At 42.6% G+C, this 72,089-nt stretch overlaps 2 protein-coding genes, 1 long non-coding RNA gene and 1 pseudogene across 3 annotated transcripts; 3 read left to right on the top strand and 1 right to left on the bottom strand.

The window, feature by feature from the left end:
* The first annotated feature begins 436 nt into the window (after positions 1-436).
* Positions 437-6,255, top strand: LOC120107186 (annotated as a pseudogene).
* A 16,632-nt stretch (positions 6,256-22,887) lies between these two features.
* LOC120107182 (ABC transporter G family member 1-like) lies at positions 22,888-30,436 on the top strand. Its single transcript, XM_039120353.1, has 8 exons — positions 22,888-23,355; positions 23,451-23,530; positions 23,619-24,083; positions 25,385-25,471; positions 25,570-25,698; positions 25,832-26,023; positions 26,114-26,200; positions 29,525-30,436. Exons 1-8 carry the CDS (start codon positions 22,959-22,961, stop codon positions 30,197-30,199), a joined length of 2,112 nt encoding a protein of 703 aa, XP_038976281.1. The 5' UTR covers positions 22,888-22,958; the 3' UTR covers positions 30,200-30,436.
* Positions 27,158-29,131, bottom strand: LOC120107184. Its single transcript, XR_005509098.1, has 3 exons — positions 28,998-29,131; positions 28,260-28,307; positions 27,158-27,423 (listed from the first exon to the last, which is right to left on the bottom strand). It is a non-coding gene; the product is annotated as an uncharacterized LOC120107184 (long non-coding RNA).
* On the top strand, positions 28,586-29,448 carry LOC120107183. The gene is made up of 2 exons (XM_039120354.1): positions 28,586-28,860; positions 29,015-29,448. The coding sequence occupies exons 1-2, from the start codon at positions 28,833-28,835 to the stop codon at positions 29,398-29,400; spliced, it is 414 nt and encodes a 137-aa protein (XP_038976282.1). The 5' UTR covers positions 28,586-28,832; the 3' UTR covers positions 29,401-29,448.
* Positions 30,437-72,089: the final 41,653 nt, after the last annotated feature.

Consider the following 72,089-nt stretch of genomic DNA (forward strand, 5'->3'; position numbering starts at 1 on the left):
GGCAAAAAAAAATTACGACCACAGAAAATTAGATTTATGCGACAACATTCTTGTCCTACCGATATGTATCCTGTCTTGTGGAGAGCATCCACCAAGGCTAGAGTACGAGAGCAAACCTTCTAGAGAAACATGATTGCTGCGCGCTGTTTGTCACCGACAGCATCGGCCCTCTAAATATCAAAACCATATAAATTTTCCCAGATATTGGGGATAATATGTGGCGCAGGAGCTTGGCTCTTAGTGTGCTCTCACTGTGAAAAACGTGTGGCCAAGTGGAAAACGGAACTCCTTGTTCTGGGTTTTAAATGAAATTGCCATCGAGACTGTGATAGGAACTACTCGTTCTGGGTTTCCCTCGTCTATAAATTTCCTCTCCAACTTAAGTTAGAAGCACCAACCAAGCTAAATTAAGCTCTCTCGTCTCTCTGTCTCCAAGTTATGGGCTCTTTGGAAGTGAAAGTAGAAATGGAGGAGGTTCGTTGGAATGCCATGGCCGGAGGTGTGACCGGCCGGTGAAGCATGAGGTGCAGAGCGGGTGGGAGGAGGAAGGGCTATACTTAACGTGGAGGATCTGTGGGTGACCGCATCCAACGGTAAGGGTTCGTCGAGGGTGATACTGGCTGGGCTCACCGGGTACGCCCGGCCTGGGAGGTTCTAGCCATCATGGGTCCATCGGGCTGTGGCAAGTCCACTCTTCTTAATGCCTTGGCAGGTAACAAAAGGACCATCTACCAGGTGGTGTTCGCACCTTCCTTCACCTTAAAAAAAAGGAAAACAAAATTAGTAGCATGAATTTTTTATTATTAGAAGTACAGAGTTTTTTTTTTTTTTTTTTTGAGAAACTTAATATTTTCGATTGTATTAAGAAACTAAGCAGATAAGAGAGAAGGCAAGTAAACAAACAAGGGAGTCTAAGGACGACTCAACCATTTCCTAATCACCTTGCTTATAAATCCTCTCTCATCAAATAGCACAAGAAAATCTCTAATCTCCTTTTATATATCTAAGGCTTGCTTTGAAGAAGATCCAGGGTCCTAATCCTAGGTATTGTTTTAATGGATTAAAATAATCTCTTTTATAACCTTTTTTCATACTCTTATCACCTAAATAGTGATAGGATTAGGCAAGTTCTCATACAGTCAGGAGGTTGAAGTAATTGAGGGTCCTCAACATCTTTACTAATATATATATATATATATATATATATATATATATATATATATATATATATATATATATATATTAATTGGGAGAGAGGGAGAGAGGGTAACTGGGGGAGAGAGTATTAATTGGAGGGTTGAGAGGGTGAGTTAATTTTGGATTGTAAAAAGACATAAATCCCTTAAGAGTTATAAAAAGTAAGGATATTTTTTGTACAATGAAAAATGGGTAGATTGATAACCTACCATAACAGAGAATAGGTTATCAATCCCCATATAAATATATATATATATATATATATATATATATATGAAGAAACTTTCATAAATATATTTCTTTTTACTGTGAATGATGCATTTACCTTAGATTAATTTTCTCTATTTCTTTGATACCCCAAAAAAAAAAAAAATAGCAACCAAAAACAAGAATATATTTATTATGTTACCTTGCTTCCCACATGCATCAGATGCGTGCATAATATCAACTGTTTAGAATAAAATATTATCTAAAATAATATTGTTGAGTAGGACAAGACTACTTGGCCAGGTGATCTAGGACTAAATCCCGTTTTCTGTATTCATTTTTAACAGTCAAGAAGCCAATCAAGACATGACATAGTGGCAAAACAGTTAAAACACATGGAATGTTGGTAGCAAGAAGATACGTGCTAGTTGGAGCATTAGAACTTGGATTATAACTCGGTAATAATAATATCTACTTGCAGGGAGACTCGACTCAGGTACAAAACAATCTGGACAAGTGTTGGTAAATGGTTGGCGTCAGACGCTAGCATTTGGGACTTCTGTGAGCACATCTTTTCCTTTTTCCTGCACTTCAGTATTCTTTCTCTTCATAATTCTTCAAATTGTTACCAGTCTTTTAATACATACATGGCTACAGCACTCAAACATCTGAGGATTATGGGTTTAACCGAGCCAAGCTTGAAATAGCCTGGGTCTAATCAAGCTTAGCTTGAAATTAATTGAGTCTGAAGTTTGCATCAAGATTTGCACCTTTATATGTGACCTTGCTTGCTTGATCTAATTTCAAGCCTATCTTCTATTACATGGATACCATAACCCTTGCGTTTGTGAAAAACTTGTAATACTCATCCAAGCTTGTGATGCTAACAAACTAATATTGATATGCATACTTATAAAACGATCTTTTCCTCATTAATATAGGCTTATGTGACCCAAGATGACATTCTGATGACAACTCTGACGGTGAGAGAAGCTGTATACTATTCTGCACAGCTCCAACTGCCAGACTCCATGTCTAAATCTGAGAAGAGAGAGCAGAGACGACTATAAAGGGAGATGGGCTTTTAAGATGCTACGGACACAAGGATTGGGAGGGCAGGCATCTAATGGAATAAGTGGTGGCCAGAAGAGGAGGGGTTAGCATTTGCATAGAGATTTTAACACGACCAAAGCTTCTCTTCTTGGATGAACCCACAAGTGGACTAGACAGTGCTGCATCATATCACGTTGTGAATCGCATCATCGACCTATCTCGACATCATGGAAGGACTATTATCGCTTCGATCCATCAGCCTAGCAGTGAAGTTTTTGAGCTTTTTTGATAACTTGTGCCTTTTTATCTTCTGGCAAAACAGTTTATTTTGGACCTGCTTTCTTTAACTAATGAGGTGAGCATGAGTTTCGTAATGGCCATATTTTTTTCTTTTTGGAATAAAAGCAACAAATTGTTCTAATTGATCAATATCTCGACTTTAATCTATCTATCTATCTATCCTCTATTGATATCATAGAATATATAACTACTGGGTAGATCATTACCATGTCTCTATCAAAGAGTGATTCAAATTTCAAATTATTCTGTTTTCATAATAAAAATTATTCAATACTTCAAGCTTTTATATTTTATCAGTTATTTTTCAAAGCTCATTTTTGGAAGCAGGCTGTTAATCTAAGAACTCTCCACTTTTTTGATCTGAACCAGTAACTGTTATTATAACCAACCATCTATGGACCATTAAAACAGACAAGATCAAGATCTTATATAGTAATCATACGACAAGGCAGGTGTAATTAATTTCAAGTTCAGGAAAAATTTATGTCATTAATGATCAAATAGTCAATTTGAGTTTACCTTTTCTTCCATGACATTGTCGCATGTCTGCTGAATCTATTTCATATGCACCCTACATGAGGAATTCCTGCGTCTTCTTTTTGTACTTTAAAAATTGAAAACTTGCTTTTTGAAAAATTTAGTCTGATTGAAAACTTGCATTCTCCTAAAGATATGACACTGAATGAATAAAGGTTAGAAAATGTTGGAAGTGCAATCAAACCTTTGACTTCTAATGATTCAGTATTCTATTTCTCTTGCAGCTTTTTGCTCAAAATGGATTTCCATGCCCATCCATGAGAAACCCCTCTGATCACTTCCTCAGAACTATCAACAAAGACTTTGATGAGGTTAGACAGTTCCTTGTGCATTTCTGTATCAAGTTCTTGAACAAAACTTGAAATATACAAAAGAAAAGTGCTTACGATTTTTTTCTTCTCTCCCAATTTAGGAGATTGTAAAAAGGCTGTAGTAGCCAATCAAAAACCACTGCTGAAACCATTGATATCCTCATAAGATCATACAAGCTATCCAATATCCACCAAGAAGTTGAGAGGCGAGTAGCTGAGATGCGCAGATTGGTACGTCAATTACATGAATCTTCCTTGACCATGATTCTATTATTCATAGCATTACATGCTGCCAGAAGAGAATGCAAAGATTTAATCACAAGATCAATTATCACCAAAGAGGGTTTCCTTTTGCAGAGAAGGAGATGCCGTGAAGAAGGGAAGTCAGCTAGTTTTCACTACTCGGTGCATTGTCCTCACCAAAAGATCATTTAAAAACATGTACAGAGATCTAGGATACTACTGGCTGCGACTCGTAATTTATGCTATATTGTGTCTATGCATTGGACCATGTTTTATGACATTGGACATAGCTATGGATCAATTCAGGTGAAAATGCCTAACTCTGAAGGATACTTGTTACAACCTTGCTTGGATATTTTTTTCAAGAGCCTTAACAGGCTAGCCTAAACTCAATTTATAGAGTAGCTAAATGAATCAAACTATAGACCTTCAAGTAACGACCATGTTTTATGACTGGCTTGCAACCTGCTATCACTTAGGTCCGAGTTAAGGCCAAGACAATTTTAGCAGAAGAGGTGCCTATGGTAATACTAGGGATCCGCAGTTATACAAGAGAAATCCGTTTTATTCATCATATAAGCCCATACAGCCATAGTCATGTAAAAAATCCAAATGGCATAGAAGAAGGCAATGGTAACTGATGAATGTGTCGTAATTCAACTTTAGGCACAGAAAATAAAGCCAGAAAGGTCGATTTAATACTCAACCTTGAACTAGATATATTTCAATATTGAATTTAGAACAACATGGTATTTGTTGATAGTTCAGTGATCTTTATTGGAAAAAAGTGTAACCAAGGAACTGATGTGTATATTTAAACTTCCCAGGCTCGGGGTTCGGTGCTTCTGTTCGAATCATCATTCCTAACTTTTATGGCAATTGGTGGTTTTCCTTCCTTTACAGAAGAGATGAAGGTTAGTGGCATTCTTAATGTTCATTATTTGCAAATTTCAGAAGTCCTATTTATCCATGAATTCAAACTATGCTTGGTAATATAAGCTCCTGTAATATTGCTTCTGCTCTCGCCACGATCAGCATGTTTCACAGATCGATAGAAGTATGTATTCAAACTAAAACACCAATATGGCATTTAGAATCCCAGCTTCAATTCTACGAGTTCCACTCGATCAGTATTTTACATATCAATTTCAACAAAACTCTTTCATGTAGACCTGTTCTGGATATATGTAATTTGGCAAGCCATCACATTGGTTGTTCTAAGCGAGCAACTTCATGTGTTGGTTTGTAGCTTGACAAATATTTTGTAATTGGATTTACCAAAACCTACTTAATTACAGTAATTTGTCCTATAGAAATTGGCCATTGGACAAGTTTTGCAAGATGGAGGCTACAACGACAATTTTGGGCTAATCATAAAGGTGTTCTTTTTGCGAGTAATGGCCAGCCAAACATTACATACAACCAAGTAATCACATAAAACAGCTGCCATAAATGCAATTACTATGACATGTAATTTCAGCTACGTGAAAACTCTAGTCACGGGTAATCAAAGGAGTTCATAGTTGTAAAATAATTTTTTAATTGCTCATAGATTATTTCATAAATGTGTTATGAAGTTGTCACTAACATGTCAACTTTTTTTTGATCCAAAGATCTTTCAAAGAGAGAGACTAAATGGGCATTATGGTGTCACCGCATTCATGATAAGTAACATGCTTTCTTCCGCACCATATATAGCTCTTGTCTCTGTAATCCCGGCAGCCATGGCTTACTACCTTATTGGCCTCCAAAGCGGAGTTGATCACTTCATTTTCTTTGCTATGGTGTTGTATGCATCGATGTTGCTTGTTGAGGGCATGATGATGATCGTCGCTAGCATTGTGCCCAATTACCTCATGGGCATCATCACCGGTGCCGGAATTCAAGCAACGATGATACTATCGGCCGGCTTTTTCCGATTGCCGAATGATCTTCCGAAGCCAGTGTGGCGATACCCAATGTACCACATAGCCTTCCATAAGTATGCCAACCAAGCTTACTACAAGAATGAGTTCATTGGACTTTCCCTTCCCAACATCCAAGCTGGGGCTGCAGCCACTATTACTGGGGAGGAAATTGTGAGGGATTTTTGGCAGATGGAGGTGGGCTACTCTAAGTGGGTTGATCTTGCCATACTGTTTGGTATGGTTATTCTATACAGGATCTTGTTTTTGGTCATTGTGAAGACTAGGGAAAAGGTGAAGCCCATGGTTAGGGCTGGTCTAAACAGGCCACCCAAACACGTCATAGGGACGCCCTCAACACCTCTAGCTGATGTAAGCCCATAAAAAGATTTTTTTCTCTTTTTTCTTCATTTTACTACGTCTAATCAATGTATTTGGTCCATGTAATTCTGATGTTTTATTTAAAAGTGGGACCATCTGATTAATCATTGTTTTTCGAGTAATATCCAGGATTTTGATGTAGACCTCCTCAAGGATAAGTAGGTAAAGGAGAAGTGCTAACCAATTGAGCTAACAATTGTTTGTGTTTGATGGAGTGTTCTGATGTCGTAGATAGAGAGTTGATAGGTGTAGTTCCATTTAAACCCTTATTTATTTGTTTTCTTTGTACCTTGGCTATCTGAGTAAATGTTAGAATTCGGCCGGGGCGATTCAAATAAACTAGTGCTGCAAGAAGAGAACGTCCATATTAATATATAAGATCGAGAGTTCAATGTCAGCATCTCCATGATTCCCAAGCATACAACATTGCCTACTTCCCTAGCTACATGTATCCATGTTTTCCACTACAATCCATTGTCCATACTTCTCAAGCTTCATGCATCACATGTGGCGCCATACTCTAGTCTAGATAACAAAAAAAAAATGCAGGAGAGAGGGGGTATCTAGAGTCCAGCATGGAGTCAAAGTTGCTGGAATGGAGAAGCTAATATATAATAGCCTATTGCATTGTTGCTTTAAACGAAATTTTGCTTACTATTAAGTCTAATGTATGTTGTTGATTGATCTTCTCCTTTATCAATTTAATTTTTTGAGGTCAATTGGTTAATTTAATTCGAAACTCAGATTTGCTAGAGGTCTGACTGATCTAGTCACCTACTCTCTTTTCGCTTCTTTCTGGTGAACTCAATTTAATGGGGCGGGCACCAAAAGAAGAAAGTGTAGAGTAGGTTTCCTATTTTACCATGTTTTTCCTAGTGTCTATTTTAAAGAAGAAACCCAAAAATTAGGGACTCCTCCTACTAACAAAGTTTGCCAATTCTGTGGTTATAAAAATCAGAAAAAGAGGAGATCTCTTTTTTTTATTGTTTCCAAAACATAGTTTTTATTGATACATATAACATGGTCAGATGATACATATTAAGTAAATTAATCATCTAGCAAGCCAACACACACCTCTAGATAAACCAAAACACAGTTTCAGAATATAGTGTTCACCAAATATACAGTACATGGCCAAGTGATGTATACTTAGCAAATTAATTAGTTATCTAACAACTCAATATATACTTTTAAACAAATTGATACATAGTTTCTAAAATATCATATATACTACAAGGCCAGATGATATACACTCATCAACTTTCTAATAGATACTGCAAACTTTTTTGATACACACTCAATAGTGATCCAGTATACATCTTCAGAGAAATCGATATATATTTTTCAGAATGTACTTTTTATCAGTATACACAATATTGTCAGGTGATACACATAAATTAATAATCTAGCAGTCCAATACATATATGTAAGTACATCGATATGTAGTTTTCAGAACATCGCGTCATCAGTACCAATACACAATACACAATTTTCTAATTTTATTGAATCGGGTCAATAGTCTCATCTACCAGCAAATATAATATGGATTATTCACGCTGGTTGCAAAATCTACCACACGTAGTATGCGTGGTCTTTGTTCTAATCCATTAGAAGGACTAAAATACTAGGACTAAGTATTAGAGTAGACCGAGTCCTATTCCATGTTTGTACACGTCTCATCTATGTCTTTATAACTTGTTAACTACGAGGCGATGTCAATCATATATTTAATCCAACCGAATCTAGCAGAGAGCAGTCATGATCAGGTAATGGTGAAACCTCTTACCAATGAAGTCCATGATAACCTAATAGATTGTACCAAGTTGAGGAAGAACGCCATGGGCCACCTGTCTCACATAAAATATCACTTGGCTCCTTATGATGTTGGCACAGCTAGGAAGGACTCAACGAACCCCATATATTCTGCGCTGGTCCCGTGGTCTCGTTCCCTCATTACCACATGGATGAAGGAACCTTTTCCTGTTATTGAATGGGTAACCCCTCGCATTACTCCAAGAAGAGAGTACTATGAATACTATCTAATCATTACTATCTAATCATCAGTCTGGGAGCATCTAACCAACAAGTCAAATACTCTTTACCATTACCTGTTTTTTTAGTTGGTTAGATTTGTACTAAGTACAAAGATCTAATGGCAGGTCAAATGCTCTTAGTTTTGACTGGTTGTCAGGTTAGCAACCGATGCATATTTTTTGGGAGGAAGCATATTTGTGATGAACCTATAAGAGTCCAAATGGAGGCTTAGAAAAATTGAAAGTTTGGTCCTAAAAATGGCTCTAGTATTTTGTCTGATGCTTTGATGTTGATTTATTGACGTATTATTAGATGTCACGCCCCGAAACCAATATCCGGATCCGGCACGCGACACAGCTGCATACTTTCTAAGGCAAAGCCCTAAAGAATATACAAGGCCTAAAAATTTAGTATAACCTCAATATCCGTAATCAATAATGATCTCAATTCATACGAAACAACAAAGTTGGTCCAATTACAAGATTTGATTATCGAACCAGTGTTAGTGATTCTCTATCTAATCATCCCCTCCACTTGTGATCTTAACCAGCGCCATATACTATGTAACCTACAACTCTGAAAAAGAGAAAGAGAAAGGGGTTGTGAGCTTTACAGCCCAGTATGAATCCCCACACATCTACACCAACACAATAATAATACAAATTTGAAACCGCAAAAAATCGTTGCACACATCATAAAATCACAAACCAGTTATCAATAATACTGGAATAATCAGAATAAATATATACATCAAATATCAATAGAAATCCAACCACTCAAGAGTGATATATCATATGATATCTTATAAATTTTTAGTAGTATTTCCAATGCTTTTCATTCCAATCCTTTTAAACTTGATCTGAAACAATTATCTTTTCGATTTTGGGCTAAATCTCGGTCACGTTTTCAGCCTGTAATGGGGCAACTAGTAGTTTCACATTTTCGGCCTATGAAGGGGCAACCAATAATTTCATATTTCTGGCCTATAATGGAGCAACTAGAGCTGATCAAAATCCGAGCCGGGCCGGGCTCGGGCCGGGCTCTACAGCAGAAATTAGGCCCGATGGTCTTTTCCAGGCCCGGCCCGGCCCGACTGTCAGGCTTAAATTTTTGTCTAGGCCCGACCCGACTTTATAAATCTGGTTCTAGGCCCGTCTAGCCCGGTCCGACCCGATAGGCCCGATCTGACAGGCCCGATTTTTTCTTTGTTTGGAATCTGAAAATGGGCTAGAATGGCCCGACCAGGCCCGGCCCGATTTTTTTGGTCGGGCCGCTTTTTCCTGCCCAGGCCCGACCCATGGGCCTTTTTTTAATGCCCAAGCTCGAAAAATTTCGGGTCGGGCTGGGCGGGCCAGAAGGCCCGTGATCGGCTCTAGGAGCAACCAAGAGTATCACATTTTCGACATGTGACAAGGCAACCAGTAGTTTCACATTTTCGGCTAATGACGGGGCAACTACATAGTATCACATTTCCACATTTTCGGCCAATGACAGGGCAACTACATAGTATCACATTTTCACATTTTCGGCCTATAACGGGGCAACCAGTAGTTTCACATTTCCAACCTGTAACGGGGCAGCCAATAGTTTCATATTTCTAACCTATAACGGGGCAACCAATAGTATCACATTTTCAACCTGTTATGGGCCAATCGATAGGATAACATTTTCATACCGTGACAGGGCAACCAATGATAATAAGATAAGCCCAAAGTCCTTGTTCATTTAATCAAGTTCACATCTAGACATCAATTCCTTTTTATTTCCAGTTTTAGATTAATTATGGTCACGTTTCCAACCCGTGACAGGGCAATCAATATAACATGGTTAGTTAAGAGCACCACATCCATTAGTCCGATTATGCAAGCGTAAGTTATAATCATATATGCATCTATCATACCATCAATCACAAGTATACTTGATCAAAATATAATTTAATGTAGAAACCATCGTAAGACTTTCTTGCTTCTTACTTATCTGGATCATTAGTATATGATATATATATATATAGGTACAAAATATTTATATATGCAGGTCGACGTACAAGAATTCTTATCTCTTTGCTGATAATCAGACAGACTAATCACCTACCCACACAGCGAGCTACGAACCAGGTTGAGCAGAACCCTACTCAACGTCCTCTTGTCCAAAAGATTGCTCTCCTACAGAACTAAGTCAACATCAAAAATTATCCGAGGTATCCGACAATCCAAAACCCTCTAATGATTCACTAAAGGGTCCACCATCACGTAGTAATCTAGGACTACCTTCTGAATCATTTTAACCAAAATTTTCTCAGATCAAGTTAGAGTCCAAGATCTCATTGGGCTTCTTCCTTCCTGGATGATTGTAGCACCATACAAAATCAGGGTTGATCATAAAAAAAGATTCATATAGAAAGATATACGACTCCAACTAGATAACAATACTTAATTATTTGAATCAGTCAGTACAGCTTAACTCAATCCTTTTGATCAAGAAACATATATCTAATTAAGGTAATAGATCAGAGGTTATTAATTATGGATTCAATAGTGGCTGACAATAGTCATGTGTAGGACGGACAGGGTCGACTAGGTAATAGTGTCCAACAATTTGGGTCAATCTACTCTGGCCAGTCCAACTAGTCAAATCATAAAACAAGAATAAGACTATGGTACAAATAATACAATAGGGATTCATGATGATAGATTTCAACGATACTCGGCAATGGTCGGGGTAAGGCTAGCATGACGGGCGGTCGTAGTGACACTGTTCCAAGACCCTCTACTGGGTCAACCCAAGTCCACAATAATAATATTTGGGACCCTCCTGCTGAGGCGCAGAGTACCCCAATTATAATCTTCTTGCACAGATCACTCTCTTCCTACGTAATTAAACTTAATTATTAAAAGAGAATGAAATAGTGGACTAGTAAGCTAGATTGCCTACCAGCGTCCACCAAGGGTCCTTCACCAGGTCCCCCGAGTCCCTTCTACCACCTATCTGAGTCAACTAGAGAGAAAGTAGAGAGAGAAATTATCTAGATAGAGAGAGAAAAAATAGAGAGAAGAGAGAGATAAGTAGAGAGAAGTCAACCCAAAAACTCAGGACCCCTCGTACGGTCGCATAACATTGACTCGGAACCCTTCTTATGGCTGCATAACGCCGACCCAAGACCAATACCGACTCAAAACTCCAGGTCACAACACTGGTCCACTAAAATATGTAGAGAGAGAATGAGTAGAGAAAGAAAGAGTGATAAAAAGAAAGAAATCAAGAGGGGGAGGAGAGAGAAAGAGAAGAGGAGAGAGGAAATAAAGGAAGAAGAAGAGAGCCGTGAGGCCCTCTCTCCTTTCCTCCCTCTTCTTTCTGAACAGGTGCTCAGCGACAATAGCCACTCGTGGTCGGCAACCCCTCCCCCAGTGACCGATGATCCATGGCGGCGCCGGCGGCGTGCCACGCTCGGCAGCAGCCGACAAAATGGAAGGAGTAACATGAAACAGGGGAGATCCTGTTCATGATTATTTCGGCGACTCACTGGTCGAATTTCGAAGAAAAGACACTGGCCTAACAACCAAAAGAAGGAGAGAAAAACCAACCACCACAACTCACCTCCGGCAAGCTCTTCCAGCCAAATTGACGACGAAATCTCCGAGATCCTTTCCGGCAACTACCTCAAAAATTATCTCAAAACTAGCAATTGATCGAGTAGGACAAGTTATGCTACGAGGGAAGACGAATGGCCTTTTTATAGGCTCAAATCCAGGCACTGTCGGGGTGCAGGATGCCTTCGAAGTTTGGTCCTTGTTGGACTCGAGGAGGAAGGAGGCTCCCATCGGGAGTCTTCCTCCCCTAGCTCTAGTGCCGGGTGCATGGCCCAAACGGCCAGCCCAAGCCCAACATGCTGGACCAGGCCCACTGAAACAAGGGGCTCTACATTCTTCCATGAACGAACGGGATCCTGTGAGGATTCTTGGGAAGTGTGGGGTTGCATGCAAAGTGAGAGGAGCTCGTCTTGGAGCTAGCATGCAGTTCAATATTGATATTGAGAGGGAAGATTGGAAGCTGGCTCTTGTTCTACAACTTTTATGAGACCTTAGATATTGTGGACTGTGACCTTAGCTAGCACTTACATTGAGACCTTAGATATTGCCATTTGTGATCTTAGTGAGCACCTATGCAGGGTGGCTTGGCTCAAAAGTTTTGATACAGGCCAAAACAAGAGACAATTATGGAAATTCTGATGTGGTTCAGCTTGTATTGTTGTCACTTTATTGGACGAAATGAGCATTTTAGAAAGAAGGGTGTTGTGTCAACATTGCCACTTCAGACTTTTTATTCTGATACACACCAAGCAAATTAGTCATCTAGTAAGCCAACACACGCTTCTAGGTAAACCAAAATACAGTTTCCAGATCATAGTGTTCACCAGTATATAGTACATGGCCAAGTGATACATACTTAGAAATTAATCATCTAGCAACTCAATACATACCTCTAAATAAATTGATACAGTTTCTAAAACATCATGTTCATCAGTACATACTACAAGGCCAGATGATAATTAAATACTCGTCAACTTTCTAATGCATACTTTAAGCTTCTTTGATACATACCCAGTAGTGATCCAATATGCACCTCCAAATAAATCATACATATTTTTCAAAATATGCTTTTATTAGTATACACTACATGATCAAGTGATACATACCAAACAAATTAGTAATCTAGTAACCCAATACACATCTCTAAGTAAATTGATATGTAGTTTCTAGAACATTGCGTCAACGGTATCAGTACACAATACTCAATTTTCTAACTTTATTGAACATAAAAAATTATATACATATCATTACTTAAATTTCATTACCTCTTAGGTGTAAAGATCTTAGAAGAAAAGAGAAGGATTCGAAAGAGGAGAAAGGGATTCGAAAAAGGGAAGGAAGATCTCATAGGCGGAAGAGATGATTTGATGAGGAGTAGAATGGATGGAAAGATTTGATGAGAAAAAAGAGGATGATGTGCGCGATTTTCTTTCTTTCTTCTTTTTTTTTAAATCACGGGACTGACGGCTATGTTAGATCTTAAAAAAAGAAAGGCACTAAAGCAAAATAAGAAGCCCACCTTATATTTTCTTCTCTAGCACATGCCCGATATGATTTTTGTTCAATAGGGTCAATAGTGTTAGTTTCTATCCATGAGGATGCCGTAATAGGACTTCAATTGTACAAGTCTAAAAAGGTTAATACTAAGAACAGTCAGTCTCAATTACCAGCAAATATAATACGTATTATTCTCGTATTATTCTCGCTGGTCGCAAAATCTGCCACACGTAATATGCGTGGTCTTTGTTCTAATCCTTTTGGAGGACTAAAGGACTATGACTACGTGTTAGAGTAGACCGAGTCCTATTTCAGGTTTGTACACGTCTCATTTATATATTATAACTTGTCTTGTAGTTAACGAGGCGATGTCAATCATATATTTAATCCAACCGAATCTAGCAGAGAGCAGTCACGATCAGGTAATGGTGAAACCTCTTACCATGAACTCCATGATAACCTAATAGATTGTACCAGTTGAGGAAAAACGCCATGGGCCGGCCACCTGTCTCACATAAAATATCACTTGGCGTCTTATGATGTTGGCACAGCTAGGAAGGACTCAATGAACCCTTCCTCTCGTTCCCTCATTACCCCATGGATGAAGGAACCTTTTTCTGTTATTGAATGGGTAACCCCTCGCATTACTCCAAGAAGAGAGTACTATGCCTAAGGTCTTATTAATTACTATCTAATCATCAGTCTGGGAGCATCTAACCAGCGAGTCAAATACTCTTTACCATTACCTGTTTTTTCGTTGGTTAGATTTGTACTAAGTACAAAGATCTAATGGCAGGTCAAAGGCTCGTAGTTTTAACTGGTTGTCAGGTTAGCAACCGACGCATATTTTTTGGGAGAAAGCATATTAATTTGTGATGAACCTATGAGAAAGTCCAAATGGAGGCTCGGAAGAATCGAAAGCTTGGTTCTGAAAATGGCTCTAGTATTATCTCTGATGCTTTGATGTTGATTTATTGGCGTATTAGAAACATAGAAAGGAAGAAAGTTCTTTAATGTCTTGTAATCTAGGGAACCTCAAGTTTGGATATTCTAACTTAATTACCGGGAGAAAGACATGGCAACTTGAATGAAGTTTCTAGGAAAGTGTCAGCATTCTTTGACAGAAAACTATGGACTATTAACTCTCCAAGGTTGGATGAATCAAAAACAATCAAATCAAGGATTAACCTTGGAGCTGCTGAGCATTGAAAATATATATTTATATCTGGATTTTTTGCAGTGTTTAATATTTGATATGAAGAAACTCGATCTCAGATCCTCTCTGAATAGCCTAGCCAGTCCATCTTCGACCAGCCAATCCTTCCAATGGGAAGGAGAGAAAGAGCGAGAGCAAGAGCATAGTGGTAGGAATGGACGAAGAGAAGAGTCAAAACTCACGCAATTCCCCCTATTCTTTAACTCAGTCAAAAAATTAATTGTTCCGTCGGTGATACATGGTTACTAGTCTATCAAAAACCCAGTCCAAGGTCTCTTCTTCTTTCTCTAATTGACCGTATGCTAATTGCCAAGATGTAATATATGTTCTATCCATCATGCAATATAGTCAAAAGGCCTCAATTAAGTACAAATTAAATCAAGAGCTACTTTTTGAAACTATTGGGCAGACATTTCAAACCAAGTCCACTCTCACTGGTACAACCATCATGATTGACAATAAAATAATTAGTAGTTATTTTGACAAGCAATCTATAAGATCACGGAATTGTAACATTTCCAACTTCCAAGGGGATTTGTGGACTTGATCTCAAAGGTCTTATCATTTGAGTGTATCCTAGATGAAAACAGTACTCCAAATCTGACCAACTTGGGACTCTAAAGAAATATCCTCTCAAAAATTATCCCTTCTCTATCATCATCTCAATCTTTTGAATGCATCTTGCATATAGAAATGTTAATGTATTGGCCTAATGACCAGATTCTATATTGTTTGGACTAAGTCATCAAGTCAACTCCAATGAAAATTTTAGATATATTCAGTTTAGACCTGGTCTATTTACATAGCTATTCGAAACATATATTTTCCAAATAATAGAGGCATACTCTTTTCTCCACATTGAAAGCTCAAAAGACCTAACCCTGCTCAAGAGCCTCCAAAGCCACATTTTGAAAAGATGATAGTCATGCTCAACATATATTCTAACTTTCAATAATGTGATATATCAAAAATTTCATGTGAGAAAAATTTAAATCAGGAGGTCCGTGTACGCCAATTCTCGCTGCTTTCTAAAATCAATGGCCTCACAATTTAAATTGAACTGCTCTCACTAGCATGACCATCTAATAATTGAATTGCTCAATAAAATTAAAAAATAAAATATACAATAAATACTTGAGAATACAATCTATAAGGTCACATAATTCTAGTATATACTTCCAACTTCCAAAAAGAGCCGTTAACTTGATTTTCAATGAACTTTGCATTTGAATGTTCCTACTACATGGATAATGTCCAAATCCAACCGACTTGCAATTGTATACATAAAATATACACTCAATATTTGTTAGTTGCCTTCCATTTTTAATAGGAATGGCAATTTACTCCTTCCCATTAGGTATCTGACCTTAGCCGGCCTTAATCGAGCAAGTTTTACTCGACTTGCGGCAGATGTGAGGTGGGTGCACATAATAGAAAAATTCATCCTGAATACGATCTGAATACATATAAATCTTCACGAATCCTCTCCCAGAGAAAAAAATTTGGCTTGTGTGCAAAAAAGAAGAAGAAGACTATTGTAGCTTTACCTGACCTAATCCTTTAAAATTGCCCCATCTAACTCTACCCGCACTGCTCTGAGGCAAATATGGGGTGTGTAGGGGTAATGGCCTACTTGCCTTATTCCTGACGCAATGCCATCCCTAGTTTTCAAACACATCTTGAGGCTGGAGTTTCATGAACTGATCTATGAATCAAATTTTATAGTATTAATTCAAACTAAGTCTTCAAGTTGGATCTGATGAAAGTTTAAGATATCTTTTGTTTATTCCTGATCCATTTACTTTCCTACTTGAAAAACATAAATATTTTCTAAATAACAGAGGCATGCTCTTTCCGTCTTTTATTCACTGCAAAAGCTTAGAGTGGCCCCTCATGAGCCTTCACAAAGCCATTACCAAATGATGGGTTATGCTAGATGATGTTAGACTAAGTGACTTGTGATCCTCTATAACCCTTGCCATGAATCCCACATTTAGTTCCATTGAGCGGTAATAGTTCACATTTTGAATCTTCCATGTCCTGGGAAATTTTTTCCTAGCATCAATCTTACTATTGATTCCTTGTACCTCCTAAAAATATCAAAAGCATCGACTCGTAAAGGCTTCTCATAACATAGAGAAGAATTCATCATGGAATTATAGATAAGACAGAAGTGTAAAGAAGGACCATGCATCGACTATGAGAACAATTACTTTCTCAATATGTCACTGCTCAAATGTCTCTTCCAGTTTAACTAGTTTGTGAAAGCTATATTCCATATGCCTTTTAAGAAATTAGAAATATTGAGGAGACTTGTGTATTTAAGAAAAAAATAGCGAAAAGACCATGCCAACTGAATCCTCAAAAGCTGATTGACAAGATCATGATTTTGAAAATTAAAACAACCAAATATAACAACAATTTGCATTTCTTTTCTTTTTTTGAAATGATTTTTTTTCAAATTTTTGGTGATATCTATGTTTTTTTTTCGAATTTTGATTCTTTTTCTTTAACTTAATTGTCCTCGAATGTCAATAACCATGATTTGGAGAAAAGTCACTGTGGTCTAGCTACCACAAATTTGACATCAAAATGTTTCAAACAATCTTCCCAATTTTCTTAATATTTGCATATCTCATTGCTCGAAATTGCCCTTAATTTATAACATGGATATGGAAGATGTCTTTTGCCGATTGATTTAGATCCTTCATTTGACACATTAATATAACATTAATATAAACTTACAAAAATCTATCTAAACTAGGAAGTTGTAGTCCCATGGTCTCAGGAGAGATTTTAGGAGTTATTACTGTAAAAGTAGACACTTGGTAGTGATTGAAAGGAAAACTTGTCATGACATATATATATATATATATATATATATATATATATATATATATATATATATATATATATATATATATATATATATATAGATATATATATATATATATATAGATATATATATATAGATATATATATGATTTTTGTATTACATCTGAACTCCAAATGCATGAGTAAAAACCCATTGAAAGCATGACGGGAAACATTAATAAACAATAGGAACGCTAAATCCCAAACAGAAATAGTACCATTGGTCTGTAATTTATTGAACTATATATTCATGAATTCATTGAACTATTCTGGATTAATCTACTTAATTACCACAAAACATTCCAAAGAATGAATTGTTTGTCAATAATTTTAGAATTTTTCAAGAACTCACAGGTACTGTTACCATGCTTCAAATGAGTAGCACCAAAGAACAAGATTTTCTTAGGGTGCTAAGCAGGGTTTGTTTCACTGCCCTGTTCTACAAGAACAAGCAACTAGAAAACTTCTGTGCAGATTAATTTGTCGAAACATTTTGTATTTATACCTGTTTAAGACCAGATTTATTAAAAACAAAGAAAATACTGATGTATAACTCAAAAACGAGGTTTTATGAAGAGTTCTATGAAGATATTTTGTATATTTAGTTCATTTTCATGGAATTTTGAAGACCATTTCCTTCTTGTTTCAATCATGGAGAGTAGTTAGTTTGGTCAATGTCTAGGTCCATGTTATCTAGAGTAGGTAGTTGTGTTTTCTTTTTTCACTTACAAACCTAACAGTTTAGGCAACCACAGTTCAGTTTTGCTGGTTCAATTTGCATACAAAAAGAATAGCATCACTCATGCGGAAAAACCAACTTGGTAGCCAATGGAGAAACATAGCACCTTTATATCCTAGATTTGCTTATAGAATTTGTTGACAAAGTTCGGTGAATCTTTCAAAGATGAACAGACCTATTTAATTTAAAAACTTCCATGCTCGCGAACAACAAAACTTATTTGAGCTGCTCGTTGTTGACAATGTCTAAAGACACCAATACAAATCCAAGTGGTCGGTATCTTCCCTTGTTGGAGTTCAAGGTTTGAATTTCGTCAAGATATTTTGGCATTTCAATTCACAAATTCTTGTGCGCTATTGGTGGGATTGTGACATGATGCATGAATCATGGCTTGTTGCTCATGGTGTTTACAATTAGATCTCATGTTCAAGTTATAAAATAGACTATACATCACCCCTTCTTTTGACATCTCTAGTAACGTACCTATCATCATACTTAATTATATACATAGAATATATATATAATATATAATACTGCAGAGTTTAACTAAGAGCATATTATGCACTATGAAACCTTGTGAATAAAAACCAAGCCTGCAGCTTGCATATATCCAACCGTTCAATAGTGGTATCCAACCAATTATATATATATATATATATATATATATATATATATATATATATATATATATATATATAGACACACACCCTTTCAACCAATCTATATGACATCGTAGAGCAGCTTTTGCTAAAACTCGAGTAGTTTCTTAAAAACTTGCTTCGGATATGAAATTTTGAGTATTTAGATAACAGATCGCTTCGTCCAAAGCACGCCCTACCCCTTCCGCTCGCAAAAAGTCGATTAATTCTCCAAGTGAAAAAATATTAGACATTTCATTTTCTGAAACCAACTCTTTTGATGTTACTTGACGTAATATAATTTCTATATGTCTATTATAGATCTGTACCCCTTGTGATCGATAAACTTTTTGATATATATATATATATATATATATATATATATATATATATATATATATATGTGTGTGTGTGTGTGTGTGTGTATCTGTGTGTGTGTAGTCAAATGTTGCAAGAACATGCAACAGTATGTTATTGGACCTTGCACATATCTCTTAGTTTTGTCCTAAGCTAAAATTTTAGCTGACTTAGGACTCTTGCAGTTTTTACTTAAGGGTTTTTTTTTTAATTTATTTTTTGAAAGTAACAGTGAAAGCACCACAAATAGGCATGCGAAAAGAAAATTTTATCAAGTTTAAACACTAAAGAAAACATCCTCTAACATTCACAGGACCTTCTGTGGTGAAAAAGGACTTCCACATTAACACTAAAGAAAGCACCCAATTGCTTTTCTTATTTTTTGGCTAAAACTTCAAAAAGAAAAAAAAAAATATTTACCCATTAGCTCACATCCCCACAATGATACTTACTGAAGTTTTGCAAGCAAAGAAGCCATATTATATACAATTAATGCTATTACCGGTCCCCCATCCATTCACCACTCCGAGGCTACAGCGGGGATCGGCGAATAGGAGATGAGGGGTATTAACTAGGGCTCCACGTAGCCAGTCGCTGGTTTAAGTGAACTATATAATGACATGGCTGTCCTTATTATTTTTTTATAAAAAAATGTTTCAGCTGAAAGAAACACGGTGCCAGCGGCGGAGTTGAGAACGACTCAGTCTAGATTGAGCTATATTCGGCATGCTTTGCTGGGGCGAGAGATTCTCTTGGATGGTGACTCTGCGATGGTCATTAGGTACATCAATCCTACAAGCCTTAGGTGGGGTTGGCGATTACCATCCTCTGCTGAAAGACATCCGGACCATGGTTTGTGACAGGATGGTAATCCAGGCGAGGCATGTGTTTAGGGAGGCTAATGGGGCCGCGGATTGGATGGCTTCCTTTATTGCTGACAACTCAGGGAACCACCTATGGGTGGGCGAGGCAGAGTTGTCTAGTGCTCTCCGTGATGTATTACTTTTTAACCTTCTTGAATGTATCCGCATATGTTATGCATGATACTTCTATTTTAGAAAAAAAAAACACACAAAATGGCAAATTATGGTTTATTACATAATGGCCATGGTAATGGCATGATGGGTACTTACAGCGGCTGTTTTTTTAAATCCTATCATGCTTGCATCATGATGGGAGACCTCAGATACCATTTTAAAAGCTAATTGTAAGTTGTAACATCATGACAACCATTACTTCAGACCTTGATTTAATCTTACCTAACTCGTATATACCACTTCGTGTAGAACAAAAATACGAGAAGACCTTTCACGCTCACCTTACGGTGAGAATTTTGACATATAGTACCTAATTAGGTGCCAGCTAGCTAGTGTGTGGTCTTTCTTTAGTTACAGATTCCATCTTGTTTGACTTTATTTCTTTTTTAATGTTTGGCTTTAGGTAACGATGTTACCATAGTCTAGGAAGCTTATGCTTAGGAAAATCGTGCCGTACTTAGGTTATAATGTAAGGCTTCTACAAATTCTACAAACTCATAGTGGAATGTTCGGTCTTTATCTTCTTAAATAACATCATTCCTCGTCAATAAATACACGGGACCGGCCTCATAAAAGACTGTTTAATAGCAACCGTAGCATGGTTATCAAATGTGGAATTTTGGTTGGTTAAGTCTCAGTTCAGCTATCATTCTAAAGAAACCTCTAAGACACAATAAGATATATCAGGTTTTGTGTGAACTCGTTCCAAAAAAAATGATAGATCTTTGAACCATCCTCCGTTGAAGGTTGGCCAACTTGTCATAAAGATGTGGTACAATAATATTTAGCCAGCATTACGTGCGGTGAGCACATCCACATACCCCTGGATCCCAAAGCATATACAAGATAAAGAAAAAATTATTTAACAAATTCTTATAATATAAACTGAACGAAGAGAGAGAGAGAGAGATGAAAAATAAAAATAAAACAAGCAAAGAGAGAGCTAGCGCAAGAAAAAGGGTACCAATGGTCATCACCTTTCTCTCCTCCCTCACCATCGCTACTCTCCCCTCTGATCTTTATCTCATTTTTGACCCCACCATCTAAATACTCCACCTTCTTCTTTTCTGGCATCATTGTCGTTGCCACCCTATCCAGATGATTTATGTGAAATTAAATACCTTCTAATCTCCCACTTTCCCATTTGGAAGCGATGATTATAGCAAGATTTAACTCGACCAATCTTTTCTGATCCTACTCAGTGAAGGAGATGCAATGGGATCTCTCTCTCCTCTCTTTCTCGTCAATATTTAGGGTAGTGGATGGAAGGGAAAGCATAATACTTAGGGCTCCATCAAAGAAAAAAGACCTCGGTATCATTATCCTGGTCGATGGACGACCCAACAGCAATCTAGTAATTCAATGATACATACCAATTTGTTAATACTTATCTTATATTTTATTAGGACACACCTAAAATTGAGGTTATATATATAGTTTATACATTGTTACTTTTCTAATATATAGTACATGTCCAACTAATATTTCTTGGTATGATGATAAATATCTAATATTCATAGATACATATTTATTTGTTGATGCATACCTTATACTTTTTTATACACGCCTCAAATCAAGGTAATACATAGTCATACATACATATATGAGCCTCCTTAGTACCTTAGCTGTTAGTTTGAGTACTTTATCTACTTTCTTAGGGTATGTGGCGATGAGCTCAATCTACTTCTCATGGTATCATCTTCGATAAGATAAGAATGTCGGTGTTTGGGTGGGGCCATCTATAGTAAGATAATTAATTAAGATCTTGAGTTTGAGTAGATTTGAGGTCATGAGGTTTGATGGGAAGAGAAGAAGGGTGATGAAGAAGAGAGGTGTTGACGAAGAGTTAAACTAATGGGTTATGACTACACGGTAAATTTTATTATCATCGGATGTATGTTGATATATGAAAGACAAGAAAGAAGTTGAAGAGAGAGAGAGAGAGAGAGAGAGAGAGAGAGAGGAAATCAAAGAGATTAATAGACTTTCCTCTCTGTATTTATTCATTAAATAAGTTTTTTAGAGAAAAAGAGAGCATTTTAAGAGGAGTTCGGATCCTCTACAATATGAATTTTGTACCGCAGGATCCCACACCTCTACGATATGAATTTTGTACCATCATAGATTGCCGTCATATCATCTATCTGAGAGATGGATGGCTTTCATTCATTTCTAGAATATGACGAAACACTATTAATGCCATATACCATGCATTGAGGTGCAAAAATTATGCCGCAGAGAATCTTATATTTTATATCGTTCTAAAGATTTTGTTTGAGTTAATCATGTCCCAGTCTTGTCTTCTACATATTTTCTTTTTCTCTCTAATTTTATGGACTGCACCTACATCCATTGTGGGTGAGGCGCCGGTGTACCAAAAAAAAAACAAAGAAAAAAAACATCTTATATCTTTTAAGAGTTGCGAGGTGGGAACGGTGGTGGTATGCCTTAATGACATCACTAGGGACCCGTTTGGTCCGCGGTTTGGTTTTGTATGCTCTCGTGGCATCTTGTATCTTTCTATCACCCTTCCACATCCAACCACTCTAATAGCCACTTAATGAAAATAGATAAATAAAAAAATAGTCCAATCGCAAGGCGAATGCTTACTTCAAACCATGCGTTTCCGTGATCAAACCACCTGTCCTAGTTGGCGGACTTCGAAAAATTCGTCCACGGGCAGGTAATTATGCATATTTTCAGGGCCTCCACGGCTATTTATTGCGTTCTCCGGCCTTTAGCTCGAAACTTCAATGGCTTCGCCCTCCTCTGTGCCCAGATGGACTCCAAACCCAAGCCCAACGAGGCCTCTCCGCCCTCGGGTCGCCGAGGAAGACGACATAGAGATGCATGGCTTGAGGACCGGCGTCGATACTCCGGGAGGCATCGACAGGTCATTCCCTTTCAGTGGTACATTCGGTCCACCATCCCTTGTTCACCCTCGCTTTCATCACGACAGCCGAGAAGAATTCGAGAGCTTGCCGGAGGTGGATGTGTTTAAGACGTCGTTCAAAGAGAAGGTACCAAGCTGGGGCATGGTTGGCCATGAAGGCCTCGAGAGCAACCACACAAATCCTGGTGTCTTCCTCACCTGGGAAGATCTCTGTGTCTCGGCATCCGATGGCAATGGCGGGCGTGTCCCGATCCTTCGTGGGCTTAATGGTTATGCAAGGCCTGGTGAGGTCTTGGCCATCATGGGACCATCTGGTTGTGGCAAGTCTACACTTCTTGACACCCTTGCAGGTAACATAAATATGAAGCCTCGTTATCTCTGTATATTTATCGCATGAAGTTTTCGCTGTGTTCTGATATTATGTTAAAAATTTATGGATATGCAGGAAGATTAGGATCAAACGTGGGCCAAAGGGGAGAAATCTTAATCAACGGCCAAAAGCAGAAGCTTGCATTCGGGACATCGGTATGAAAGCGTTTTCGTCAATTCTGTTGTTTTTTTCTCTTCTTCCTTTCTTTGGTTTACTAAATCTCGTTAATAAATCTTCCCTCAGGCTTATGTGACGCAAGACGATGTACTAATGACGACGCTCACCGTCAGAGAGGCTGTGTACTTCTCGGCACAGCTCCAGCTGCCGGAATCCATGTCGAGGGCCGAGAAGAGAGAGAGGGCGGAGGCGACGATCCGAGAGATGGGCTTGGGAGGTGCCATGGATACAACGATAGGGGGATGGGCTTCCAAGGGCATCAGTGGTGGCCAAAAGAGGAGGGTCAGCATCTGCTTGGAGATTCTGACCAGGCCTAAGCTCCTCTTCCTCGATGAGCCGACCAGCGGGCTCGACAGCGCTGCGTCGTACCACGTCATGAACAGGATAGCCAGGCTAGCCCGCTGGGAGGGGATGACCGTCGTCGCCGCCATCCACCAGCCGAGCAGCGAAGTTTTTGAGCTCTTTCATGGCCTTTGCCTTCTGGCTTACGGCAAGACGGTTTACTTTGGCCTAGCTTCAACGACCAGCGAGGTAGGTGTCCAAGTCATGCCATGAATCTTGATTCTTGACCTTCCAAACCGGCTCAACTAGCAAAGAAAAATGAGGTTACGTGAGAGAAATGACCACCCTGTTCTCTTTCTGGTGGAAAATGACCACCTTTTTCAAAGTCACGGAGCGCGTTGCATGTTTTTTATTTTTCCATGGCGGGTGGACTAATGGGTCATCTTTTATCATAAGCAGGTTATACTATTAGGCTGCTGCTTTTTTTTCCTTGGGAACTTCAAAAAATACCTTGTGCCTTTCACAATATCAAATGACCTTTATCCAACGTTAACTAACAACTACTAGAGTCCATTCACATTAGTATTCATATATCCGTGAACTAGAAACAAAATAACGCAAGTAGCCCATGATTCAATGAATCACAGCATGGTAGCAACAAGAATTAAAGGCTGTTATCCCTTTTCTATGCCAGTCTATGGCAACATAGAGTTGTGCATAAAACAAAGCATATAATCTTTCATAAGTATATACTTACTTACCAATCACATGACAATATATATATATATATATATATATATATATATATAAACAGATAGATAGTTAGATGAAGCATGTATATACACATATATTCATATGCAAGTATGTAACATGGATGCAGGATATGCTCCTTATCAGGAATTAACATGTCATATGTTTGACTTGCTTGTATATGATCCCAATATATATAACATGTTTTGCTTCACCATTATATATTTCATATACCACATAAATAATTACGTATATGGCGTTGATTAGGCTTTGCTTGAGCATAAGAAAAATGGCATGATAATCAAGCACATACTTTGTTCAGGTTTTTCGTAAAATTAAAGAGAATATTGAAGTTTGTGAGTAGCTATTATGTAAACTAGCATACAGGTATGAGTGGTACGCATTTAGTAACAAAAAATAAATAATATTAAATAAATTAAATGAATTAAAATTAAAATGGAATGAAGTTAGATAGTAGAAGGTTGTCAGAGGGAGATAGAGATAGGGAATAAATAATTTTGTTGTAAAGAAATTAGGATAGAAAAAAAAATGAATTTGGGGCATTACAAAGATACCATCAGAAATGAGATTTTGATAAAATAAAGTATTATTCGCATTTTTATTTCCAAAACTATCAATACTCATGATTGTTGGATAATAAAATTTTGTTTGTGTAACAAATAATATTACTTGCATGGACAAATTTGACAGAACTAAAGTACTCCTAATGATCTTTTTAATATAGTATAGATTGAAATTTGAGTTACTTCATCATTTTTGTTGCACTCTCCTTTCTTCAGTTCTTTGCTTTGAATGGCTTCCCCTGTCCACCTCATCGAAATCCTTCAGATCATTACCTTAGGACAATCAACAAAGACTTTGAGAAGGTATGCAGCATCACTTCCAACAGCTTTTTACTTGCTAATCATCCATAGTTGAAGCCCTAGAAAAATTTCGACGATGTTTCTATGATTCCTTCCAACAGGATATCGAAGAAGGCCCTGAAGTCCAGCAAATTACCACTGCTGAAGTAATTGAGACGCTTGTGAAATCTTATAAGTCCTCCACTATTTCACAACAAGTAGCTCAACAAATTGCAGAGATACGTGGAAAGGTAATCACGATCTTGGATTAGTACTTGTCTTTTCATTCGTGATGTTATTCAAAGAACATCACTTAGCACAATCCCTTATATATATAGTTTTATCTCATGTTCTAATTTTACTTGTATTACCTTTTCTGGAAAGGGAGGAGCTCTGGTGAAGAAAGGAAGTCAAGCTAGCTTCTTAACTCAGTCCCTGGTCCTCACTAGAAGGTCCTTTATGAACATGTATAGAGATTTGGGCTACTACTGGTTGCGATTTGCCATTTATATTGCGCTCTGCCTCTGTGTAGGCACCATATACCATGATGTTGGCCATACTTATGGTTCAATTCAGGTGTGTTGGTGTATTCCCTTATGAACTCAAAGGCCATTTTAATGCTCTTTTATACGTATCATCATTTAATGCTGGTTTTGAAATTTTCAGGCCAGAGGTTCTATGCTCATGTTCATAGCTGCATTCCTGACTTTCATGGCAATAGGGGGATTTCCATCTTTTGTGGAGGACATGAAGGTTAGTCATTTTCTCTCGAGATATAGTTATGTATCTGAATTGTTAATGATCCATAGTTACTTGCAAACTAAAAGACTCTATAGGAATGTTTCTTACAGAATTGGGCTGAAATTTTTATAAGATTTGTGGACTGAACCATTCATTTAAGCATGGCCCATATCAACCAAATCCCATCTAGCCCATATCCAATGGGAAGAAGAAAAAAAATCTCTATAAGTTTCTTATTTTTCCTTCATGTAACCTAAAGGCTAGGATTTGGACTGGATTTAGATAGTCTCTCAAAAAATTCAAGCTAGATAGGCCAACAGCTCTGATTCCAATAAGATTTTTAGTCCAATCCCGTATGAATATCAAAACTGGCCCTATAAGTTTCGCCATGTCAAAAGTTCTGATCAATTATCTATGGACACTTGCAACTCGTGCTTTCGTTAATAGTCGTATAGCATCCTGATAAAAGAACTGGATTATGACCTTGGCCATAAATACCAATCATTGGTGCAGATTGCATTATGGTCTGATTCTTTATTATTACAGTATCATTTGGGTCCAAGCGCATGCCTAACAAGAAACAAGAGTTTTTTTTTGTTAATTTTAGTGCTAAACTTTTGTTCTTTTTATCTAATTGGAGCAATATCGTTTAGGTCCAGGTGCATGCCTAACAAGAAATTAATGAGAGTTTCTTTTTCAACTTTGGTACTAAACTGTTCTTTCTCTTGTTTTGGTAATCTTAGCAACAATTATAGATTATTACTGCTGCTTTTTCTATTATTTACTTTCGCATTATCATAGCATCACGTGGATCTTTAGGTCCTTTCTAGCGAGAAAATATAATCTTTTGATCACTTTGATGCTGCATGAAAACTCTCTTTTTATTAAGAGGTCAGCTATAAATGTCACGCCCCGGATCCGGACATGATTTTTTTTTTTAAAAATTTATATTATGCGCCCCAAATCCGGTTTATGACACGGCCGTGCTATTGTAGGTTGCTGCCCATAATAGCACGAAGCCCATGATAACAATTTTATTTCATGAAATAAGACCAAATCTGATCAAATTTATTTACTAATCATAAAGAAGCAAGTACAGAGCATCTAAATCAAATACTTGAGTTTGCAATATTACAACCCAAACTTATTAACATAGATACTTTTAAGAATCCCTGTAACTATGCTTCAACTCCAATTTTCATTTACTCTTTCCCGCTCTTAATCGCCTTAATTATCTGAAATAAAAAAAACAACAGGAGGGGTATGAGCTTGCGGCTCAGTAAGTAACCATGTACTATCTTATTAGATCAAGCATAATCTTTCTCATGCCAATGCATCATTTGAAGAATATAACAGTTATAGCAAAATAAAGCATTTCAGAGATGATATATTCAAATCGGGTCATAAACCAATGTATGCTCCAACCATGCAAGTTCATAAACATGATAATGCAAGTCATATAAAAATGTTGCCATTCATCCATACTTTATAAATCTTACTCTCAGACGGATGTGCTGCTATGGTCACTATAATCCCGTGACAGGGCTCGTATTCGTAGTCGACGAGTTTTATAACTTGTTCATATTCGTTACCAACTTTAACCCGTTGGCAGAGGGCCATATTCGTTGGATGCTAGCTCCAGGGGGTCGACTGACCTCTATTTCTAGAGGTGGGCATAGCTATCTGAGAGTTCATAAATCATTATTCTTTTTCATTAGTCATACTTTCATACATAGGTTGGAAAATGACAAATGGCATCGTAATGTATAAAATTCATGATCATGCCACAAATCTCATTTTCATACGATTTATCATAACCATAATTCATCGTAATGTATAAAATTCATAATCATGCCACAAATCTCATTTTCATGCAATTTATCATAACCATAATTTATACTGAAATATTTATGAAGGATGCAATTTAATCAAACTTATGAATCACATGCAATCATATGCTTGATCCTACTTTTAAGAAAATACATCATAACAAATATATTTTTTTATTATTTTATTCTTACAATTAAACAGTAATTTTTAAATTAATAAGATCAGTGCCGGGGTTACTTACCTCAATTCGCCCACACAATCCTAATCTCGTCCGTCAAATTCTCTGTACCTATCAAACAGTTCCAGATGCATTATTAAATTAAAACTCTAACATGGACCTGAATAAATCTCAAGTCCCAACCGGATAATTTGGACTAAAATCCTACTTATTCACTATTTATTTACGTTTTTTCTTTTTTTTCTTTTCTTTTTCTTTTCTTTTCTTTTCCTTCTTTTCTTTTTCCTTCTTCTCTTTTTCTTTTCCTTTTCCTTCTCTTCTTCTTTTTTTTTTTTTCTTTTCTCCTTTTTTTTTTCCTTCCCGAAACTTCTTCTCCTTCTTTCTTCTTTTTTTTTCTTCTCCTCTTCTCTTCTCCCGACTTCTTCTCCTCCTCCCTTTCTTGTTCTTTCTTCGCTCGTGAAGGGAGGAGGGCGAGCTCGTCGGAATGCTCGGGAGGAACGGGCAGCGGCCGGCGGCACCCCCGGCGGGCCAACGGCACCCGCAGTGCCTGCGGCGCCCGTGGCCACAGCCGCTTCTGGGGCCGCGCTCGCAGCCCGTGGCCATGGCGTGCGGCCGGCGGCCGGCGCCTGCAGAAGCATGGTCGTGCCTGCGGCCGGCGCCCACGGTGAGTCTCCCCCTTCCCTTTCTTCTTTCTTTCTTTCTTTCTTTCTTTCTTTCTTTCTTCTTCTATTTGATCTATCCTCCCGAGTGGATCGAGAGGAGGAAAGGCAGTAAAGAAAAGGAGGAATGGATGGATCTTACCTCACTAATGAGAGCAGGGGCGCGGGTGGTGAAGTCCGACGAGGAGAGGCGCCGGTGGAGGATACCGGAGGTAGAACCCAACATGAGCGAGGACGGTGGCGAACAGCAGGCCACCGGAGTGCCCAGATCTGGCAACATCCTGGTCCAAGAGCAAGGAGAAAATAGGGAGGAGGGGGGTCTCGGATCGGGTGAGCTATCGGGGGCTTTTATAGCCCTCTCCGGGGAAGAAAGAAAATGGTTGTGGCTCGTTCACCTCCGTGATGCTCGCGGTGGTCGGGCAGAATCGGAGGCCATTCAAGAGGCCACGATGTCCCCGCTCCTATCTCGCCTCCGTTACTCTGAGGAAGAAGACTATTACGATCCTCTGTCTCAGTCTTTTCTTCATGGGCTGAAGCCGGTTTGACCCGCCGGCTTTGGCCCAATCGGCCCAAAATCCAATTTTGGACTGGATATTACAATAAATACAAATCACCAGTGTCAAGTTTATTAAGATTTGTTTCACTGTTAATGGCCATTTCATTCTCTAGGTCTTTGGACGAGAAAGAATGAATGGGCATTATGGCGTCACCGCATTCGTGATCGCCAACACTCTTTCTGCCACTCCGTACCTGGCTCTCATCTCCGTTGCACCAGGGGCCATGGCCTACTACCTTGTTGGCCTTCAGAGGGGAATAGATCACTTTGCCTACTTCGCTCTGGTGCTCTTCATGTGCATGATGCTGGTGGAGGGCTTGATGATGATCGTTGCAAGCATCGTCCCGGACTTCCTGATGGGCATCATAACCGGGGCTGGAATCCAGGGAGTGATGATGCTGAACGGTGGCTTCTTCCGGTTGCCCGACGACCTCCCCAAGCCTGTGTGGAGGTATCCAATGTACTACATCGCCTTCCATAAGTATGCCAACCAAGGCTTCTACAAGAACGAGTTCTTGGGTCTGACTTTCCCCAACAACCAAGCAGGGGGGCCTCCCACCATTACTGGTGAAGAGATTCTGAGAGGCACCTGGCAAGTTGAAATGGGCTACTCCAAGTGGATTGATCTTGCTGTGTTATTCGGTATGGTTATTCTATATCGGGTCTTGTTCTTGGTAATTGTAAAGATAACAGAGAAGGTTAAGCCCATGATGAAAGCCCTACTGGTGAAGCCTCCAAAGCAATCCACCCATGTTATGGAGCAGCTGTCGTCTGGATTCTCAGAGTGAGTACCATGCACTAAAATGGTCTAGTTGTGTGTCTTCTGTAGTAGACTTGATTTAACCTCTTTCATACCTCATGAGAGGGAAAGTATATTTCAGTCGATGGATAGGTTTATATTTCTTTTCATAGCGAACTCTCACGTCAAAAATATTTGCTCTGTAGTAAATTAAGGCTTTTCTTATGAATGTACTCATATACAAGAACGGGCATGCAGTTTTTATGTATGGTTTCATATGCAAGAATGCCGCTTGCTTCATGTAAGGATAACTCATAGGCATTAATCATGGAAGCAATAACTCAAATCTGAAAATTTGTAACTCCCAGATACGTTCGACTACACTGAAACAATCAGAACCAAATGCATGATCTGTAAATCCCATTGTTCTTCATCAGCAAGTATGATCTTTATTAATCTAACGAAAATTCAGGACAAATTTGAAAGAATAGAAGTAGAAGAAATAAAATATACGGTCAAGAATTCTCATCTCTGACTTAGAGAATGCACCATTAACTAGAGGTGTACCATTGACTGATGCTCGAACAATTGTTCTCTTCTTCTCTCTCTTTCTCTCTCTCTCTTTGGGAGAAACTGGGTTAGATAGCATTGATGCAACAGTGCTGACAAGATTAAGCAAACACTACTAAAAAAGTGGGTTTTACCGACGCTTTTTTGCCGACGCTTGTCGCAAGCGTCGGCAATTTTTGGTCTAGGACCACAATTTGGCGACACTTTAAAAAGCGTCAGTAATAGACAATGCTTCCTGGGATAAGACGACGCTAATTAGCGTCGTTGATATATAAATTAAAAAAGGCCGACGCTTTTGAAAGCGTCGTCGGAGGCCTTTTTGAAATGACGACGCTATTTAGCGTCGTCAGAGGCTTCATTGCTCTTTCTTCATCTCTTCATTGCCCTTCCTCCCGAGAGGCCCTCCTCTCTTCATTTTCCTTCCTCCCTTCCTCTCCTCTCGGGATAATAGAACTAATTAGGTCCTCGATTTAGCCCCACATCGGCGGATCAACAAGTGGTGGTGGGGAATTAGGAGGTTCTCGCAGAACCTCGATGGGTGGAGCTCGCCGTTCGCACCCGTCGTGAGCACCCTCTTCACCACTTGGCTCGCGGTGTTCTTCACGGTGTTCTTCAAGTTCTCCTCCAGATGCCTCAAATCGATGGCTTGGCAGATTGCTACCAGGTAGGTGGAGGACATGAGCTTCAGGATCTCCACCGCCTCTTGCATCTTCCTTGCAGAGATCAAGCCCAGGGAGTTGACATCCTAGTTGTGCTGCTCTGCACTCTGGACGTGGTTGGTGACCGGGTTCCCAAGGAATTGGAGCTAGGCTGCCATCGCTATCTCCGCACCCTTGAAGCCATAGTCGAAGCTCGAGTTCCGGCCGCCAGAGAGATTGGATGGCAGCCCATTGTTGTAGAAATCATTGACGAGCTCGGAGAATTGGGCGAACATGAGCTTCTCGATGGCGGCGATCGCCAAGCGGGTGTTGTCCATGGAGATGCCGACGGGAGTACCCTGGAAGTTGCCTCCATTGAGGGCCTTGATCCTGGAGACATCGATGAGCGGCCTTCGCCAAGATGTCCACCCAGCTCGACATCTCCACCGCCGCGGCCAACGACGACTAGCTCAACGTGCTGCCGCCCATCACCCAGAACGAGCCCATCCTCTTCCTCATCTGGGGTCACATCCTAATGGGGTCGCCTAATGGGCTGAGAATTAGTTCGCCGACGTTTTTAAGCGTCGGTTACCTCCGCGATGAACGACGCTTAAAAGCGTCGGCATAGGTCGACGACGTTTTCTTGACGCGTCGGCCTAAACCGAGCCCACGCCCACCTGCCCGACGTCTTACCCACGCTTTGGGGGGCGTGGCTCGGAGATCTACCGACGCTTAAAAGCGTCGGTAAAGACCCAAGAAAGCGCCGGGAGATGTTCTTTCTTTTGTAGTGAAAGCTCTAGCTCTATGTTTTGATTTGATTCTTTAGCTGATAACCTGTGTCTCTGTCTTTCTTTTTTCTTTTTTCTTTTTTTTGTCTGGACTCCTTGAAGTCTTGAAAAATTCTGGAGGTTGATCCCTAGTGATCTGAGCTTGAATTGAAACTACAAAAGGCGGGTCCCCCTGCCTGGAACTGACCTTTAAGGTGCCATAGCAAGCTCCTCTAATCGACTCAAAACTGGTCATCAGTTTCAACAATCTACACATAAGAAAACCATGGGATGCTGACTAGTATTTGTTGGGGATGGAAGAACTCATCCTTCGATCGTACTATTTTTTTTGGATCCAAACTGCAGAAAAATAAACCGAGAAGAAGTAGTAGAGAATAAAATCAAACAATCACAAAGACAACAATTTTACGTGGTTCACCTCAATACGGGTTACGTTCATGGAGGCCACACACATAAATTCAATATATTTAGCAAGGGTTACAACGATCTCTCTTCTCCGTTGGAGATTGCACAACTAGGCATTACAAGAGAGATCCAAACCTTCTAAGATTTGTAAGAGAGATAGGACTCAAAAAACTTTTCTCATAGGGTTCACAAAAGACTCCTATTTATATGTTTCTAAGAAGACTTTCCTATGAAACCCTAAGTCAAAAGCCCATCTTGCCACCATTTCAATCAATCCCGTGATCAGGAGTCGACTCGTCACTTTCAAGGGTTGATTCCTGATAAGTTCGAGTCGACTCGAAAATCCTCGGGTCGACTCAAAGGATCAGTACCGAAAACTAGCACGCTCTGTCTTCCTAAGAGAGTCGACTCCTTCAATTTTGGAGTCGACTCGAGCAGACCTCGAGTTGACTCTCGCAGGGCTCGAGTTGACTCCTGCAAGCAACCCGAAAAATACCTCTCTGTCTTTCTTTGCGGCACTTAGCGAGTCGACTCCCTTAGTCCAGGAGTCGACTCTAGGTTTCCTAGAGTCGACTCGACCAAGCGTGAGGTCGACTCCTGCAGCCTCAGAACTTTGCAGCTCTCTGTTTCTTCATTGTGGCACATAGCGAGTCGACCTTTTTATCCCTGGGGTCGACTCAAGCTTCACATGAGTCAACTCCTAGATGCTAGGGGTCGACTCCATTCAGCTAGCATAGACTTTTTCAAGCAAACTTGAGCCAAAATTCAACTGCAGTCGTTTCGAGTTTCGAGGCACCTTTTCTTAACAATCTCCCACTTGCCGAGAAACAAGCCTGAAGCAACCTTAACTCCATCAGCAATATAATCTCCAATCATCCTCTATGTGTGTGAACCTCTGTCTTTACTTCTAGCTATGAAGACCAACAGAAGATGCACAGATGTGCAATTTCTCAAGAGTGACCACCTTTGTCAATATATCTGCTGAGTTGTCCATTGTATGTATCTTTTCTAGCCGGAAAAGATCTTCTTCGAGGAGTGACCGAATAAAGTGATATCTGATATCAATGTGTTTGGTCCTTGAGTGAAAAGAAATATTCTTTGCCAAATGTATAGCAATCTGGCTGTCGCTATACAACTATGCATCGCCTTTCTCCTTGCCAAGCTCTTTCATCAAATCTTGTAACCAAACCATCTCCTTGCTCGCTTTAGTAAGAGCAACGTATTCGGCTTCGGTCGTAAACAACGCTACAATCTTCTGCAGTTTTGAAACCCATGAAACTGCAGCACTTTCCAGCGTGAACACATACCCGATAGTACTTTTTCTGCCATCAATATCTCCAGCCATGTCAGAATCCACAAAACCATGTAAACAAACATCAGAACCACCATAGCATAGTCCTAAGTCTCTGGTTCCCTTCAGATACAGCAATATTCACTTCACAGCTCTCCAATGCTCATTGCTCATGTATCTGCTCACCACTCCTACTGCATGGGTAATATCCGGTCTCGTGCAAACCATGGCATATATAAGGCTCCCGACCGCTGATGAGTATGGTACATACTTCATCTCATCTCAATCATCCTGCGTAGTAGGACACTCCTATTTGGATAACTTGAAGTGTGCGTCCAGCGGAGTACTCACAGCTTTAGCCCCGTCCATATTGAACCGCTTCAGCACCTTATCAATGTACTCTGCCTGAGACAACTTCAATGTTTTAAGCTTCCTGTCCCTACTGATACGCATCCCAAGGACTTTCTTGGCTTCACCCAAGTCTTTTATTGAAAACTCCTGGGACAATTGTTCCTTCAGTTTTATAATCTCTCCCATGTTGGCACTTGCCACCAACATATCATCTACATACAGAAGTAGAATGATATATGAGCTCTTCAATCCCTTGAAGTAGCAGCAATGATCACTATTATACCTCTGAAAATCATCCTTTAGCATGAACTGATCAAACTTCAAGTACCACTGACGAGGCGCTTGTTTCAACTTGTACAGACTTTTCCAAAGTCACACAATCTTTCTTCCCCTTCATTACATATCCTTCTGGCTGCTTTATGTAGATTTTTTCTTCAAGGTCGCCATATAAAAATACAGTCTTAATGTCAAGCTGCTCAAGATGGAAGTCTTTGGCTGCCACTATACTCAGTACCATCCAAATAGTAGACATCTTCACAATTGGAGAAAAGATCTCATCAAAATCAATGCCCTCCTTCTGCTGAAAGCCCTTGACAACAAGTCTCGCTTTGAATATCTCAAAACCATCTGGTTCAAGCTTTAGTCTGTATACCTACTTGTTGTGCAAAGCTCTCTTCCCCTTCGGAAGTGGAACCAAATCCCACGTCCTATTTGATGATAGGAAATCCATTTCATCATCCATAGCAAGTTTTCACTTATCACTGGCTTCGACCTGCAAAGCCTTCTTGTAGCTTTCTGGCTCACCACCATCTGTAAGCAACAAGTACTGTAGGGAGTCAGCATCCTAGATGGAGTTTTCCTGTTTCTTTTACCCTTGCGCAAAGCAATCGGGATATCAGCTGGCGATTTTTCTTCTTGCTGTGCTTCTCCCACTGGCTCAGCAACTTCTTCATCGTCTCAAGACATTGTTTCATCATCCAGCTCTATGTATTCCAACTTCACAGCTTTGGCACCTTGGCTCGTCTGTTGCTACAGATCCTTATACAGAACTTCTTCATTGAATATAACATTTCTGCTCCAATGACTTTCCGATCTATCGCATCCTAGAATCGGTATCCAAAGTCATCACCACTATACCCAATGAATGTGCACTTTTGACTTTGCATCCAGCTTGATTCTACTATCTGCAGTATCAGGCACGTAAGAGATGCAACCAAAGGTACACAAGTGAGATAGTTTCACCTATTTTCCAGTCCATGCTTCCTCAGCAGTCCAAGCCCCAATGCAACTGAAGGCCCTCTGTTGATCAGATACACTGCTGTACTAACCGCTTCCGTCCAAAAAATCTTCGACAACCCCGCATGAAGCCTCATGCACCATGCCCGCTCGTTGATGGTGCGGTTCATACATTTTGCAACGCCATTTTGCTGTGGCGTTCCTGGAACCGTCTTCAAACTTCGAACCAGCTGAGGCACAATAAGCCTCAAACTCATCACTGCAGTATTCGCCCCTATTGTCAGACTTGAGATAATTCAATCTCTGACCTGTCTCATTCTTCACTAAAACTGTTAGATGTATGCCCTAGAAGCCAATTTTGGCTGACACATTATTAATTCTAGGACATAATTTGTACTTGACTTTATTATTATTGAATAAATGAAAGGCATCTTTTTCATTCATATTATTATTGTGTCTATGAATCGTCCAAGGAATTAATAAGATGATGATGCATATTCTCAAGAGTTGAGAATTTGAGCCATGTATCATTAGTGATTAATTTCTAAACGCTCCTGATCGATGGATCATCACGAGGACGGTGATCGATCCGATGAGATCAGTGCACAGATTACTTTCCTTATGGATGGACGAGACTCGAGTCCACAGTGTAGCGACACTGAAGTAATAGTGCAGGTGCTTGTTAAAAATAAGGGTACTGAGCGTGACCAATACAAGAAGTCACTTGGATGTCTATCCACTCGTCAGTGACTTGCTTGATGTTGCAGTAGTGTGACTGGTCCTTTGACCTGCGGTGCTTCGGCTACTCACAGTGAGGTTATTGTAGTTTGACTGCACACATACATGGTCTCTAGCCATATGGGTCCATGCAGTGTAGATTGGCTGCAGTAAGTTCACTGTAGGAGTAGGGTATGCACCTATAAGGAATCTATCGACCTTGATAGACAAGGAGAGATCCTATGTGATTTATAAGACTGAGTTCGTAAGACCTCGGCCGGGGCAGTATGCACAGTGGAGAAAGAGTTTTTCACTAACGAACTCGAGTCGAATAAATCTTGACATATGACAGACGAAGGGGTTTGACGAGTTATCCATGACCTCCGTCCTGTAGGGATCCACGATAGTAGGACTGTATCACACGATAACTGCACCTAGAGGTTCACCATTCTATTCTGCTGGGTAGCCACTACATGCTGCTAGGTGTCACTGGTGGATGGTGGGACTCATAGGGATTGTCTCGATGATCGATAAATCCTAATGAGTTGAGTTGGAATCGTTCCAACCCATTGAAAGGAGTTTTTAATGATATTGTGATAGAGATCGCAATATATCTCACTACCAGTCAGAATAGAACCTATGGGGTCACACACACTAGAAGTGTTGACCGATCCGATGGTTGAAAAGTGATTATGAATCACGAGTAATCAATTCGATTGATAAGAAGTTGAAGAAGGAATGGGAATTGATTAATTGGACTTAAAACACAAATCCTACTTGAAGTAGGATTCCTAGAGTTCTAATTGGATTAGGACTGGAAATCCTATTTGGAGTAGGACTGGGATTCCTACTTGGAGTAGGATTCCTACAATCCTAATTAGATTAGGATTTTGAATTCATCTTTGGATTCCTACTTAGAATAGGATTCCTAGAAATCCTAATTGGATTAGGACTTCGGATTCAAATAGAGTCCTAATTGGATTAGGACTAAAATTAAATATGTCCTAATTTGGATTAGGGTTTCTTAAGTCACAATTAATTATTAATCTAATGAATCAATAAGACTCCTAATTGGATTAGGATTGAAGAGTTCAATTGAGTCAAAATTGATTTAAGTTCTAATTGGATTAGGACTTATCTAGATTGGATCCAATTAGGTTTCCCCTTGGACTAAGCCTAATTAGATTAGGGCTTAGCCACATTAGGGCAACCAAAACCTTACTTAATGAGGATTAGGGCAACATAAGAGGGAGGGGCTAACGCCCCTCCTCTTTTGATCTCTTGGTGCGGCATGAAGAGAGGGGGCCGGCGCCCCCTCTTTGGAAACTTGTCTAGGGCTCCTAATTTGTAGGAGCCCTAGATGGCTATAAAAGAGGACAAGGGGCCGGCACCCTAGATAAATGTGATTCCTCCTCCTCCAAGCCGGGGCCACCCCTCTTCCTCCCTTGGTTCAGCCGCAAGCAAGAAGAGGAAGAAAAAGAACCTTGGCGGCCTCCTCCTTCACCTTTCTTCCTTCCAACGCAGGGAAAAGAAAAGAAGGCTGCGTGGGGTTCGTTCCTCCCTCTCTTCTTCATCCTTCTTCTTACTCCTCTCAAGTACATTCAAGAGTTGAAAGAAAGAGAGAAAATCAGCCATCAAAAGAAGTCTTTGCAAGGGAGCTAGCACCCCGGAAAGACTAGAGAGCTTTGATCGGATCTCTGCTTCGTGTGGATACCCGTAGAAGCCGGACACTTGAACGGCTTCAAGCGAACCCTCTTCCTAAACCACGAACTCAGATTTATGGTGATCATCTACCCGCACAAGGTGAAAATCTGATCTTCTATTGTTTTTAAAAGTTTTTAATCCTTGCCTAACTACGAACGGTTCATGAAACAACGTTCATGCGATGAACGTCGATCCTGCACATGCCTCTTCCGCTGCCATCTGATTTTTTTTTTTGAAATATCAGCGGCATGGGCGGGTTCCCAACAGTGGTATCAGAGCCTAGGCTTCGTAGATTAAGGTAAGAATTAATTATCTAAAGGCTTATTAGATCTGAAAATTGAATGATCATGCATGCTGAAAATTTCTGCATGCAGATTTTTCAGGGTTGCTGAATTTTTGCACGCTAATTTTTATGTGATAAGATGATGATTCTAATTGCATTGTTAATGAGATTACAAAGTTTAGAATCATGATTAGCATGATCAGCAACCTATGTCATAATATAATCAATTAATTCTCAGATCTGAAAATTATAATTGTTGCATATGGTGATGATCATAGGATTCAAACCCTTTTGGTATCGAATGTAATGACCTGCGATGTGATCTGTAATGTCATGTAATTTTTCAGATGCTTGCATGCATCTTATTTAATATTTTGAGAGGCCTGCGTGCCTCCTAAAAGAGAGATGTAATTTATTTTTATTTTTATTTTATATCTGGTTGTATTTCTGTGATGTGATGTACGTCAACGATCAAGTCGAAGATGATGCATGAGATGAGCAGGGGTCTAAGCGGTTGATGGCGATTGGATCAAGAGTTGGTCAAGGATCGAATCAAGGAGGCTTGGAACCAATTCAAGAGTTGAAGACCAGTTGATCGATTGACGTGCATATGCTTGTAATACGACCTAACTAGAATCCATGATCATCACCTATTTAAAGTTTAGCTTTAATTATTGCTGCGATTATAACTGCTTGCAATGTGCCGTTTGCATGTGATGTGAATGAGAGTCGGGTAGATAGGTTTACATGCGATGTAACAAACCCAATTGAAACCTAAATTAAAACCTCCTCAATCAAGTTGAGAGTGAACCGACATGAGCAAGTCATATTAGATTAATTGATCTAATTGGTATCTAGAAAAGCATGAAAGGTGGTTACTTAATTAGGACTTTACTCTCTGAGTAAGGGGAGCCTCCCACCTGCTTATCTGGCCAATTGTTTGATTACCACTTATGAAGAGCTCAAGTTGCAAACACTAAGACCTGATTAACCAATATTAAGTCAATAGGTCTTCCACTGTAGTAGAGCTGCTAAGGCCTTTCTGATGTTGATTTGTCTCGGCTGGATACAGTGGTCAAGTTGCATCGGAGGGCTGGACCTCTCTATGGACATGAGATGTTGTAGGATAAAGGTGGGGTTGGGCACCAATAACTGTTAGGTGAGGACCCAATGACGACTTTATTTCTACGGTTATATGGTGGGTAGGACTTAACTAAGAAATGGGACCAATAACTGTTAGGTGAGGTCTTCATGGCTTAGAGACCAAGTAGCATTGCAACATGCTTGAGAAGCATTGTACAAGAGTTGTACATTCATCAATTTATGTGTCACCAATAACTGTTAGGTGAGGTGGCATGTAAATCGGTGGGACCGCAGTACCCACTAAAAATTCTAGTCGTGTAGGATTTCCATTTTTCTACCAGGAGAGTGTGAGGAATTCGAAAAAATAGTGGGAGGTACATTTATTCTAAAAGACCCTAGAACAAATTAGAATCAAGTACAAAAGTCTAACTAGAATCTTTACTCTCTGAGGATTATAAAGTCAGCTTCTAGACTCTTAACTCATATCATATAGAACAACCGTTTGACCAAACCCAATTATAAAGATTGGCTCAGCAAATTTCAAAAATAGTTTTGAATTGTGAGAAATTCGGGTATGTGCTAGACCATGGAATCCCCGTGTTACCAATCCGTCCGATCACTGATCAGCGTAAGACGCTTGTTAAGTGGACGAACAATGACAATAAAGTTAGGTGCTGCACAATGGCATCCATGTCCAATGCATTACAATGCCAGCATGAGAACATGAAGACTGCCAAGGACATATTAAATCATCTGCAAGAGTTGTATGGTGATCAGAGTCACGCAGCTCGGTTTGAAATATCCAAGAGGCTCTTCAAAGCCAAGATGCACGATGGGCAGTCTGTCCATGATCATGGTTTGACCATGATAAAGGACTTAGAGAAGCTTGAGAAGCTTGACATAACCATGCACAAGGAATTGCAAACGGATTTGATCCCGCAATCCCTTCCAGCTTCATATGAATAGTTTATAGTAAACTACCATATGAACAAGATTGTATGCACCAAAATAGAATTGTTAAATAAATTGGTAACTAACTTAGGGACCTTGAAGAAGTTCAAGGGGCATCGTTTTCGCTGTCAAGTTGGTTGCTACTTTCAAGAGAGAGTCTATTTGGAAGAAGAAAAAGCCTGCGAAGAAGCAGAAGACTAAGAAAACACCAAATAAGGAAGTTCCAAGAAAAAGGCCAATTGTAAGGAAAAGTGTTTCCATTGCATTATGGACGGCCATTGGAAGAGGAACTGTCCTACATACATGGGAAGCATAAAGAACATGAAGGGTGACAGACCTTCAGAAGGTATGTCAGATATGCTCAGGATACTTAGGGGCTGTTACCTATTGCTAGCAGAAATTTGATTTCTGTATTTTATTTAGCACAGAAAGATTTTTTTATTTGAAAAAATAAATTGATTCAACATGGTTTTATGATTGACAGTCTCTATCACATACATATGGATGTATCTGTGAATATATCTGAGCAAACAGTGAATACCATAGGATCTAATAGATCCAAAAATGAGATAAATCTAAAGTATTTGTGGCACCAGAGGCTTGGCCATATAGGAGAAGACAGAATAAACAAATTGGAGAAACATGAGCTTTTGGGCTCATTGACTTCCGAGTCATATTTGATTTATGAATTCTGCCTTCAAGGAAAGATGGCCAAATTATCCTTTGTAGGACACAGGGAGGTCCACTGAAATACTTACCCTAGTACACACTGATGTGTGTGGCCCATTCGATGTGCAGGCTAGGGGTTGTAATTTTTACTTCATTTTATCGATGATTACTCACGGTATGGTTATGTGTATGAGACACAAATATGAAACTTTTGAAAGGTTCAAAAAGCTTAGATATGAAGTAGAAAAATAAGCACAAAAACTCATTAAGGTTCTTCGATCAGATCGAGGAAGTGAATATCTTAATGGAGAGTTCCGTGATTATCTCAAGGAGAATGGTATAGTTTCATAATGAACTCCTCCTGGTACACCTCAGCTCAATGGAGTTTTAGAGAGGAGGAATCGGACTCTATTGATATGGTCCAGTCCATGATGAGCTTCACTGATTTACCCTTGTTTCTTTAAATAGATGCCCTATTTTCAGCTATTTACTTGTTGAATAGAGTTCCCTCTAAATCCCTTTCTACCACACCGTATGAGATATAGCATGGTAAGAAACCAAGTCTTGGTCATCTTAAGATTTGGGGATGTCCGGCCCACGTCAAGAGACTACAGGCGGACAAACTAGAGGCTAGGACCATAAGTGCTCGTTTTATAGGATATCCTAAAGAGTCATTAGGATGCAATTTTTACGTCTCAGAGAAGCACAATGTGTTTGTGAGCCGTCATGCCATCTTCTTGGAAAACCAGTTTATCCTTGATAGAGGCAGTGGGAGGAAAATTGAGCTTGAAGAGAAAGTCTCTAAAAAGCAACGAGTCATGGATCCTATCGAACCCATTAATACAGAACCAGTACACGATGTCCCTCAACCACCTCACAGATCAAGTAGGGTCTCCCATACTCTCGATAGATACTTAGATATACTAGAAGAGGATACCGAGGAAATGTTCTTAGTGGGAGATAGGGATCACACGCAGGATCCCAAAACCTACGACGAGGCGATATCGGATATCGATTCCGAGAAATGGTTGGAAGCTATGAAGTCAAAGTTAGACTCCATGCATTCCAACCAAGTCTGGACCTTAGTAGATCCACCAGAAGGTATTGTACCTATTGGATGCAAATGGATCTACAAAAGAAAGATAGGTTCGGATGGAGAGGTAGAGACCTATAAAGCAAAGCTTGTGGCGAAAGGGTATAATCAGCGCGAGGGCATTGACTATAAGGAGACCTTTTCACCTGTAGCCATGCTGAAATCCATCCGAACATTGCTTGCCATTGCAGCATTTCATGATTATGAAATCTGGCAGATGGATGTGAAAACAGCTTTCCTGAATGGATATCTTGATAAAGACATCTATATGGAACAACCTTTGGGTTTCACTTCCAGTGATGGAGATCACAAGGTCTGCAAGCTGCAAAGGTCCATCTATGGACTAAAGCAAGCATCTCGGAGTTGGAACACTCGTTTCGATGACGCAATCAAAACGTTTGATTTCATCAAAAACGAAGAGGAACCGTGTGTTTACAAAAAGGTTAGTGGGAGCGCTGTCATATTTCTCGTACTGTACGTGGACGACATCCTCCTGATAGGGAATGATATTCTCATGCTAACCTCGGTCAAGGTCTGGTTGTCAAAAAGGTTCTCCATGAAAGACCTTGGGGAAGCATCCTATATTTTGGGAATAAAGATCTATAGAGATAGATCTAAAAGGATGCTTGGCCTATCACAGAAGATGTACATAGAGGAAGTGCTGAAAAGGTTCAGCATGGAAAATTCTAAAAGGGGTCTCTTACCCCTAAGGTATGGAATTAATCTCTCCAAGAAGATGTGACCCAACACATCTGAAGAGATTCAACGCATGAGCAAGATCCCCTATGCATCAGCAATAGGGAGCCTCATGTATGCCATGCTATGTACATGACTTGATATAGTACATGCTGTGAATGTCACGAGCATATGTCAATCAGATCCAGGCAAAAAGCACTGGATAGCTGTGAAGAACAGTCTTAAGTACTTGAGAAGAACTAAGGACTTGTTCTTGGTCTTTGGAAGAAGATCAGAGTTGAAGGTAGAAGGATGCACACATATTGATGATAGAAAGTCTACATCAGAATATGTGCAATGGTGGTTCAGTAAATTGGAAGAGTTCCAAACAACCGATCATTATAGATTCTACCTTAGAAGCTGAATGTTAAGCCGTCTCTAAGGGTGCAGTGGAAATCTTTTGGTTTAAAAAGTTCATTGCAGAGTTAGGTGTAATGTCATCAGATGTCATAACACTCTACTGCGATAATAAAGGCACCATAACACTAGCTAAGGAGCCAAAGGTCTCACCAGAAATCGAAGCACATAGAGCGGCAGTTTAACCTAATAAGCGACTACCTCGAAAGAAAATAAGTAGAGGATCAGAGAGTAGACTCCACAGAAAATGTGGCGGACCCATTCACTAAGCAGCTAAGTCGGCAGAAAACTAAAGCGCATCTTGAGAAGATGGGGCTTAGGTTTATGACTGATTAGCTTTAGTGCAAGTGGGAGATTGTTAGATGTATGCCCTAGAAGCCAATTTTGGCTGACACATTATTAATTCTAGGACATAATTTGTACTTGACTTTATTATTATTGAATAAATGAAAGGCATCTTTTTCATTCATATTATTATTGTGTCTATGAATCGTCCAAGGAATTAATAAGATGATGATGCATATTCTCAAGAGTTGAGAATTTGAGCCATGTATCATTAGTGATTAATTTCTAAACGCTCCTGATCGATGGATCATCACGAGGACGGTGATCGATCCGATGAGATCAGTGCACAGATTACTTTCCTTATGGATGGACGAGACTCGAGTCCACAGTGTAGCGACACTGAAGTAATAGTGCAGGTGCTTGTTAAAAACAAGGGTACTGAGCGTGACCAATACAAGAAGTCACTTGGATGTCTATCCACTCGTCAGTGACTTGCTTGATGTTGCAGTAGTGTGACTGGTCCTTTGACCTGCGGTGCTTCGGCTACTCACAGTGAGGTTATTATAGTTTGACTGTACACATACATGGTCTCTAGCCATATGGGTCCATGCAGTGTAGATTGGCTGCAGTAAGTTCACTGTAGGAGTAGGGTATGCACCTATAAGGAATCTATCGATCTTGATAGACAAGGAGAGATCCTATATGATTTATAAGACTGAGTTCGTAAGACCTCGGCCGGGGCAGTATGCACAGTGGAGAAAGAGTTTTTCACTAACGAACTCGAGTCGAATAAATCTTGACATATGACAGACGAAGGGGTTTGACGAGTTATCCATGACCTCCGTCCTGTAGGGATCCACGATAGTAGGACTGTATCACACGATAACTGCACCTAGAGGTTCACCATTCTATTCTGCTGGGTAGCCACTACATGCTGCTAGGTGTCACTGGTGGATGGTGGGACTCATAGGAATTGTCTCGATGATCGATAAACCCTAATGAGTTGAGTTGGAATCGTTCCAACCCATTGAAAGGAGTTTTCAATGATATTGTGATAGAGATCGCAATATATCTCACTACCAGTCAGAATAGAACCTATGGGGTCACACACACTAGAAGTATTGACCGATCCGATGGTTGAAAAGTGATTATGAATCACGAGTAATCAATTCGATTGATAAGAAGTTGAAGAAGGAATGGAAATTGATTAATTGGACTTAAAACACAAATCCTACTGGAAGTAGGATTCTTAGAGTTCTAATTGGATTAGGACTGGAAATCCTATTTGGAGTAGGACTGGGATTCCTACTTGGAGTAGGATTCCTACAATCCTAATTAGATTAGGATTTTGAATTCATCTTTGGATTCCTACTTAGAATAGGATTCCTAGAAATCCTAATTGGATTAGGACTTCGGATTCAAAATGAGTCCTAATTGGATTAGGACTAAAATTAAATATGTCCTAATTTGGATTAGGGTTTCTTAAGTCACAATTAATTATTAATCTAATGAATCAATAAGACTCCTAATTGGATTAGGATTGAAGAGTTCAATTGAGTCAAAATTGATTTAAGTTCTAATTGGATTAGGACATACCTAGATTGGATCCAATTTGGTTTCCCCTTGGACTAAGCCTAATTAGATTAGGGCTTAGCCACATTAGGGCAACCAAAACCTTACTTAATGAGGATTAGGGCAACATAAGAGGGAGGGGCTCACGCCCCTTCTCTTTTGATCTCTTGGTGCGGCATGAAGAGAGGGGGCCGGCGCCCCCTCTTTGGAAACTTGTCTAGGGCTCCTAATTTGTAGGAGCCCTAGATGGCTATAAAAGAGGACAAGGGGCCGGCGCCCTAGATAAATGTGATTCCTCCTCCTCCAAGCCGTGGCCACCCCTCTTCCTCCCTTGGTTCAGCCGCAAGCAAGAAGAGGAAGAAAAAGAACCTTGGCGGCCTCCTCCTTCTCCTTTCTTCCTTCCAACACAGGGAAAAGAAAAGAAGGCTGCGTGGGGTTCGTTCCTCCTTCTCTTCTTCATCCTTCTTCTTCCTCCTCTCAAGTACATTCAAGAGTTGAAAGAAAGAGAGGAAATCAGCCATCAAAAGAAGTCTTTGCAAGGGAGCTAGCACCCCGGGAAGACTAGAGAGCTTTGATCGGATCTCTGCTTCGTGTGGATACCCGTAGAGGCCGGATACTTGAACGGCTTCAAGCGAACCCTCTTCCTAAACCACGAACTCAGATTTGCGGTGATCATCTACCCGCACAAGGTGAAGATCTGATCTTCTATTGTTTTTAAAAGTTTTTAATCCTTGCCTAACTACGAATGGTTCATGAAACAGCGTTCATGCGATGAACGTCGATCCCGCACATGCCTCTTCCGCTGCCATCTGATTTTTTTTTTTGAAATATCAGCGGCATGGGTGGGTTCCCAACAAAAACCTTCCACCTCTTGAACTTCTCAAATACATCGGATTTGTGCTTCAAGAAGTAGACCCATAGTTCTCGGATAGCATCGTCGATGAACGTGATATAGTACCTTGCTTCTCCATGAGAAGCTACTTGAGTTGGTCCCCACACATCAGTATGTACGAGTTCCAACTTAGAATTTTTCTTGGTACTACCTTCTTTTGAAAAACTGACCTTTTTCTGCTTCAACAGTACACAATCTTCACAGAATTTTAAATATATAGATTTCAGGTCTTCCAGTTTTTCTTTGGACATCATCATCTTTATCCCTTTCTGACTCATGTGACTGAGTCTCATATGCCATGTCCTTGCATCAACAGTCGGATTTGCAGCACTGACGATGGAATCAGTATCAGCTATCATGTATAGTGTTTCCAACGTTGCGCCTCGAGCAATCACCAAGGCTCCTTTAGTAATCTTCCAAGCATCATCATTGAAGGTGGTCACAAACCCCAAATCCGACAACTGACTTACCGAAATTAGATTTCGAGCCAATTTGGGTACATGTCGCACATCTTTTAGAGTTAAAGTCATCCAACTTGATGTCTTTATTTGAGCATCTCCCTTCCCTACAATGTTGCAACTGTTTTCATCATCAAGATACATCTTGCCGTGATCACCTGCAACATAGTTTGAGATGATTGCCTTGTTCCCAGTAGCGTGGAACAAGGCACCTGAGTCGATATCCACGACTCTGGATGAACATCACAGAAAAGTATTAGGGCATCGTCTTCACTTGCAGTTTCAGCTAGATTAGCAGTTGCCTTAGTGTCAAAACCACCGTTGTTCTTCGACACTTTGCACTCTTTCCTCAAGTAACCCTTCTGCCCATAATTCCAGCACTTTCCAAGAGGTCTAGACTTGTTTCTAGACTTGGATTGTCCACCCCTATTTTTGTCTCCCTTTTTTGAAGTCCTTCCACGTTCTTCAAAAGCCAGCGCATTCCCAGATGAACTCACTGATGGATCCAAGGTTTTTCTTCGAAATTCTTCACTTAGAATAAGAGCCACCACTTCATCAAACCTTCCTATAGTGTTTTCTGAAGAATTACTAACAGCCATGATGAAGCCTTCCCAACTTTCAGGCATCTGACCTACAAGAGCCCACGCCTTCACCTCATCAGTGAACGTGATCTTCACAGATTCCAATTAGGCACATAGGTGTTAAATTCACTCAGATGTGAATGAACACTCCCACTATCTTTCATCTTCAAGGTGAACAATCGTCAAATCAGGAATACCTTGTTCGCTCCTATTGGCTCATCATACATGGAAACCAGTATGTCCATCAAATCTTTTGCAGTCTTCACTTTGGATATATTGGTGAGGATCTCCGATGCCAAGGACAAAGGGATAGCGGCGAGCACTTTCTTATCAAGACGCTCCCACTCCTCTGTCCGCATGTCTGTCGGCTTTACTTATTCTCCGTCCAGTGGTAAATCCAGATCCTTTGAGAGCAAGTAATCCTCCATCTGCATCTTCCACACACCAAAGTTTTGTCCGTTGAATTTCTCAATCCTTAATCTTCCTTCATCAACCATTGGAACACAGGGAACCTGGCTCTGATACCAGTTGTTGGGGATGGAAGAACTCATCCTTCGATCGTACTATTTCTTTTTCTGGATCCAAACTGCAGAAAGACGAATCGAGAAAAAGAAGTAGTAGAGAATAAAATCAAACAATCATAAAGACAATAATTTTACGTGGTTCATCCCAATACGAGTTACATCCACAGAGGCCACACACACAGATTCAATATATTTAGCAAGGGTTACAAGATCTCTCTTCTCCATTGGAGATTGCATAACAAGGGCTTACAAGAGATATCCAAACCTTTCAGGGTTTACAAGAGAGATAGGACTCAAAAAACTTTTCTCATAGGGTTCACAAAAGATCCCTATTTATATGTTTCTAACACATAAGAAGACTTTCCTACGAAACCCTAAGTCAAAAGCTCATCTTGCCACCATTTCAATCAATCCCGTGATCAGGAGTCGACTCGTCACTTTCATGTGTCGACTCGTCACTTTTAGGGGTCGACTCCTAATAAGTTTGAGTCGACTCGAAAATCCTCGGGTTGACTCAGAGAATTGGCACCGAAAACTGGCACGCTATATCTTCCTGAGAGAGTCGACTCCTTCAATCTTGGAGTCGACTCCCGCAGGGCTGGAGTCGACTCCTGCAAGCAACCCGAAAAACACCTCTCTGTCTTTCTCTACGGCACTTAACGAGTCGACTCCCTTAGTCTAGGAGTCGACTCCAGGAAACCTGGAGACAACTTGACCAAGCATTGATAAGTACTACAAGATCTCGTGCATTGGAACCCATGGTTATGGACCCGAATACGTTAGTATGGAACATTTTCTTTTCCAAGTGAAATCCCCTAGTGGAGTCAACCTCAGAACTTTGCAGCTCTCTGTTTCTTCACTGTGGCACATAGGCGAGTCGACCTTCTCATCCCTGGGGTCGACTCAAGCTTCACATGAGTCGACTCCTAGATGCTAGGGGTTGACTCCATTCAGCTGGCATAGATTTTTTCAAGCAAACTTGAGCCAAAATTCAACCGCAGTTGTTTCGAGTTTCGAGACACCTTTTCTCAATAGTATTTACCTCTGAACTAGTTAAAATGATGAAATTTTGACCCAAGCTGACATGTATATCAATCTAATGGTATAAGTTTTCAGGTGAACTTGGATTTTGATGGCTATATTACACAATTTTGAGTCATCAAATTTCGAGGCTAAACGTATATACCAACCCTTTTCTCTTTCATATTTATCTTATATAGGACTAGATGTCAAATGTGTCCTCCTTAAGACCTGGTGCGAATCCGTTCAAGTCCCGCTCAAGTATAATTCGCTGCTCTCCTAATAAACATTGCAAAAAATAAGTTGAGAAGAACCAAAAAATATCTTTAGCTAAGGACATCACTTGGTGAGGAGTCTACGGTTATTTTTGGAATTGGGATAAAGAGCGTTTATCCCCACTTTATCCCCTATAAGTTGCCAAACATCAGATTCTTGTGTCAGAATAAGCTATACCCAATAATTTGTTCAACACCCCGTTATCCCAATTAAACAGGATTTATACCTTAGAGACTAAAATACAATAACATAATATATTATAATATTATGTAGACTATGTAGTATAGTATAGCATAATATAGTTAGTATAATATTGTTATAATATTAAGAGATCAGCTACACTACACTCGAGTATAGGGAGCCTCAAATCCGATTGACCTACCTACCTTCCATTTGACTCGAACACCAGGAATCCAATACTCTTCCGTTAGCTATCAATTATTGGTGTTCTTAAAAATTAAACAGTTAATACGATGGGACAAAACACGACTCTTTATTTCTATTTATGTTTACAATGTTTGTACTAATCATCGCAAACTAGATTTTTATCCAAAAAAATTTACATTTATTCTGAAGTAGTTGATATTTATTTTTAAGGAGTTTTTGTTTATTTCTAAAGAAGAATATAGAAAGACAGTGAGCATCCATGCAATTTTCAATTTATTGCCTCATCAATTTTTTTATTCTAAAGAGATTTCTATTTATTTTGGACTATTTAGTATTTACTTTCTTTAAATTTTGTATTAATCTTCTACTATTGCTATTTATCTTACTAGGATAGGCAGCCGAGTTTTCATTTATTTTTGCAGTATTTATATCTTTTACCATAGACTAAGTATTTATCCTAAAAGATTATATTTATTATAAAATAGTTAGTATTTATTTTTGAGCCGTTTTTATTTATTTTTTAAAAAATAGATTAAAAAATAATGAACATCAGTGAGATTTTTTGTTTATCACTCGACAACTTTTAATTACTCTAAAAAGTTTATTTTTATTTTGAACCACTGAATATTTATTCCCCCGAAACTTTGTACTTATTCTTCAATATTATTGTTTACTAGAAATGAGCTCTAATATGATTGAAGGTACTTTTTACGGTGTTTGCATTTAACCGTGCACATTAGCTGTTTTTTCCGAGATTCGTGTTTATTTTGATGCGGACATTCAGACAGCCCCATACGTGGCAGCTGCTAACAAGAGAGTGTGTGAGAGAAAGAGGTGGAGTGGCAAAATAGGACCCGATCCGTCAATCCGACTCATGTTCGACCCGCCATAAACAGATTTGGATTTGGTCTAAATAGATTCAGGTCGTAAACAGATTGATCCGTTTAACGTGTTTATTAATTAGATCAGATACATATTTTAGATATTTGATCCGTCTAATCGGTTTAATATATGGGTTGGATTTAGAATTATAGCTATGGGCTATAGCTACAGTAGAGTTATAGCTACAGTAGAGTAAAAGCTACAGACGGCTACTAATTATGGCTATGGCTGCCTAATGCCGTCGGCACGACGAATTGCGTCAGAGATAAAAGCTGAGTTATATAGTTTAAAAGGGCTGTGCCGACTTATATAGTTTACAAGGGTGGGCGAGAGCAGGTCATAAATACACGCAATCCATAGTATAGTACCATCTTTTTCCCGCCATGCTTTCTCGATAAGACTCTGCCATGCTCTCTCTCACTAGGTTTTTTTTAAGCTCTCCACAGGCAGCCTATATTCAACCAAAAAAAAAAATAGGCAGCCTATGGGAGATAATGTGACTGAAACGTACGCCCCTGCTGCCCTGCAGGCATACGACTGGTTCCTCGGGCCTCCACGCCACTTATCTCGTCGCCTCGCATCACTCACCTAGCACGCCTTGTTGCGTGTTGAGCTTTGCCTGCTGCTCGCCGCTCGCAATCAATCTAACTCCCCCTTCCATGCGCAGGACACCATACCCAGGGCTGACCAAGAAGACGAGCACCTCCGCATGGTGGAGCACTGTTGCAGGCATTGGTGCGAGCTGCGACTTCGATGATTTGGACCACATCAACATAGCCTCCCTCAACCTTTTCGCCAGCCTTTTATATGCCCGCTTCCATTCTGCGACCGTCCTTGTCCACCCCGTCCACGTGCACCGCCTCACCCCCGTCCTCCTCCGCCACCCTCGTCTGCCTCCCTCCTCCCTCACCGCCGCTCTCCACGCCCGCCTCGTACCCCCCTCCTCCGCCGAGTTCCTCCCCTCCAACCTCCCCTCCCTCCTCTCCCACCCCTTTACTCTCGGCTCCTTCCTCGCACTCCCCTTCTTCTTCCTCTCCTCCTTCTTTCTACTCTCTCTCCCATGCGCTTCCCGAATCCTTTGCTTTGCTTTCCCTCTAGGATTGCACCAGGGTCTTCCACCTCCACGTCGCTGGCGCCCCCCATGCTGCGCGCTACCATCGCCCTCCTCCGCTCCCTCGACAAAAGGGTTCCCTGGATGCGGCTCCCCTCAATGCGCGACTTCTTCCGTTCGGCGTCTAGGGTCTACTTCATGTACGGGCTAAACAATTTAAACGGGTTAAAGGGGTCGGGTCGGATTACCCGTTTCATAAATGGGTCAGATTGTAATTTCTGACCTATTTAATAAACAGATCGGTTTCAGATTTATGATTTTCTTACCCGACCTGCATCTGACCCAACACGTTTATGTCTGACCCGACCCGATTGCCACCCTTAGGTGGAGTTCGTGGGTGAAGCTATGCAACAAGTCCCAGCCCGTCGTATTAAGGGCTAATGAGAGAACTATACATTCCACGAGATTTATAACGAAGGAAAAATAGATAAATCGAACTAAGACAGCTGTTGTGGTTCAAATTTGGCCCGAGGGTGGCCACGCTGGAAAAGTCGAGGGAGCCGCCGAAATATCGAGGAAGAAGGTGAGCCACCTCCCATGCGACGGCATACCTGCACAAAGCTTCATCGGTGGCTCCGGTGAGGGCCCTCCGATGATCAAGTTAGAATGGATTTAGGATGGATTTTCCAGAGTCCCCTTCTTACGTTACTTTACGGGTCTATTTATAGTCCCTGTAGAGGTGTCCAGGTGGTGGAGGCATAGCCCGTTCTCATCATAAGAAGGAATGGCTTTAAGCCAGATGGCGCGTAGCTGGAGCTTGCTTGTGGCGCGCAGTGCAGTTTGTTCTTATGAATGGTAAGGCATTGATAGTCGTAGCAGGGAACGGCCGGAGTAGCATGGCGTTGACCTTGACTGTCGTTGGCCAGCGGGTAAAGCATAGCGCAGAGGTGTTGCGATGTATGACCACGTAGGTGGGCGTGGGCACACTCGTAGATGCAGCCATGAGCGAGGCCGAGCTCGTTGAGAGGTCGCATCATATACTTGGCGAGGTCGGCTTGACGGGTGCTGAGGCTAGCCCAGCGTTCCTGATTCCGAGATGTGCTTGGTAGAGAACCCCAAGCTCGGAGGTCGGGGCACGTTATTGGATAAAGCACCCCGAGCTCGATCGGGGTGCGTCGATGAATATAGGGACACCCTAAGCTCAGCCAGGGCGCGTTGTCTATGGAGAGCGCCGGGACAGCTCAGCGGAGAGTAAGGTATTGTCCGTTTTGGGAGAGCACACATGTGCTTAACATCGTGCGCAGCTCGTGCACGGCAATTTTCCCCTCACGACTCTGTCCTACAAGGGGCGCTTTGCTATGAGCATCAGAGAAGGTTGACGCAAGTTGTAGCAGTGGAGAGACCTGTCTAAGGTTGGCTGAGGCCTCGACAACACCATTTTCATCTAACTTATTTCTGAAGACCCATTTTGTACCTATTACAGGATAATTCTTAGGTCTATCAATTAGTTCCCAAACATTGTTTCTTGTAAATTGGTTTAATTCTTCTTGCATTGCATTTACCCAATTTGCATCTTCTTCTGCTTTTTCTAGAGTCTTGGGTTCAATTTGAGAGACAAAAGCTAAGTAGTTATTTGCATTTCTAATAGATGCTCTTGTCTTAATTTGTGGTGCTGGATCGGCTATAATTAATTCTTTAGGATGACTAGCTGCATATTTCCACTCCTTAGGTAGACTATGATCTAAATTCTCAACTGTTTCAATTTCAACTTGTTCAATATCTTCTTTATCGTTGGAATTGGATAGATCTTCAAAAGTCATTCTTTCAAACTCATTTTCCAGAATTCCTGTGTCATCTTCAAATTCATTCATCTTAAGTAATTGACTAGAGTTCTCATCAAAGACTACATGTATTGATTCCTCAACAACCAATGTTCTTTTATTAAACACCCTATAGGCTTTACTAGTTAATGAGTATCCTAAAAATATTCCATCATCTGATTTTGAATCAAACTTTCCTAAGTTGTTTTTATCATTATTGTGAATGTAGCATATACAACCAAACTCATGAAAGTGACTAATATTAGGTCTTTTTCCTTTCCAAAGCTCATAAGGAGTTTTTCTTAAGAATTGGTCTAATGGAAACCCTGTTTAAAATATAGCACGCTGTATTTACTGCTTCAGCCCTACTTTGGAAGATTTTCCTCACATAGCATGTGTTACGGGGGAACTTAGCCACCATGCCCCACGTGACGGCACGCGCGCCCAGGAAGACTACGGCTGCCCCTTGATCCAGCAATCCGACCTCGGGTCGGATATCTTCGGCTCCGCAGCCCGACCCCGAGTCGGGTGCCCCTTGATCCAGCAATCCGACCTCGGGTCGGATATCTTCGGCTCCGCAGCCCGACCCCGAGTCGGGTGCCCCTTGATCCAGCAATCCGACCTCGGGTCGGATATCTTTCGGCTCCGCAGCCCGACCCCGAGTTCGGGTGTCCCTTGATCCAGCAATCCGACCCCAAGTCGGCAATCTCTTGACACAACAGACTGTTCCCTAAGGCACGCCGCAGCCCCGTGCTCCACTACTCCCTGCAACGGCCGTATCCGGCGCTGCCCACGATCCCCTGTAACAGCCGTACAAAGCGGAGCTCCACTACGCCCTGCATGGCCGTACCCAGGCGCTGCCCCACGACGCCTGTAATGACCATGTCAGTGGCAACCCCATCGTGCCACACGATGACCAATCCCCAAAAAAACCCCCCAGCCTGATATATATGCGGCTGGGGGGGAAGGGGAGGGTAAGCAAGATTTTCCAGAGTATTATCTACCTGCTACCTCTTCTTCTCCTTCGATCTCCCTAACTTGATCGTCGGAGGGCCCCCACTACCCGGTGGTGGTGCGAGGCTTGCTTGCAGGTTCTCCGGCGGAAGGCGGAGCGCAACCGAAGTAATTCCAAGGGAACCCCATTCACCACCGCTGTGGCCAATCGTTCTCCGTTTTGGACCCCCAGCAACAGTTGGCGCTAGAGGAAGGGACCGGATCTCAGAGCGATCGTAATGGGCACGGGTGAGGTGGTCGTGGAGCTTCCAATGCTCCCGGTCGCGGGGCCTCTCGCGCCTCTGGCCGGGAGGGGCCCGCTGGCATCTCCAACACACTCTCAGCAACACTCCACCGCCCCACCGCCCATTCAGACGGTCGAAGCCGCCCAGTTTCGACCAGCTAGCCCAGCAGGTTCGCACCGCCTCGCGGAGGCGGTGCAGAATCTGCAGGGTGCGATGTCCCGGGCGCCGCAGCGGGCTCAGGAGCCGCTGCTGCCTGAGCGTTCGCCTGTCCTCCTCAACCCGCGCTCCTTCCTCTCCCCATGGGGAGGAGCGCCGGCGCGAGGAGGATTCTCGAGCACGCTCCATTCTGCCGGAACCTTCCCACCGGAGCTGCGCGGGGTACGAGAGGCGGGCCCGGGCGCGTTCCCAGACCCCCCAGTCCTCGAGGAACCCGCGCTCCAGTCGGTCCCCTCTCGCCGCTTCCTTGTCTCCCACCCACCTGTCGCGCTCCCTGGACCGGCGGGGTGGACGATCTCCACCGACAACTCCAGGTCCTGAAGGGCCATTCCAAAGATCCCTTCGCCGACCTAGAGAATCTCCTCCCAGCCGGCGCTTGCCTCGAGGATCCTGCGGAACCCGAATCCGCCGGGGTTCAAAATGCCGGCGATCGAACCCTATGACGGGGCGGCGGAACCCGCGGGATCACGTCGAGAGTTTCAGGACCCTTATGCTCCTCCACGGAGCATCAGATCCCCTTCTCTGCAAGGCTTTCCCTGGCAACCCTCCGTGGCCCGGCGAGGGCGTGGTTCGCCGGGCTGGAGGCTGACTCAATCCGGTCCTTCGACCAGTTCACTCGCCTCTTCATCACTCATTTCGCCGTCAGTAGCCGGCGGCGACTGGTCCCCTCCGACTCCCTCTTTGATGTCCGGCAAACGAGGGAGAAAGCCTGCGGGATTATCTTACCCGCTTCAACAGGGCCTAACGCTGGAGGTCCGGACCTGAGTCAGGAGGTAGCTCTTTCAGCCCTGAAGCGTGGCTTCCGGAAGGGCAGACTCACCTTTCCTCCTGGACAAACGCCTGCCGCGGAGCTTTCCCAGAGCTGTTGTCCCGGGTGAACCAGTATGCGGACGCCGAGGAGGCGGCCGCCCACCGGAGCAAAGGAGGCCGCCGAGATCCCTCAAAAGCTTGGGAAGAAAAGGCGGAAAGAGGCACGCCAAGAGGAGGAGCCCGACGCCTCAGCGTCGGCGCAGAAGCCCGTCGCCGGCGAAGAACCACGGCGCCCCACGCCCTCGTTCTCCGCCCCGACGTTTCAACCGTACACACCTCTCCCTGACTTCCCCGGGGCCCAGATCCTTATGGAGATCAAGGGGCGGGAGGACCTCCCCGGCCCCGAGACAGATGCGGAGGATCCCTGGGAAGAGGCCCTCCCGGGCGTACTGTGAGTACCACCGAGACACGGCCACGACACGGAGGACTGCTTCCAGCTTCGGGACGAGATCGAGGCTCTCATCCGCCGGGGCGTCTCGGTCGATATGTGAGCGACCGAACGTCCCCGCGCAGACCCCGCGTCCGGCCGACCGGCCCCCTCCGGAGCCTCGGGAGCAGAATCGACCCGTTGCGGGCGTGATCCCACACTATCACTTGGGGGCTGCCCCCGGCCCGTGAGGAACGCAGGGGGCTCGACGGAAGCGTCAGGGGGCGGCCGTCGCAAAGAGGCAGAGGGTCGGCAATGTAATCACCTTTTGTGATGAGGATGTAAAGGGGGTTCAGACCCCCCACGATGACGCCATGGTGATCTTCCTCACTATGGCAACATGATGTAAGGCGTGTTCTTTGTGGATAGTGGAAGCTCAGCTGATATCTTGTTTTACGAGGCCTTCCAAAAGATGGGCTTGTCCAGACAATTGTTGCACAAAATATCCACCCCCTCATAGGATTCACCGGTGACGCTGTCCCGGCGGAAGGTGTCGTTGAGCTGCCTGTGACTGCGGGCGTCGCACCCCGCAGAAGCCACGGTGCGACTCGGGTTCTTGGTGTCCGTGTTCCCCTCGACCTACAACGCTATCCTCGGACGACCCGGACTGAACGCCCTTCACTGCGGTGGTCTCTACGTACCACTGCTCATTGCGGTTCCCCACGGCGGTCGGATCGGGGAGGTCCGAGGCGACCAATCCGACCGCGACGGCAATGTTTCCCTAGCGACCCTCAAAGGGAAGAAGCCCGCAGAAGCCCTAAGCGTCGAGTCCCTTGAAATGCCCAGAGACGAGGTGGCCTTGCGGCAGGGGGAGCCGGCCCGAGGTGTGGTCGAAGTTACCCCTCGAGGAAGGCCGCCGGGACCGGGTGGTCCCGGGTCCGCGCCAATCTCGACCCGAGAGCTCGGGGCAGGTTGGTGGAATTCCTCCGAGCCCAAATGCCGATGTATTTGCCTGGTCGGGCCGATGTACCTGGGATCGACCCGGAGGTCATTTCTCACGCCCTCAACGTCGACCCGACCCACCGCCAGTGAAGCAGAAGAAGAGACACTGTGCCCCGGATCGGATCCGGGTGGTCGACCAGGAGGTAGACAAGCTCTTGGAGGCAGGATTCATAAGGGAGGTGAGTTACCCCGAGTGGCTGGCAAATGTCGTACTTGTCCGGAAGGCGAGCGGGAAGTGGAGGATGTGCGTCGACTATACCGACCTGAACAAGGCGTGCCCTAAGGATAGCTTTCCGCTTCCGCGGATAGACCAACTGGTCGACGCGACTTCCGGATATCAGCTGCTGTCTTTCATGGACGCCTTCTCCGGTTACAACCAGATAATGATGGCCCCACAGGACGAGGAGAAAACTGCCTTTATAACAGACCGGGGGCTGTACTGCTACAAGGTAATGCCCTTCGGTCTGAAGAATGCTGGCGCCACTTACCAGCGCCTCGTCAACAAAATCTTCAAAGAGCAAATCGGCCGGAACATGGAGGTGTACGTGGACGATATGCTGGTGAAGAGCCGCCAGGCAGACCAGCACATCGTGGATCTGGAGGAGACTTTCACCACCTTGCGGAAGTTTCGCATGAAGCTGAACCCAGCGAAGTGCGCCTTTGGCGCTTCGGCCGGGAGGTTCCTCGGTTTCATTGTCAACCAGCGGGGTATCGAAGCCAACCCGGACAAAATCAAGGCCATCCAAGGTATGTCCCCTCCGACCAAAGTAAAGGAGGTTCAGGAGCTCGCTGGAAGGGTCGCCGCGCTCGGACGATTTGTGGCAAAATCGGCCGAACGCTGCCAACCATTCTTCAAGGTGTTAAAACGCCCGAAAGACTTCCTCTGGACGGCCGAATGTCAAGCAGCATTCGACCAGCTCAAGGAATACCTGGCGTCTCCTCCCTACTGTCCAAGCCGCAAGAAGGGGAGATGCTCTACCTCTATCTGGCGGTCTCCCCAACCGCGGTCAGTGCGGTGCTGGTTCGGAAGAGGCAAAGCTCCAGAAGCCTGTGTACTACATCAGCCGGGTCCTACGGGATGCCGAGACGCGGTATACGAAGGCTGAAAAGATCGCCTTCGCGCTGCTGACCGCGACCAGGAGGCTCCGCCCCTATTTCCAGGCCCATTCTGTCACCCTCTTAACTGATCAACCACTACGACAGATCCTCAGCAACCCCGAGAATGCGGGACGGCTGGTGAAGTGGGCAGTAGAACTCGGTGAGTTCGACATCCGCTACCAGCCTCGACCCGCCATCAAGGCCCAGGTGCTCGCGGACTTCCTCGCTGAGTGCACGGTGCAGGAGGCGGAACCTAGCCGCCGGAAACGCCCAGCCTCGACCTCCCGACCTGGACGCTTCACATCGATGGGTCGTCGAACCCCGAGGGTGGAGGGGCCGGGCTGGTCCTTACCAGTCCTGATGGAGTGATAGCCGAGTATGCCTTGAGGTTTGGATTTCCAGTGACCAACAACGAGGCGGAGTACGAGGCCCTAGTCACGGGACTCAAACTCACCGGGGAGCTCGGCATCCGGCGTTTGAAGGTCTTCACCGACTCCCAGCTGGTGGTCGGGCAGGTCCGTGGGGAGTTCGAGGCCCGGAGCCCGACCATGCAGAACTACGTCCGGAAGGTGCAAGCACTCATTCCCGACCTCGGCAGTGTCGACATCCAGCAGGTCCCCAGAAGCGAAAATGCCAGGGCCGACAGGTTGTCCCGCTTGGTGGGCGCAGAGGCGCACAACTTGTCGAGGGCAATCTACCTGGAGACCCTGGATGCCCCGAGCATCGGCGAGGCTGGAGCGGTGATGGCGATTGATCCGGAGCCGTCTTGGATGGACCCGCTCGTCGCCTACCTCGCCGAAGGGATCCTCCCTGAAGACGAAGATCAAGCTCGGCGACTTGTCAGAAGTCCGCCCACTACGTACTCTATGAAGGGAGGCTGTATCGGACCTCGTTTACCGCCCCCCTCTTAAGGTGCCTCCGCCCCTCGGAGGCGGCCTACGTCCTCGGCGAAGTCCATGAGGGCGTCTGCGGATCGCACTGGGGGCTAGGTCCTTGGCGCACAAGATCATGAGGCAAGGCTATTATTGGCCTACCTTGTTGGAGGACTCAAAGGATCACGTACGGAAATGCGACGCCTGCCAGCGCCACGCCAACGTCCAGAGAGTCCCTTCTGTCCCCTTGGCACCAATCACCGCACCCTGGCCCTTCGCACAGTGGGGAATGGATATCCTCGGACCATTCCCCGTCGCTTCAGCCCAGCGGAAATTTTGATTGTTGCAATCGACTACTTCACCAAGTGGGTGGAGGCAGAGCCGCTGGCCACTATCACGGAGGCGCAAGTCCGGAAGTTCGTGAAGAAAACATCATTGTCCGATTTGGGGTACCCCGGGTCCTCATCTCGGATAATGGTCGACAGTTCGACAACAAGCATTTCCGTGACTTCTGCGAGGAGTTCGGGATCGAGCATCGGTTCACATCTGTGTCGCATCCCCAAACCAACGGTGAGGCCGAGGTGACAAATCGGACAATCCTCCAAGGAATTAAGGCGCGAATCGGTCGGACGGGGCAAGCTTGGGTCGAAGAACTCGAGAACGTCCTTCGGCGTATCGGACCACGCACCGGAGAGGAGGTCCACGATCCATGGCAACCTGACAGCTCCGACTTGGCAGGCTCCACCGCACCTGCACTTGTATTTATAGCCAAACTGTGGCCCCCCGATCGTTCCGATGCGGGTGGCTCCAATAAATGCGGGCGCATCGAATCCGGAGCCGTTCCGGCTCTCGAGGCGTATCCTCCCACGACCTCCTAAGCGTCGTTCTCCTTAATTGCATTCTTCATGCAGGACACTCCGGGCGGCGTGTATCCCACGGCCCACGTATCTCCGCACGCGCCCAGGCCGCATCCGCCTCGAAGAACGCGCGTATCGCGGCCGCTTAACTGGCACTCCTCGCAACAGCAACTGGCCGATCCGATTTCCCAGGTAACGCCTCAATTAGCATTTAATAGCCTTCTGGTGTTCCCCAGGCGACGCTTCGAGAGGAGGAGAAATACGATCGCAGCTGGCCACAGAGAAACCCCGTCGAGCGGCAAGTGATAGGCGCGCGACCACGAGTGGAATTCCCCGAGGCTCGGCCCTCGGATGCCAGGCTAACCCGATGATCATCCCGAGAACAAACTAGCCTGAAGCCCCGACCGGTCGCCTCGCTTGCGCCAGCCTTGGCCGATCAACGAGCGGAATTCCCCGAGGCTCAGCCCTCGGATGCCAGGCTAACCCGATGATCATCCCGGGAGCAGACTAGCCTGAAGCCCCGACCGGTCACCTCGGCTTGCGCCAGCCTTGGCCGACCAACGAGCGGAATTCCCCGAGGCTCAGCCCTCGGATGCCAGGCTAACCCGATGATCATCCCGGAAGCAGACTAGCCTGAAGCCCCGACCGGTCGCCTCGGCTTGCGCCAGCCTTGGCCGACCAACGAGTGGAATTTCCCGAGGCTCGGCCCTCGGATGCCAGGCTAACCCGATGATCATCCCGGGAGCAGACTAGCCTGAACTCCGACCGGTCGCCTCGGCTTGCGCCAGCCTTGGCCGACCAACGAGCGGAATTCCCCGAGGCTCAGCCCTCGGATGCCAGGCTAACCCGATGATCATCCCGGGAGCAGACTAGCCTGAAGCCCCAACCGGTCGCCTCGGCTTGCGCCAGCCTTGGCCGACCAACGAGCGGAATTCCCCGAGGCTCAGTCCTCGGATGCCAGGCTAACCCGATGATCATCCCGGGAGCAGACTAGCCTGAAGCCCCGACCGGTCGCCTCGGCTTGCGCCAGCCTTGGCCGACCAACGAGCGGAATTCTCCGAGGCTCGGCCCTCGGATGCCAGGCTAACCCGATGATCATCCCGGGAGCAGACTAGCCTGAAGCCCCGACCGGTCGCCTCGGCTTGCGCCAGCCTTGGCCGACCAACGAGCGGAATTCCCCGAGGCTCAGTCCTCGGATGCCAGGCTAACCTGATGATCATCCCGTAAGCAGACTAGCCTGAAGCCCCGACCGGTCGCCTCGGCTTGCGCCAGCCTTGGCCGACCAACGAGCGGAATTCCCCGAGGCTCGGCCCTCGGATGCCAGGCTAACCCGATGATCATCCCGGGAGCAGACTAGCCTGAAGCCCGACCGGTCGCCTCGGCTTGCGCCAGCCTTGGCCGACCAACGAGCGGAATTCCCCAGGCTCAGTCCTCGGATGCCAGGCTAACTCGATGATCATCCCGAGAGCAGACTAGCCTGAAGCCCCGACCGGTCGCCTCGGCTTGCGCCAGCCTTGGCCGACCAATGAGCGGAATTTCCTGAGGCCTAACCCTCGGATGCCTGGCTAGCGCCGGAATTTCCTGAGGCCTAACCCTCGGATGCCTGGCCTAGCGCCGGAAGAATTTCCTGAGGCCTAACCCTCGGATGCCTGGCCTAGCGCCGGAAGAATTTCCTGAGGCCTAACCCTCGGATGCCTGGCCTAGCGCCGGAAGAATTTCCTGAGGCCTAACCCTCGGATGCCTGGCCTAGTGCCGGAGGAACTTCAAGAGTCAGGAGTCGGCGAGACGCTACCAAGAGTTAAAAAGAGGAGCGAACGAACAGTCCGACAGCAACGGCAGCAGCACAAGGGAGAAACTCGAGGATGCCTGTGGAGAGAAAGGCGGACGGGGAGGGCCTCCGGTTAAATAGGCGGAAAGGCGGGTGACGCCTCGGTGACGCCAGAGGACGCCTGGCTACCGAAGGATCGTTCGCGCCCCAAAGGCGAATCGACGCCATTAAGGAAGGATGTCCGCCGAAATCCGCAGACCGCCAGATCAGCGACAACCGCCATACGCCATAAAGAAGGCGGGGAGCTCGGAGCGCGCGCGCCTTTCCGAGGGATGGCGGCAATCTCGAAGCATCACTCCCTCATCCGTTCCCCTCCTGGTTCCAGGCTCGGAAGTGGGGGGCTACTGTTACGGGAACTTAGCCACCATGCCCCACGTGACCGGCACGCGCGCCCAGGAAGACTACGGCTGCCCCTTGATCCAGCAATCCGACCTCGGGTCGGATATCTTCGGCTCCGCAGCCCGACCCCGAGTCGGGTGCCCCTTGATCCAGCAATCCGACCTCGGGTCGGATATCTCCAGCTCCGCAGCCCGACCCCGAGTCGGGTGCCCCTTGATCCAGCAATCCGACCTCGGGTCAGATATCTTCGGCTCCGCAGCCCGACCCCGAGTCGGGTGCCCCTTGATCCAGCAATCCGACCTCGGGTCGGATATCTTCGGCTTCGCAGCCCGACCCGAGTCGGGTGCCCCTTGATCCAGCAATCCGACCTCGGGTCGGATATCTTCGGCTCCGCAGCCCGACCCCGAGTCGGGTGTCCCTTGATCCAGCAATCCGACCCCAAGTCGGCAATCTCTTGACAACAACAGACTGTTCCCCTGAGGCACGCCGCGGCCCCCTGCTCCACTACTCCCTGCAACGGCCGTATCCGGCGCTGCCCCACGATCCCCTGTAACAGCCGTACAAAGCAGAGCTCCACTACGCCCTGCCATGGCCGTACCCAGCGCTGCCCCCACGACGCCCTGTAACGACCATGTCAGTGGCAACCCATCGTGCCACACGATGACCAATCCCCAAAAAAAACCCCCTAGCCTGATATATATGCGGCTGGGGGGGAAGGGGAGGGTAAGCAAGATTTTCCAGAGTATTATCTTACCTGCTACCTCTTCTTCTCCTTCGATCTCCCCTAACTTGATCGTCGGAGGGCCCCCACTACCCCGGTGGTGGTGCGAGGCTTGCTTGCAGGTCTCCCGGCGGAAGGCGGAGCGCAACCGAAGTAATTCCAAGGAAACCCCATTCACACCGCTGTGCCAATCGTTCTCGGTTTGGACCCCAGCAACAGCATGGTTCTGGCCATATCTACTAGAGTTCTATTTTTTCTTTCTACTACTTCCATTTGTTGAGGTGTCCTGCGCGCTGAGAAAGTGTGATTAATTCCATTTTCATCACAAAATTTCTCAAAAAGTCTATTCTCAAATTCAGTCCCATGATCACTCCTTATTGAGATAATGGTTGTTCCCTTTTCATTTAGGATTTTTTTATAGAATTTTAGGAAGATTGGAAAGGTTTCATCTTTATGTGCTAGGAACATCACCCATGTGTACCGAGTGTAGTCATCTACTATTACTAAACCATACTTCTTTCCTCCTAAGGTAGTGGTCCTAGTTGGTCCGAAAAGATCCATATGAAGCAATTCTAAGGGCCTAGATGTTGACACATCATTCTTTGACTTGAAGGTGAGGATGATAGTGTTATTTTGATGATTAACAAGCAATTATCTAGAGTATGTTATAAGTTAAATCGATACTTCATTTATAAGTCTATTACTCTCAGTATATTTGGATAAATTGATATAGATACATTTCATTGTTTATATGAATGATATCTTAAGCCTTGAGATGCAGCAAAGTGTGGATTGAGTCGACCCCAAAGGATGATTGGGTCGACACCCGGCACATCAAGAAAGCATTTGGCACACTTCTGCAAAAATGGCACAAATGAACAGTTGAGTTGGGTCGACCCAAGGAAAGCATGAGTCGACCCCAAACATCAAGATCCTCAAACAGAAGACAGAAAAATGGTCTTCTGGATTTACTGAGAGGGTCGACCCAAGATATAGTTGAGTCGACCCAAGCTTGAGTCGACCCCAAACCTCTGAGAGGGTCGACCCAAAGGCAAGACAAGAACAGAAGACAGAAAAAGTTCTCTGGAAACCCTGTTAAGGTCGACCCAAGAAGAAGTTGAGTCGACCCACTGAACCTTGAGTCGACCCAAAGGAAAGGTTGGGTCGACCCAAGTGAAGGAAGGCTGAATTTGCAAGTTTTCTGTGATTCTGAGAGGGTCGACCCAAGGAATGTTTGAGTCGACCGCAAGTGAAAGTTGGTCGACCCAAGGACAGGTTGAGCCGACCCAAACACGGGCAGAAGCATAACGGCTAGTTCTGCAGATGTACTTTTTGTCCTATCCAACAGTGAGTAACGGCTAGTTTTTGAATTCTAACCATTGGGGCTTGTCCAATGGAGTAGGAAACTATTTAAAGGGGCACTATTCATCAGATAGACATCCTTTCCAAAGAATATGCAAGAGTACCACAAGAAAAGAGAAAGTGCCTAATCTTCTTCATCCAAGTGCTTCATTCAAGAATCAAAGAAAGGGGTTGAGCAGATTCAAAGAGTTCCATCAAGAGCTCCCATCCTCCCTTGAAGGTGAAGGCATCCTTGACAAAGAGAGAGAAGTCACTTACAAGTCGAATAAAATTACTTTCTAACACTCTTCATTGTTGATTTATATTGTTTTTCATTGGCTCATCTAGGGATTTTAAATCTTTCCTTCCTTTATTTGTTAAACTACCTTGGTTAAAGGTTTGGGTTGGTAGCCCGCAAAACCAACGGAAATAAGGTTGATTGGTGAAACCCGGAAAAACCAAATTGTAAAGGTTCGTTGGTGAGCCCGAAAACCAACATAGGTTCGTTGGTGAGCCCGTAAAACCAACATAGGTTTTTGGTGAACCCGAAAACCAAAGTGTAAAGGTTTTTGGATTGTGAGCCCGGAAAACAATCCAACTGTAATCCGCGGGATTATAGTGAATTCCCAAGGGGTCGCTTGGGGAGTGGACGTAGGTGCTAAGGAGAGCACCGAACCACTATACTTCTTGTTGTTTGTATTGTGATTTGTTTAAGTTACTAACATCATTTAACACAAGTAAGATAGTTAAAATTAAAAGAAACCAATTCACCCCCCCCTTGGCTTGTCACCTTGGGCAACAAGTGGTATCAGAGCAAGGTGCTCCAATAGTACTCATTGATCTCACAATCAAGAGTTAAAGATCATGACAACCCAAGTGGGATGTTCTATGAGTGAGGGGCAATCCACAAATAGACCACCTCTATTTAATGGCACAAACTACACATATTGGAAAGCTAGGATGAGGATATTCATTCAAGCTTTAGACTATGAATTATGGTACATCATTACTAGAGGACCTCACACACCCACACTTAATATAGAGGGCACTATCATACCCAAACCAGAAATGGATTGGAATGAAAGTGATAGAAGATTGGCACAGTTAAATGCAAAAGCTATAAATGTACTTTATTGCTCATTAGATGTAAGTGAATTTAATAGAATATCTACTTGCATCTCTGCTAAAGAAATTTGGGACAAACTTGAGGTCACTCATGAAGGGACCAATCAAGTTAAGGAGTCAAAATAAACATATTAGTACACAAGTATGAATTGTTTAAAATGGAATCTACTGAGTCCATAACTGATATGTTTACTCGTTTTACTGAAATTATAAATGGGCTTAAGAGTTTAGGAAAGTCTTACACTAACTCTGAATTGGTGCGAAAAATTCTCAGGTCTCTACCAAGAATTTGGGAGGCCAAGGTAACCGCAATTCAGAAGCTAAGGACCTCAACACACTGCAATTAGAGGAGCTTCTAGGATCACTCATGACCCATGAGTTGACAATGAGGCAAAATTCAGAAGATGAGGTCAAGAGAAGAAAGCCCATTGCCCTAAAGACTACCACCCCTAAACAACAAACTGAATCGGAAGATTCAGATGATGATGATGAATTTGATGAAGAAGGGATGGCTATGCTTGGAAGAAAATTCAGAAAATTTATGAGAGGTAAGAATAGATTTATAAAAAGAAACCCTTCCTCAAAGGTAGCTCAAGCAAAGAAAAGGGTAAGGACAAAGAAAAGGAAAAAGAAACTCCTATTTGCTATGAGTGTAACAAACCCGGGCATTATAAGATAGATTGCCCAGATTTGAAATGGATGGCAAGAAAACTGAAAAAGAAGAACTTCATGGCTGAATGGAGTGAAAGTGAGGAGTCAAGTTCGGAAGAGGAAGATCATCAAGAGACGGCCCAAATGTGTCATATGGCCAATGACGATGAGGTAGATTCTGAACTTGACTGTGATTTTACTGTTGATGAATTACATGATGCATTCTTAGAACTCATGGAAGAACATAAGAAACTAATTAATAAAAAGTTCTAAAAGAAGAAAATCAATCTCTTATCAAAGATAAGTTAAAACTGTCTCATAACTATGAAACATTAAGTAGGAAACTTACAAATGAAACCAAGAATCTAATTGCTGAAAATATCAAGTTAAAAGAAGATGCTGAAAAATATAAATCCTTGGTAGATAAATTTACACTTAGTTCTACCAAATTAAATATGATTCTTGATAGTCAAAAAGCTGTATATGATAAGGCTGGATTAGGATATAAAACAAATAGGAAACAAAAATTCTTAAAGAACATTTTTGTAAAAGCTAAAAGTGAAAATATTACTTGTCATTGCTGCAATAAATTAGGACATAGAGCATATGAATGTAACTATAGAAAGTCCAGTCAAAACAAATTAAGTAATAATCAAAAGATTAAATTCAAGAAAGTTTGGGTTCCAAAAGGAACATCAAGTACTAACCCTAAAGGACCCAACATAGTTTGGGTACCTAAAGCTCTTTTCTTGATCTTGATTGCAGGGTGTCTTGCAGCTGATAAAGTGGAAAAACGATGGTATCTAGATAGCGGCTGTTCAAGACACATGACCGGTGACGTAGATCAATTTGTCACCTTGGAATCAAAGAAGGGTGGAGTAGTAACCTATGGAGACAATGGTAAAGGGCATATCATTGGAAAGGGTAAAATTTTCATTACTCCATCTATTTTTATAGAAAATGTCTTATTAGTTAAGGGTTTGAAACATAACCTGCTTAGCATAAGTCAATTTTGTGATAAAGGGTTTAAAGTCACATTTGAAGCATCTGTATGCATAATCACAAATCCTAAAGATAATAGCATTGTACTTGTAGGACAAAGGCAAAGAAATATTTACTTGGTAGATCTTCATGATTTAGGCAAGAAAAATGGATTATGCTTAATTACTAATGAAGAAAAGAAAAATGAAACAAGTTGGCTTTGGCATCGTAGACTAGGACATGCTAGTATGGAATTAATATCAAAACTAGTCAAGAAGGAATTAATAAAAGATGTGCCAAAATTGATTTTTGAAAAGGACAAAATCTGTGGACCATGTTCATTGGGAAAACAAACTAAATCATCTTTCAAATCAAAGAATATAGTATCAACAACTAGGCCTTTTGAACTCATACACATGGATTTATTTGGACCCACTAGAACTGCGAGTCTAGGAGGGAAGAAGTATGGACTAGTTATTGTTGATGATTTTTCAAGATATACATGGGTTTCATTTTTGGCACATAAGAATGAAGCATTTTCAGAATTCTTGAAACTATATAATAATATCATAAATGAAAAGAAACTCACCTTAGTAGCAATTCGAAGTGATCATGGTACTGAATTTGAAAATCAACACTTTGAAGAATTTTGTACTAAAAATGGTATTTCACATCAATTTTCAGCACCTAGAACGCCTCAACAAAATGGGGTTGTTGAAAGAAAAATAGGACATTGGCAGAAATGGCACGCACGATGTTGTGTGAGTCAAATCTTCCAAAGTACTTTTGGGCTGAAGCTATAAGCACTGCTTGCCATATTCTAAATCGAGTTTTAATACGACCAATAACCAAGAAAACTCCTTATGAACTTTGGAAGAATAAGAAACCAACTGCTAAATATCTTAAAGTATTTGGATGTAGATGTTTCATCTTAAACAATGGCAAGGAGGATCTAAGTAAATTTGATGCCAAGTCAGATGAAGGTATCTTCTTAGGATACTCCACATCTAGCAGGGCATACAGAGTATTCAATAAAAGAACTCTAGTAGTGGAAGAGTCAGTCAATATTATATTTGATGAGTCTGATAGTGAGTCTGCTAGGAAAGAAAATATTGTTGATGATGATACAGGAATTATCGACTTTGAAAAGTTGAATATTGATGACGTGCCAATTCAAGATAAGGGAGATGATTGCGTGCCACCACAATCTCAAAACTTGCCAAAGGAATGGAGGTATGCATATGGACACCCTAAAGACTTAATCATTGGTGATCCATCTCAAGGGGTAAGAACTCGATCATCTCTTAGAAATTTAAATGATTATCTTGCTTTTGTTTCACAATTAGAACCTAAGACTTATGAAGAAGCTGAAAAAGATACTAATTGGATAAATGCCATGCAAGAAGAATTAAATCAATTCAAAAGAAGTAATGTATGGACATTAACTGAAAGACCAAAGCATAACTCAGTAATTGGAACAAAATGGATATTTAGAAATAAATTAGATGAAAATGGGTTAGTTATAAGAAATAAGGCTAGACTTGTAGCTAAGGGATACAATCAAGAAGAAGGAATAGATTTTGATGAAACATTTGCTCCTGTAGCTAGATTAGAGGCTATTAGATTACTTCTAGCATTTGCATGTTTCATGGATTTCAAATTGTATCAAATGGATGTGAAGAGTGCATTCTTAAATGGTTTTATTGAGGAGGAAGTATATGTAGAACAACCTCCTGGTTTTGAGAATCATGAATTGCCAAATCATGTGTTTAAACTACATAAGGCATTATATGGATTAAAGCAAGCACCTAGGGCTTGGTATGATCGATTAAGCAAATTTCTGCTTAATAATGACTTTAGTAGAGGAAATGTAGATAAAACACTATTTCTCAAAAGAAAGGACAAAAATCTATTAGTGGTACAAATATATGTAGATGACATAATCTTTGGTGCCACAAATGATACTCTTTGCAAAGAATTTGCTGATTTAATGCATGGAGAATTCGAAATGAGTTTGATGGGAGAACTAAGTTTCTTTCTAGGATTACAAATCAAACAAACTAAGAAGGCATTTTCATTCATCAAACTAAGTATACAAAGGAAATACTAAAGAAGTTTGGGAATGAAAATCATAAGGGAGTAGGCACTCCAATGAATCCTACTAGTAAGCTAGACAAAGATGAAAAAGGGAAGAGTATTGATATTAAGCTTATAGAGGACTAATTGGATCCTTGCTCTACCTTACTGCTAGTAGACCAGACATCGTATTTAGTGTAGGAATATGTGCTAGATACCAATCAGATCCTAAGGAGTCACATTTAAGTGCTGTTAAAAGAATCCTTAGATATTTAAGAGGAACTACAAATAGGATTATGGTACTCAAGAGACTCCTGTCTAGATTTGCTTGCATATCAGATGCTGATTTTGCTGGATGCAAATTAGATAGGAAGAGCACAAGTGGCACATGTCAATTCTTAGGAAAAACTTAGTATCATGGTTTAGCAAAAAGCAGAATTCAGTGGCACTGTCACAGCTGAAGCTGAATATATAGCTGCTGGTAGTTGTTGTGCTCAAGTACTATGGCTTAAGCAACAACTAGAGGACTATGGAGTTAAGCTAGATAATATTCCTATTAAGTGTGATAATACTAGTGCCATCAATCTTACTAAAAATCCGGTTCAGCATTCTAAAGCCAAACACATAGAAATAAGATATCATTTTATTAGGGATCATGTGCAAAATGGAAACATATGTATTGAGCATATATGCACTGAAAAACAATTAGCCGACATATTCACAAAACCATTGAGTGAAGATAGATTCTGCACGCTAAGGAGGGAATTAGGCATATGTGATCCTTTTTATTGAAGAAATATAAAAGGGAGCAAGTAGTCTCATGATACATTCCTCCAATTTCTAAAAACCCATGAAACATGAGTCAAACTTGTTATCTATAGATTCCTTACTCATGTATCATTGTCCCAGAAAGAATTTATAAGGATTGGAAGCAAGAAAAATTTTTAGAAGCAAAAAGGAAGAGAAAAGAAAAATTCTGCACTTGGGTCGACCCAACCCAGAATAGGGTCGACCCAACGTTGAGTCGACCCAAGAAATTTCTTGAGTCGACCCAACGTCGGGACCCCACTGTTAAAAGGGGGACCCGAGACTATTAGGGCACTGTTTGCCCTTGTCCTCTTCTGAATACTCTATCCCCACTCTCCAAACTCCTCCAAACTCCTCCAAACAGTAGATTACCTTAAGATCTTGGAGAAATGGGACCCAAAAGAGCCGTAGCCAAGAGATCCGGAAGAGTCTCACGGATCCAACGTGAGGAAAGGCAACCTACGGAGCCATCTACAGTGTCTCCACAACGTGAGGCACGTGCGGAGCCACCTCCTCCTCCTTCCCCTCAGTTATACTTGCAAGATTTGCGGGGACCGGTTACAACGGGGAGAAGGATCCATTCCGAGTTCTTTGATCAAGAAGGGTTTAGGTTGAGGGAATGGATCCAAAGGCAAGGTTGGGAGTATCTTTGCTCCCTAGATGTGATGATCTACCCCGGATTAGTTCGGGAGTTCTATGCCTTCCTTAAAACTGGAATGGGAGGGCTTGTTTCGGAAGTTCGAGGAGTTAGGGTTCGAGTTTCCGAGGAAGTTTGAGTGAGCTACTTCATCTTCCCTGCGAAGGAGCCACTCCGGAAAAGCCAGAAAACAAGATGAGAGCTCTGCAGTTGATTATGGAAAATGAGCTTTGACTTCTCAGAAAAGGTAATAGCAAGCTCTTTATCTGCTGAAATGAGATTATTGCTCAGTATCATAAATAGAATTTTATTTCCAAAGAGCGGGAGATTCGATCTCATCACAGAGCGAGATCTAGTAGTGATGGAGTATATTATTCAGGGTATTCCCCTGAATCTCCCGGCCATGATACTGAAGCAGATGAGGAAAGTGATCTGCAACTCCAGAGTATCCCTACCTTATGGTATGATACTCACTTGATTTTTCGACAGCACGGCATATCTGTCGAGGGGGAGGTATCCAGGCATCTGCTTCATACTGACACATACACTGCACGGACACTTATACGTATGGGTATGAGAAAGTGAACGGGCAGTGGATTCATACTGGAGCAGGGATTCAGGGTGAGGCACCAGAGGGTGAGGCAGTGATGCACCAGATATTGGAGACCCTATCCCTGAGGATGAGGAGCATATGGATCATCCTACTGCACCTTCGAGGCTGGACCATCGTCATCTGTCCTCCGAGAGATACAGATGAGTTCTGGAGTAGGATGACTGAGATTATGTCAGCTCAGGCCAGGACTCACTGACGGGCTGACGAGCAGATTGATATATGTCAGCTCAGGCGAGGACTGTCACTGATGGGCTGACGAGCCGACTGGACATCATGTCTGCGAGATCAGTGATCTGAGGCAGCAGATAGGAGCACTCCGGAGAGAGAGAGAGACCCATGGACCATCTGTGCCACAGGCTGCTGAGTCAGAGATATCGGCACAGAGTCATCCAGCTCGTCGTGCTCCACGCCAGACACAGTCTCACCAGGCTCGACCTCCCCTCGCCACGTACACTAGGAGGATGAGGACTAGATCCCAGCCATTAGATACTCCCTAGGCTGATATTAGCATTTCTGTTTAGAGCCTAGGCTAGATATCTAGTTCTCATATGTATTTTGCTTTTATCATGTATCTTTAAACTTTGATTAAGGAACATTGTATTGTTTTTGTTTTTGGGCATGAATGTACTAAAATGTTCCTATTTTGATCAATGAAGTTTGAATGTTTGTTATTTATTGTGTCTTTTCCCATGCATCTATTTGATGATAACAAAAAGGGGGAGAAGTAAAGAAAGAGTAATGTAATAGGGGAGAAGTAAAGACAGAGTGATAAGAGAAGTAAAGAAAGAAGGAGAAATAACGAAATAACTTGTAAAACAAATTGAAAATCATATAGGAAAGCATATGCATCCAAGGGGGAGCAATTTGCAACAATGAAAATGATCAAGTCAAAAATTTCTATCAAATTTCAGAATTTGGCACATAGAATTTCAGAATTTGGCACGCACCTTTGCACCACTTTCACACCTCGATACATAACCTGAAACTCATGTTTTATCTCAAATTTTTGGAGTTTCATCTTTAATGAATTATAAATGAAAGGGGGAGCAATTCAAAAAGTCAAATTGGCAACATTTGAATGATATAGGGGGAGACTTCACTCTTATATATGAAAAGCTGAAATTCAGCAAGTTAAGCCCTTTCAAAAACTGATTTTAAATAAGTATCAAAGGTCATACTCTTTATTTTGTAATCATCAAAAAGGGGAGATTGAGGATGATAGTGTTATTTTGATGATTAACAAGCAATTATCTAGAGTATGTTATAAGTTAAATCGATACTTCATTTATAAGTCTATTACTCTCAGTATATTTGTATAAATTGATATAGATACATTTCATTGTTTATTTGAATGAATCTAACCTTGAGATGCAGCAAAGTGTGGATTGAGTCGACCCAAAGGATGATTGGGTCGACCCCGGCACATCAAGAAAGCATTTGGCACACTTCTGCAAAAATGGCACAAATGAACAGTGAGTTGGGTCGACCCAAGGAAAGCATGAGTCGACCCAAACATCAAGATCCTCAAACAAAGAAGAAAATGGTTCTCTGGATTTACTGAGAGGGTCGACCCAAGATATAGTTGAGTCGACCCAAGCTTGAGTCGACCCAAACCCTGAGGGTCGACCCAAAGGCAAGACAGAACAGAAGACAGAAAAGGTTCTCTGGAAACCCTGTTAGGGTCGACCCAAGAAGAAGTTGAGTCGACCCAACTGAACCTTGAGTCGACCCAAAGAAAGGT

The sequence above is a fragment of the Phoenix dactylifera genome, unplaced genomic scaffold (assembly GCF_009389715.1).
Source record: "Phoenix dactylifera cultivar Barhee BC4 unplaced genomic scaffold, palm_55x_up_171113_PBpolish2nd_filt_p 000787F, whole genome shotgun sequence".
Lineage (NCBI taxonomy): Eukaryota > Viridiplantae > Streptophyta > Magnoliopsida > Arecales > Arecaceae > Phoenix > Phoenix dactylifera.

Excerpts from the sequence above, each read along its gene's own strand:
- LOC120107182 (XM_039120353.1), top strand. The coding sequence starts at position 22,959 with ATGCATGGCTTGAGGACCGGCGTCGATACTCCGGGAGGCATCGACAGG. Across the intron at positions 25,699-25,831 it reads TTGCAGAGATACGTGGAAAG|GGAGGAGCTCTGGTGAAGAA; the intron begins GTAATCACGATC and ends TTTTCTGGAAAG. Across the intron at positions 26,201-29,524 it reads CTTTTGTGGAGGACATGAAG|GTCTTTGGACGAGAAAGAAT; the intron begins GTTAGTCATTTT and ends TTCATTCTCTAG.
- LOC120107183 (XM_039120354.1), top strand. The coding sequence starts at position 28,833 with ATGGTCGTGCCTGCGGCCGGCGCCCACG. Across the intron at positions 28,861-29,014 it reads GCCTGCGGCCGGCGCCCACG|GGGCGCGGGTGGTGAAGTCC; the intron begins GTGAGTCTCCCC and ends TAATGAGAGCAG.